The 72089-nt window shown below is 30.9% G+C and overlaps 3 protein-coding genes and 5 pseudogenes across 7 annotated transcripts; 4 read left to right on the top strand and 4 right to left on the bottom strand.

The window, feature by feature from the left end:
* Positions 1 to 12126: 12126 nt before the first annotated feature.
* Positions 12127 to 16491, bottom strand: LOC113846913 (beta-1,3-galactosyltransferase 7-like). Of its 5 annotated transcripts, none has more exons than XM_027475654.1 (11): positions 16343 to 16491; positions 16011 to 16107; positions 15847 to 15902; positions 15528 to 15754; positions 15366 to 15429; positions 13960 to 14032; positions 13729 to 13849; positions 13512 to 13599; positions 13291 to 13416; positions 12741 to 12850; positions 12127 to 12492 (listed from the first exon to the last, which is right to left on the bottom strand). In XM_027475654.1, exons 1-11 carry the CDS (start codon positions 16432 to 16434, stop codon positions 12344 to 12346), a joined length of 1203 nt encoding a protein of 400 aa, XP_027331455.1. In that variant the 5' UTR covers positions 16435 to 16491; the 3' UTR covers positions 12127 to 12343. The 5 variants fall into 5 exon arrangements, 4 of the variants coding, with proteins under 4 accessions (XP_027331455.1, XP_027331456.1, XP_027331453.1 ...); XM_027475655.1 differs by having other exon boundaries at positions 15528 to 15745; XM_027475652.1 differs by having other exon boundaries at positions 15847 to 15893.
* An 11302-nt stretch (positions 16492 to 27793) lies between these two features.
* On the top strand, positions 27794 to 29140 carry LOC113874329 (nodulation-signaling pathway 2 protein-like). Its single transcript, XM_027512559.1, has one exon. It carries the CDS (start codon positions 27794 to 27796, stop codon positions 29138 to 29140), a length of 1347 nt encoding a protein of 448 aa, XP_027368360.1.
* A 15490-nt stretch (positions 29141 to 44630) lies between these two features.
* Positions 44631 to 48418, top strand: LOC113874328 (annotated as a pseudogene).
* A 1244-nt stretch (positions 48419 to 49662) lies between these two features.
* On the bottom strand, positions 49663 to 52263 carry LOC113874327 (annotated as a pseudogene).
* Positions 52264 to 53321: 1058 nt separating this feature from the next.
* LOC113846857 (acetylglutamate kinase, chloroplastic-like) lies at positions 53322 to 56343 on the top strand. Its single transcript, XM_027475560.1, has one exon. The coding sequence runs from the start codon at positions 53460 to 53462 to the stop codon at positions 54489 to 54491; it is 1032 nt and encodes a 343-aa protein (XP_027331361.1). The 5' UTR covers positions 53322 to 53459; the 3' UTR covers positions 54492 to 56343.
* On the top strand, positions 54922 to 60261 carry LOC113874326 (annotated as a pseudogene).
* Positions 60262 to 61505: 1244 nt separating this feature from the next.
* Positions 61506 to 65294, bottom strand: LOC113874325 (annotated as a pseudogene).
* A 6516-nt stretch (positions 65295 to 71810) lies between these two features.
* LOC113874324 overlaps positions 71811 to 72089 on the bottom strand; it is a 613-nt pseudogene continuing 334 nt past the window's right edge.

Raw genomic sequence — 72089 nt, 5'->3', positions numbered from 1 at the left:
CAGTGCCAGTGACTTCCATAGGAGAAAATTGTCTCTGTCAAGCTTGACAGAACACATGGGAAGAAGGATCTTCTGTGCTGAATTTGCAGTGGCCTCCATTGGATTGTTTGAGTGCTTGGTAGAGCTTTGAGGCTCTTGATACCAAGATAGAAAAATAAGCAGAAATAAAAATAATTTGAAGAAGTGAATGCTCTTCGTGATATTCGTCGATTGAATACAGAGGGTATATATACACAATTGCTAATAAATGGTTTTCTATAAAATAGCTAAATTCCTATAAATTAACTATTCGCACAGCTGGCATACATCCTGTCATAGATTTGATTTGATTACATTATCTAATTATTGTTATTCCTAAAATCACTACTACATTATAGTTATTCTCTAACTTAACTTGGGTAAATCAGCTCCTCAATTCATTGCTTCTCAACAAGGTTCCAGTTACAGCTACAAGGGGATTAGCTCAAGTAAATCATTTATGAAAAATTTTACGTGAGGCCAAATGACATCAAACTTTTCATAATAAAATTTTAACATGTTTATAATAATGCTATAATTTCTCTTGCACTAAAGTACATTACTGGGCATAGAAAAAAAATGTTAAAGTTTTCGAGATAGAATAGGAAGTGAACAAAACAGCTTCACTTCAAAAATTTGTATAAATTCAAAATTGACTTATTTCCATCTGAAATTTTTTGTACAGTTCAATGACACAGATTCATTTCATCATACAGAATTTTAGGATCCAATTCCATAAGGATGAGGAGAATTAAATCAACTAATTCACAGATTTAAACATTACCACCCAACAGTATGCAAACAACAATAATTCTCCATGATTTCATCAACTAAATGGAGTCCAATCAACACGAAATTCTTCATGGTATGCACACACATACTATAGTCCATTTCAATACAGATTTTAGCTCAAAATAACCATCACAGAGCACATAATTTCACCCAAATAGAGTTCTATCACAACTATAGCAATTCAACTTTACAGCATAACAAATATATATACATTCCTAACTCCCTTCTCAATCAAACCCCTCTCCCTTACCTCAGAAGTTCAAAATAGAGAAAGGATGATCTTTTCAGTGTCTAAGGGTCCAAGAAAAATCAACTTCTAGCTGCGCAGTTGTTTGCTGCACTTTTTTGAGAAATCTGAAACCTTAGAAGTAGAGAGGAGATAGAGAGGAATCTAGTCGTGCATTTGCATGTGACATTTAGGAAAATCTTGACTGGTCATGGAAAGGAATGGTTCATAGTTGTATGAAGAGAAGAGGAATTTTTCTTAATTTGCAGAAGTTCATAGAATTCTCCCTCTTGCAACGTTAAAGTGAAATTTGGTGAAATGGGTGGAGTATGAATGGACGGTCAAGCCTTGTAAATCTGGTGAGCGGAGTTGGCAAGTGGGAGATGTGAGGTGGTAGCTGCATGGTAAGGTGTCATTCTTTGGAGGAATAAGGTAAAACTTTTAATGGAGATTATGAGATAAGAAGAATTAGAAGATTAGGCTTAGGTTAATTTAGGAGAAATGATTAATCAAGTAGAGTCATTATAATTGTGTACTCAATAGGATAAAATTTTAGGGTTGAAGTGTCTTCACAATTGCATCTTAATATGACTCACTCAATGAGAGATTAATCGATTTTGAAGGAGATAAGAGAATCAAATTTCTGAATTACATATATAACATTATTTTAACATAATAAATTTCATCATATAAAATATTACTATTAATGGTAATAATAGTCAATATTATTATTTCAAATTTTTAAAATTTAAAAAATAAAAAAGAATTAAATTTTTCTCATACAACTTTATGTAAAATTATAAAGTCATTTCTTCGAGTAAATGTTTGTCAACAAAAATTGTCATAAACTCTTAAAATAATTAATTGTATGTAAATTTGCAAACAACAACTTAATGTGTGTGTGTATATATATATATATATATATATATACTTTCTATTTAATTAATGTAAATTATTATTTATTTGTTTAAACATGCATTATACACTAATCACAGAAATTAAGATATTACAACCTTCGTTATGTATTCTACTCAAAGAAAAATGTACTATTTTACTAACCTTATGACATCCTTATTTTCTTCATTCAAAATAAATAAATTTTTATAATGAATGAGAAAATATTTTTGTTCTTATTCATGAATTTTTTTTAAAAATGAAATGAAGACAAAATTTTGCATCTTCTCCTTGTGAATGTTTCATACAATTCTGAAAGACTTAGAACTTTCAAGGGAAGAAAATTTGAAACTTTAAGATAATGAATAAAACTTAACTTTACCTCTAGCAAATTATTTGGTTTATATTAAACAATATAATATAGAGTATCCACCAAGAACATTTCCAAAATATTCATTACAACAAAATTTGCCAAGTATTATAAATTATAAAATCTGACATTTGAAAATTATTTACAAATCTTAGGCAACATAAGATACAATTAGAGTAAAACATTACAATTTTCGCAAATTATTCTAATATCTACATAGTAGTCTTCCTTCCAATATTCTTGGATTATGATCTTAGGACGGATCAAACATCTTTGTCTCTTCACTTTCATTACCTGAAAATATTAGTAAGGTGAGTATCTTCTGCCCCACTAAATCTCTTGTTTAACATAAGCAAAATAATTATATATATATATATATATATATATATATATATATATATAAAGTATTTTCTAACATAGATTGAATTAACAATGACACTCAAATAATCCAATTCACCATCACAAAAGAGTACACACAAGACAAACAATCAATCATATTTACCACTTTCATAACATGCGTCTTTCTACTAATCTGCGTGTCATAATACATGTATTATACCACGTCAATTAATATGTCGTAATACATGTGTTTTAATCGCACCCGTCGATGTACTACAACACATATGTCACAACATCAACCGATATGCTACAATGCATATATTATAATCATACAACATCTATACTACTTCATATACAATACATTTTCACATTTATTTCACTTTCATATTCAATGCCCTTGGGATCCCTTGAGGACTTCATAGCTTAGATAGTCAGTGATTAGTCGCAGCAACACAGATACACGTGTGCTCCCCCAGCCCCTTTTAGCAAAGGTATAGTCAGGAGTCTCGTCAGGAAATGAGTGTGTGGCCTGTGAATGCTTCCACTTTCAGCAAATCATTGTGCACTCGTTCACACTAAGCATTCACCACCCTCATTTTTTTAAGATTTTCTAAATCTTCTCCGGACTCTCTACCCCAGTGTATCTCTGTAGCTATATAAACTCACCACTAACATTTCTCATTCTTTTCCACACCCTTTTTACAAGACAACGTATCATAATACAGGAATCTTAACCACATAACTTGGTGTATTACAATACATGTATTATGAATATACCTCTCAAATGTATCACAAAACCTGTATTATAATCACATCCATCAACCATTCTGACTTCCGTATCATAATCACTTTTCTCAGTAATAGTAATAAGGTTTGGCATCGTCCGTTATTAGTAATAAGTCCACTATTCCAAAACATCAAATAACACATCCCAACTACTCTTAAACAATGTTTGCTTAGTAAATTCGTGGTATTCCTCAAGGACAAATTTATTTAGAGTCTTTATTACAAATTACATTTATATAGTTATTAAAATAGGTAAGGGTTTTCCATTTTAAACTACCCAAGAGAGGTTAGGATTTGAGATCAACTCCCCTTTACCTTAGAACAAAGACCCACCACAAAATCGACAGTAGAAATACTCTCTACACAGATTCTCGCCCTAAATACACAGAATAATCCATAAGAAATCAAGAAGAATGAAGAAAGAGTAAAAACTGAAAATTCTAACTCAAAATACTTACATCCAAACGTTTCAAACACAATTTCAACTTTCAATCTAGAGCACAAAAGGCTCCAGAGGCAATTCAATCGGTGAAAAAGACTAGGGATTGAGAGAATCGAGTGAGAAAATGAAGGGAAAGTAGGAAACGCGATTTCCCTAACCCTAAACTCCTTAAATACCCAAAGTGTTGCGACATTCTCGCTACAGTGAGTCATCTCTCGCTGTAGTGAGACCCCTTATCGCTATAGCAAAAATCTCATACAATTCTGCACTCTGATTTTTGCAAAATCTCGCTACAACGAGATACTCTCGCTACAGCGAGATTGCAACCCATAAGGCACCATATTTTGTTGCCTTCTCGCTACAGCACGGAACCTCTCGCTATAGCGAGAGCGCAACAATTTCACACTCTTCACCCAAGGCCTTCTCGCTACAGCGGATTTTTCAATCAACTCTAGCTAATCCAAGTTAACACTCATATATATTTATACACACACACACACACACACACACATATATATATATATATATATATATATACACACACACATCCACGTTACCACACAAATTAATACTCACTCCCAATTAACGTTACCCATACTTATATTAACAATCAAAATATTATTACTAAATTCAGACTATTACAAAATTCACTTTGATAGCTTATTTCTTCCATGAACTATATATTGTCTTGTAATATATTCTAATGCATTCACATTTTGTCTTGATAATGAATTTTCTTTTATAATAATTGTTTTGTATCCATTGAGTTATTGAAAAATGCCCTGGATTGAGAAATTTGTCTAAAATGGGAATAATTTTTTCAGCTTAATGTGCGCTCATAAATTAACTCACCAGAGGTATTGACTTGGGTAGTAACCTTAGTTTGTGCATAGGGGAGTATGCTGGTCTCACCTTAATAGTTTGCTTCCTTCTTTAGTTATATCTCGTTGTGTAATATATTCTGATACATTATATTTTGTCTTAATAATAATAATTTTTATGAACAATTATTTGTTGCCCATTAAAATTCTAATTGGATCAAACAATAGCAAATGAAAGTAAGATGTATAATTATCTTTTAAAATTATTATTCTTAATTTAGTTTTGCATGAAGATAAACTCATAATCAATTAGTAAAGTACTCATAAACGAAAGAAACTTTTGGATTAATAAAAGAAGTTTGATATGTGAAGTCTTATTCTTATCAAGAGAATTATCTCTTTTGATTTTTTTGAGTGACCTTTTGAAGAATAAGACAACTAAGAATATATATATATATATATATATATATGAGTATTCATAGCCTTTGAGACTGCAGTTCAAAAGATTCTAATTAATAATTAAGTTAATTTTTGTATATATCCTAAGGTTAGTAGAAGTAAATTATTAGACCTAACATTACTTTAATAGTTGACATTTTTGCTATATTTGAATATATTTTTGTGATTAATCGTTGAATAATTGCTAAGAAAGTAATAAAGTATTTGCAAGAGATAGAAGAGTATAAGCTTATGTATAAGAGAGTTGACAACTTAGAGATTATGTGGTATACAGATTCAAATATCTGGGAGTGTTGTAGTAATAATTGACTTTGACATACATCTTTATGATGGTTTTAGGTTCCACAATTGAGAAGAATAAGAAATTAACTCTTGTTGCTTCTACTGTATAAGCAAAATTTATTTGTTATGTTGTTCACCCTCATATTGTTTAGTTAAAAAAGAAAACTTGATGACAAGATTTTATATTATAGTTTCCATTGCTGTACCATTAAAGATTTGTTATTATAACAATGGTGTGTTCTATACAAAAATAATAAAATTATTAATGATTCTAAGCAAGTAAAATGGAAGTATTTGACAAATTTTGTTAAGAAAAATGAAATAGTTATTGAGTATATTAATATATAATCTCAGCTAGATGATTCCTCAGCTAAAGAGTTGAGGCCTAATATATTTGAAAAGGTATTTTGAGAACACAAAAATTGTAAATTCTTTTAATATACTTGGTTAGTGAGAGTTTATCTCTTATACCATTTTCTTATCATATTGGACCTTTTATTTTGAGAACTTTTTGTGTTTAGTTGACATGTGTTTTTTATATTGATAATACATTTTTTATCATATCTTTGTATATGCATGCATATTTATTATATCAATTGCCAATGTAAAACTTAGTGTTGTTAAAGTCGTTGTGTCTATTACTAACACTATATTGGAGTTTAAGCATAATTATAATTTTGAGTTTGACATCGTTGGGACCATTTTGTTGATGGTCGATGTCATTTGGAACTGAAGTATCGTAATTAAATTTTGAGCTTACAGTTGTTGGGACCACTATGTCGATGGTCAATGCCATTTGAAGATGAAGTATTGTCATCAAATTTTGAGTTTGGTTTCGTTGGGACCACTATGTTGGTGGTCAATGTCATTTGGAGTTAAGATATTGTAATCAATTTTAAGCTTAGCGTTGTTGGGACTACTATGTTAGTGATCAATGTCATTTGGAGGTGAGGTATTATAATCAAATTTTGAGCTCAACGTCATTAGGACCATCATGTCGATGGTCGATGTCGTATGGTGTTGAGGCATGATGGTTTCTTGAAAAACAATGTAATTTCTATGGTTTAAACACATTTGAGAGAAATTGTAAGGACTGAGAAAGAAAATGATAGTTTAGCTTTTTTATCACATTAGCATGTCATTTTTTTACTACACTCTACATTAATGACTGGTTGATAGAGTTGGTAATGTTTATAACCATAGAAAGTCTTATATTAATAAATGATATAATGTGTGTCATGATTCAATATTGTTTGACTTTGATTTGATATAGTTATCTTCAAATATTGTATCATTGATCATGTATTTTCTAAAATATGGTCACATTATAAAATTAGTTATTAGCTTGAGAGTTGTTTTGAAAATTATTTTTATTTTATTTTAATTAAAATTATATAATTTTGTCTAAATAAAAAAATAGTAGAATTATTTAACAATTCTTTGTAGACTACGATCAAACGTTATTTTATTTTTAATAAAAATAGGCTAATTCATTGTCCATATGTGATGCATAAGTCTATTAATTAATTTAAAGTGGTCCATTTGTTTGAGATTGAATATTAGTAATTGATTAGTATTGATTAAAATGTAAATCTTAATTCAAAAGCCTATGATGGGAGAAAAGTAAGATTAGTATTTTATATATTAAACTAAGCTCCTTTTGAAGTGTATCATATGAATTGTTTCATAATTTGCAAAGAGTTGAGACTAAGGAGTGTGATTTATAGAGAAAGATCAAATATATCATTTTTTATAAAATTCAAAAATTAAGTATGATGAATTTCATTATAAATGTTATATCTGCAATAAGTAAATCTAAAATTCTATTATAATTATTATTTGTATTTCTAATTTTCTTTGACGTTCTAATTTTATATAATACTATTTAAATAAATTTTTTACTTACAATTTTAGTTTGTTTAATAAATTATTTAGTATAATTTATTAATATAATTTTTTTAAAAAAATTTAATAAATTTTATTGCTAAGTTTATAATATAAGATTATTTTTAAAAAATTATTAGATAAATATTTAAAAAATTAAGTATTTAAATGTACTTGTAAATTCATTTTATTTGGAAAAATTTAATAAAATTTAATCTGCAAAAAATATATTTTATACTAAAAATTGGACAACTAAATAACTCAAAAAGGAATATTAAATCTATATATATGAACTTGTCACACCAAATTATCACTTGACATTCTTATCAAATTTTAATTTTACTCTTTAATTATAACTTATATTTAAATTTCTATTTTACTATATATTTTTTAATATTTTTAACCTTTTAAAATTTTATTTTTAATATTTGATAGCTTTTTTTCTTCTTAAGCCAAAAGAAATCAATGGGCATTAATTGTTATAGTAGAGTAGAAATTATACTTCGTAACATATACTAATCTAAAATACAGGAAAATAAAGTATACATCAGAAATTGTCTTTTAGGTACTGTTCTTTTGCTTATTCGAAAATTTTGTTAAATCTTACTTTTATATGTACTAGGCAAGAAATCTGATTAAAAGAAAATGCGTAATTTCGACTCAATTTAATTTATGCATGTTTCTTTGATAGTATATTTTATTTTTATTAAATTAATAAAAATAATAGTATAAGATACATCGTTTCTTTTAATAATACAAAAGAACTAACATATTCAATATATAGATCTTAATTTATAATTATGAGAGAAAAAGTTATCTGATTTTAAAATTTTAAGTATAGATTGAGTTATTTCATTGGATAAAATAGTAGAGTTTGAATGCTAATATTAATTGAATCAATAATAAAAATTATTTATGTATATTCCATCAAAGTTAAAAATTATTAGTTATAAAATATTAGTTTAAAACGTAGACAAATCAAATTATTTGTAAAAAAAAAATTTATTTGAATTTAAAATCATGTTCCTTATATAATCCATATGTTTATATCTATGCATAAAAAAAATTTAATGTAAGAAAAAATGTATATAGTATAGTCTCAAATTTTTAAAAAGAAAACGAAATAAATCTTCATAATATGTTAAAATAAATATAATAACCTATATTTGTATAAAGTCAAAAGGTTTTATAAAATTAAAAAGTTTTATTTAAATATTATTTCAACAATTAAAATAAAATTATACAGTTATTAAATTTAAGGAATGATTTTTTTTATTATATCTTACATATTTGAATTAATTTATTTTCTGTTTAAATTTTTTAAATAGTATTTTCTTTTCAATATTTTAATTATTTATTATTGTTAAATTTTGTTAATATAATACTATATTTAATAAAAGCAACTTGTAATTTATTTAGAAATTTATGGCTTATTGAATTGGTCAATAAGCTTGTAGAGTAGTTTAGTAAATACAAAATAAAAGTAATTCATACTTTTTAAAAATTAATTTTTTAAAAACGATTTAGAGTAAGTTTAACTTTTAAAAGTTAGTTAAATGATGTTTCTTTAAGTTTTTATTCTTTATTTGAAAAAAAAAAAAAAGACAATTTACTCGTTATACAATGAAATTCATGTATTAATTTGATTATATTTGGATCTCTTCACTTTTACAACAATTTCTTTCTTTTTTTTTTTCTATTTTTTGTATGTTCTATTTTCTCTTATATTCAAATGTATTCTATATGAAAAAAATAACTTAAAATATTTGATGTTTAATTTTTTTTTATATAATTATTTATTTAATTAATCATAAATAAATAAAATAAAGAATATTAATTTTAATATTATATTAATATAATATTATATATCTTTAAAGTTATTTAATACAAATCAACTAAGTGTATAACTAGTTTGGTAAATAATTTTAATTTTATAAATTACTTATACAATTATAAATTTTCAGCTATAAATTCATAATTTTTACCTATTTTATAGTTAAAAATTTTAAACTAATAAATTTTAACTCATTTTACTTAACTTAGTTTAAATATGTATTAAATAAAAATTGTCATGAATAGTGAATTTGGACACTATATATAACTTAGGGGATATATTAATAATTTTATTTAAGAATAAAATTTGTAAATTGATATCTTAAAATACCATGCTACCTAAATAGAAATTGTGACTCGATTGAAGATATATGGAAATGGATTTCACTTGCATCTGCAAGGCAAAAGCAATTGGTAACTCAACGCAAGGGGATCATTCTGTCATTCAAATAGTTTGGGCCCCATAGTCATACATTATTTTATAAAACGGTCATGTCATGTATCATACGCTTTCTTAATTTTCATCTTTTGGTCATATCAGTTTCATCTCTCATTTTTTTTTCCATTTGTTTTATATTATCATGGCTGTGTGACTTTGAATAGAAGCAAGATTACACTGCTTCTGGAAGCAACTGTCCTTCGTTCAGTCTAAACTGTTCCTGTGTGTATTACAGATGTAAGTTTTAAGATAATTTACTTGTAATATTAGAATTGTTGTGACTTAAAGATAAACTTGCATTATTCATGTTTTATCTAATATTGTAAAACAGTGTGTTAGATGTATAAAATAAAATTCTTCATATATTTTTCTCTTGAAGTTTTAAAATCACAAAATAGAAAGAAGGAAGAAGGAAAGAAACACGGCACGAGGAGATGGAAAGTGGGAAAAAAGATTATCAACATTTATTGATAAAGCAAATTAGTAAAGTAAAACAGGAATGGGACTAGTGAAAGTGAACCTACTAGTACTAAGAATAGCTATTTCCAAAGATTGTCTTCAAATGGGAGGACATGCTTTTCTGGGAACGAGATCCATATGATCTGCTAGGCCACACGTACTTTATATGTATTCAAGGTACCAAAAAGAAAAGGGTACACAATTGATTGATCCAATGCTAAAGATATCACTGTGCTACTGTGGAGTATGCATAATCTCAAGCTTACGTGCAGGTCGTTAATCATGTCCAGGGACTGCTTGTTCATTGATAAGCAAGACTAGTGAAAAATAAATATTGTATTTTATTTATACCAAAATGTCATCAAACTCACCAACTATTCATTAATTTTTGTGGCTGGTGATGCTTCATAACTTGGTTCAATATTTGCATATTAAGATATCTAGGCATCCAAAACGCCAAACCAGCCTAAGCTATTTTACAAAACTTGGTAGACAAAGCTTTAAAAAATTTGATAGGACATTATATATATATATATATATTTAGATTGACTGATTCTTCTTATATTTTAGAGATTAAAATATAGTTATATCTTAATTAATGATATTAATTGTTTTACGTATAAAAAATAATAAAATATCTCTTAATTTACAAGACACAACAAAAAATACCTTTAAAATATTTATATTTAATCAGTTTCTCTAATTAAGTTAAAACATCAACAAAACAACTCAGAGAAAGTCAATAGTGGTAAAAAAATAGGTGTGCCTAATTCATCTAGAGCAGTTTAAGGAATCAGATGTATCCTTTGACAAAAAAAAACCTATTTTATATTAAATTATTGTTATTATTATTTGAAAAAAAAACAAATCATCAATGTGATATATGATTTATACACATTTTAAATAAAATAAAGTAAAGCATAAGTAATGTATTGCATATACTGTTTATATTCAAATATGAATCCAACTTATATAAATGATATATGGAATATATGACTTATTATTTTTAATTATTATTTGTCTAGTCATGAATCAAAAGAATTGCACTTATTTAGGAAAGTTTCAATTTTTTTTTTTAAGATCAACAAGTTTTGAATTATCATAAGGTAGTTTGATTATCCTTAAAGACATCGTCTTGTAACTTTGACTTTCTTACCAAAGTAAATTGGCCCCAAATTTGCTTCCAGTGAAGAACATCTAAAAGAACAAAGTGTGGAGATAACATGGTTGCAAGCCACCTTGCAAGAGATTTTGCCATCATGGCATTGATATGGATGTGTGAACAACTCCTAAGTTCTGTAAGTAGTTATGAACTTATTCAGGACGTTCCAAGATTTGGAAAATTATTTTGAGTAATTATTTTTTATAATATTTTTATTTTCTTCATTATATTATCTATTTTATCATTTTTCTTTTCTTTTTAATTTATAAAGTTAAAATAATCAGTAAATCCTTAATTTATCTAGAAATTTTCAATTAAGTACTTATATTGTATATTTTTAAACTTACAAGTCATTTATAATTAGATAAAGTTCTATTGGTTAGACAATATTCTTGATTTTAATTACAAATCTTAAAAATAGTAAGACTTACTTAAAATTTTTCAAATAATTTGAAGAGCAAGTTATCAGGTTAAGTAATTAGCAAATCCCTAAATTGAAATTTTTGATTTCATATCAGTGGAAAAATAATGAAGTGATTTAATATATCACTTTTAACAATCAACAAAACTATCAATTAATTGTTCTTTCCTCTTTACTATAACTAAACTGAAAATTGACATTGCACAAACACCCCAAAAAACATTATGTAAAAGGATTAAAAGGAAAAAAAATGTTAAAATACATATTTAATTCCTATAATTAATACTCATGGATGAATTAATGCTTATATTTAAGAAACTTATATTTTAATCTTTATATGAATGTTTCATTGCACTTTAGTCCCTTCTATAATGTCACAAAGATCAAAGTGTAATGATATACTCAGTATAAAAATTAAAATATAGGTTTCTTTTATATATAGGATCTAATTTATAAATGGGTGTGACCTATAAGGAACAAAAGTGTATTTTATCCTATAAAACATAAAAAAAATTGAGGCCTATGTTACATAACATCAGGTATAGTTATCATATCCTACCCGACCCTAAAGCAAGACTGGAAGATATGGCAACACAATTGTATCCTTGAATCCAGATTCATGCAACTCTTCCCTCAAAAGAACAGCTTCCAGCCGCAAACTGCTTTTGTTTGAATGCATGAAAGAATTAATTCCATTTCCATGGAACCAGCCTATACTAAATTAAAGCACTCCAAACAGCACCATCCCCTTCCCCACACTTTGAGTGAACAAATTTAATCTTCTCCACTGATTTGCAGATTCCACTGCAGCTCCAGTCAAAGGATGCAACACATATGTTACCTGCTTGCGCCTTCCACTCACAGTCTACACAAACGTATTAGTCCAAATGAGAAGAAACAAATTTTATATAGGAACATTTTAATAAATGTGGCGCCATGTATGAGTAATGTTTGATGGAAGGGAAGTCATATAGTGACACCAAAATGCATGATAAATTCCAGAACTTAAAGTAGTGCTTCAAATGAATATTGGTTATATATTTCTCATATTGTTTGAATGCCAAAGTGATGGATAGTCAATGTTTGATATTAACTTATTTTCAGATGCCATACCTGGAGGAGTCCCACAGCACATACTGCGGTCGTCTATATGCTCAACTTCCAGACCGATGAACCATGCACCGAGTGAGACGTCTTCATTGGCATATTTGTGCAATATGGGCCTGCAGTCACAATTAAGACCTTCATGAGATTTGACTGAGAAAGACTGAATATTTCATGCCCAATGTACATCGGATTCTGGCTGGTTATAGAAACTTTACCTTCTTAAAATGGAAGAACTATAAAGTTCTGTAAATTTTTTTACACATTTTACTGTAAAATTTTTATCTTTACTTTTTTAAAATGGCAGAACTATAAAGTCTAGTAAGGCACTTGATTTCACATTAAAATGTGTTTCTTAATATTTACAGGAAAATTTAGTGAGAGCACAAGAGGTAAGGAGTTAATCTTAACCATACAATTACATATAAATGATCGAAATTGTTGTACCAAAATTTGATCTCGATCATCCATTACAGTTGTATGGTCAATATTATCCCCTTTCACTCTCACACCTATTTACGTAGCTATTTAAGTACTGTATGAAAGACTGTATACATACTGGTTGATGGAAATGTATGTGGCCAGATCCTTAGAAATTGCATATATCTGCCCAGTTGCATGTCGGAAGTATTTGTTTCCCTCTTCTCCAAACTTCCAAAACTCAGGTTCATGATACTTAACATCCCTAGATATACAAACAAAATCAGATAACTAACAAGTCACAGCGAGAAGCATAGAAGGGGAATGGCCTTTTCTAATATACAAATCCAGTTGAATTACTTTCGAGAAAGAACAGGTCCAGACTTCATGCACCCAATGTAGAGCCTGGGTTTTGAACGATGACGAGCAAGGGTTGTTGCCAGTACACCTATAGCAGCAGTTGTTAGAATAAGCCCTACTTGTGAGGGGAATGGAATGGAGGAAAGCAGTGCAGGAAACAATGGCATGGAAAATGGGAACACAAGAAAAATGTCAAGAATCCTGAGACAGCACATACCTAGATTGACATGGACATCATCATCCACTTTGACATAGAAATCAGCATCCCATTTTGCAACTGCAGTAGAAAAGAAAATTTTTGTCTTTGCAGACAATTCATGATAACCTTCAACATGTTCCTACAAAATGAATAAACAATATCATAATCCTGCTAGATTATCCAGATATTTATCATGCAAAGGAAGTCTTTGTGCTGTGTTATGAATAAACAACTCTAGTGAGGTATTACCAGACGAAGAAAGTCTTTGTGCTGGGCTTCTTCTGAATCAATAGCTCGATCTAGAATGCTGTTGGAAGTTGCACTGGGACAACCACAGAAATATCATTCATGTCAGGATCACTAAGTGTAACTAAGTATCCCATTTAAACAAATATCTATTTTAAAATAGAGAAATAATAAGACCATTTTGTGTTGAGTTCTTAAGAATGTTGATTTGGAGAACAAAATCAGAACATCCTATGGTAACAGCATAATTTACTCTTCTGCACATATATTATGACTTTTCTTAGCAAAGGTAAGAAGAGCCCCTTCTGCTGCCAGCACAGAGCTAGATCACAAAGGAGGTTTTACTTTTCATTGAAGGTAAAGAAATTTAATTTCTAATTACTAACCCTTCTTCCTTCAGAATTCTCTTGATTAAACAAGAACAATTTTGTTTCTCTATGAATTAACAATTGAGACCTCAAAAGCCCAACATATCATAACTTGTGTTGTATTGTGAAGATGTCTTTAACTTCTAAGATTTTCAAGCCCAAACTCTTGACATTGTATTCTAAGTATAAAATTGATGAAACATGTTTTGCAGATTCAAGTTACAAAGATGATGACAAGGAGCAAAAATGGAAACCTGGGTTCTGGTTTCTTCGAGCATGGATCATTTTAAGAACACAAAGACTAAGACCACCATACCATGAACCTATTATGAACACAAATAATATTCCATATACATCATGTTCAACAAGGTCAACTCATACGAGAGCATTCATGAAAATGATAGTGCTACAGGGACTCACAATTCTAGCTTACCTCCGAATGACTTCCAATTAACACAAGATTTTGAAACAATGATCCCCTAATATTACTGAGTGTTAATATTTAAAGAGAAATAAGCAATGATATGCAACCAAACTTGAAAGGAAGGGGATATCTTCAAAGGTATATGCTGTTACAGTAATGGGATACATACAAGTACCCCGCATCTCAACACGAGATTGACTTAAGTAAAAAAAAAAAAGAGGATTACAGAGGGGTTCAGCTGCAATTTGATAATTTTGTCACCAGCCACTGTTCTTTGAGTAAGATTAAAAATGAAGCTCTATACAGCCAATTTTGTGGCTCATCTTTTGGACCTATGACCTATCTGTCAAATAAGAGTGTAATAGAGATAATGTTGTTGTATCAACAGAAATAATCATTGTGTTATCATATTGACAAAAATCGCAAACACATGTGTTTCACAGAACAAAATAAACTTCAAATGGCTTCACATTGAATGAAATTATGGATAAGGCCATAAAATCATTTCTTGACCTTGTCACTTAAGGTGCTGTTGTAACCCTCTCCTGATTCACACCATACTTTATTTTTATAATAATTTCATGTTACTAACATAATCAAATCTTACAAGAAATTACCTATGACCAATCATGAATCTGATGACAATTCCCTTCTCGTGTTCCAATTGAATGAGTTGTTCACCTGATCAAAAGGGCGGAGCCAGAACCACAACTTCTTAGAAATTAATTCATTACCATGTAAATCGAATTAAGGCAGTTCTCATTCAAAATATGAGATACCTTGAGGCATCCAAGTCTCTCTAACTGAATCACGCCGCTTCCTGCTACTGAAAGCAGTGTTTATGCCAATCACTGCAAACACCTTCTTCCTGGGAGGGCCTTCAGCGGAGAGCCCCGATGCCAAGTTAGTAGCCAAACCATCTGAGATCTCGGGTTCTTGTGTACTCCTTGCTGCTGCCAGTTCCATCTGAAGCATGGAAACTTGCTTGTCCAGGGATCTAGCATCCCTCCAAAGAAAAATAAACACCAATTATTCAACAAAAACTTCAATTGCAAGCAAATCTAACCAAAATGGAAACAGATTCTCCTTAACACTCACTGAATGGCTTCATGGGTTTTGTACACTTCACTCATTACATCCTTATCCTGCACAGGCTGCATGTGACACATTCCCAAAACACCACCCATAATTTTCAAAATCATAAAACATAATATAAAACACATGTGCAAACGGAACTAGGAAATTCAGTGAGTAAAGCATGCCTTTTTAGTAGCACAATCCCCTGATACCACTTGCATTTCTTGTTCATGTCTATAATTTGACAGATGCACCCCGTTAGATTCAGGTGGTTCCCACATCCTGCAAAGTAACCACGATGTTGTTGTTCAATCAGCATATCAACCCAACCAGGTTTCTCCAAAACCAAACCATAAAAATTTGAAGTTGGAAAAACAAAATGCCAACACCCAGACTCAAATTTCCAACTTTAGTTTCATTAGAACAAAATAAAAGAAAAGTAAACAACCCGAATCAAGAACTAAGAAGAATCATTAAGAATAAGTGTAAAGAGGAAAAAGTAGAAAGATAGAGAGACCTTGTTGTTATGAGCATTCCTAGAATGAAGGCAAATACCGAGAAAACTAGAACCCATTTTGCAGAGATTTTCGTGGAGCTACGAGTCTTCATATGTCCTCTCGTCTGTGTTTGTATCTATGTCGATGACTCCTACAACTTAAACACAGATTCTATGTTTTCTTGTAATAATAATAATAATAATAATAATAATAATAATAATAATAATAATAATAGGGTTGGTTTATGGATATTTATATCAGACTTAGAACAACAATAGTAAACTATCTGAAATTTGGGATAACCTCATTTAAAATGAGTTTGTTTTTAATGTGATAAAATAAGAAATATTTATTATTGATTTAATTTAAAATACATTATGGTATTAACTCATAAAAATTTAAAGATGTATAATTTCTTACTTTTTTTTCATTTGACAAAAATTTTTAGTACATTTGAATTTAAATAAAGTTGATTTTGTTAAATTAATTTTACTTAAAAATAGTTTTAAATGATGCAATTTGTGTTAATTTGTATTAAATAATTTTTAATAAAATTTAATATAAATTTTTAAATTTAATATAAAAATTAGATTTATCGTGTTAATTTAAATAGGATTTAAATGAAAAAATTAATTTTATTTAAAATTAATTAAAAAATTTGTTTAGAGTGAAATAAAGATAATTATGAAAGAATTCAATGTGAATCCAACCATAAAGTTTAGACGATTATTTTTTAAAAAATTTTGAATAGAGTAAAGTGATAATACTTTATTATTTTAAATTTGATTATTTTTTATGTAAACTGGTCTTTAAATTAGAGCATTTTCATTTGCAAAACTCTTAAAAATTACTTAAATTATATTTTATTAATTTTAATATGAGTCTCGTAATAGCACATATCACTTCTAAGTTCTAACTCAACTTAATTAATTCTGAATTTTTAATTGTTAATTTTAAAAATACACTGGGAGTCTCCAATTTTTTATTTTTAGCTTCAACAACAGTTGTTTAAATATGAAACGTATTCTTATCTAAAATGAGAGTTCATCGATCTCTAATAATAATTTGAAATAAACAATTATTGTTTAAATTAACTTAAGTAACTCTTATATAAAATATTAATATTAACTTATAACATAAGTATTTTATTTTACAATAAATATACATACGATTTAATAATTAAAGAATAATTTTTATATTTTAAAAATGAAAAGAGTGTAAAATTATGTTGAGAGACTAAACAGGAAAGTGTTGGTGGGGTGGCGTATTAACGAGAGTGGTCAAAGATTGTTGGGCAGAGTTGACATGCGACTTGGACTTGGGTCGCTAATCACGCCTTCAGTGTGTGCTTTTCTTTGTTCATTGTTCAACCAAAACTTGTTTCGTTATGGAAACAAATGCTCCCTTTTATTAAAGTGCAATGGAGCATAGCGTGGAGCATAATCCGCCTAAAAATGAGCCATTCATTATTATCCCTTTTATTCTTTGGGATAGGTCATAGGTAATCTAATGATCTTTTCTTTTAATGATTAGGATTATTTATTAAACATTTTATCATTGACATGGGACAACTATGCAGAAAGTTTTGCTTATTTCATAACCACACCTCCACAGTCAATGGATGAATCTTTTTGCATGGCTAACATGCATTGGGGTGAGAGTTTCGCCTATGCCAAACTTGATTAATTAAAATAAATTTTCTATCTTGAACATGCCAAACTAATATGGCCCAAAAATAATAGAGGCTGCTCTAAATTAGTAAATAATATTTATTTAAAAAAACAAATTAATAGATTGGTATCTTAATTTTGAATTTTATTTTAATGTAATCTTCTAATATATTTTTTTATTTTAATTATTTAACTTATAAAAATATTTTAAATAAGCCATTTTTTGCAAATAATATTAACAACATTAAAAACTTATTACTTATTATCTTTTTTTTTAACTTCAATAAAAATATTATATATATTTTATTAAAATCTAGCTGCCTCATTTTTTTTTCTTTTATTGTTTTTCTTCTCTTAGCCTTTATTCATCTTTCTAAGACACATTTTTTCTCTCACAATTTTTTTTTTCCTTTTTTCTTATTCTATTTTTTCCTCTTTCTTTTGCCTCTCATCTACCTTTACACGGTTTGTTTCTCTCTTTTTCTTTGAATCCCAACAAAAAATATTCTTCTTTTTTTTTTTCTACTTTTTACTCTTCCTCTTGTCTATTAGATCATTTTTGCTTGTAAAATGCATTATAATTATAGTTCAATGTGAATATAAGCTTTCGGATAAACCACATTTGTATTTATATATTTTTTATTTATACAACTTATTATAACACCATTTGTGTACTAGGATTCAATGATCAACCTCCACCTAGTTAATGATACCTTGCAGCCTCAACCCTTCATTATCTCTATAAACTTTCTTTGATAGTTAATTTTAAGAAAGAAAAAGATTTATTCAACAACTTTTATCTATGAGTTTTAAAATATGAGAATGAGTTTTTTATAAATTATCCAATGTCTCCACAAATTACTCTTTCTAAGTTATTTTAAATTGAAAGAATATTTTTGTTAATTTTCCCTTCTCTTCATCCTCTTTACCCTTTTAATCTTTCCATTTTCTCTTCCTTTAAATTCTCAAAAAAAGTTTAATTATTTTTTTTTACAATATAAAAGTTCCATCTTGAGGTAAAAAATACATCAATTAATTTAAAAAATAATACAGAGCTATTTTGAACATGAGTAGGCCACCGCCTAGATGATTCAGGCTTTAAAGTATCACTTTATTAATTATTATTGCAAGATTGGTTGTGATATAATAAAGGAAGTTAAGCTCTTGTACTAACTAAAAAAAATAAAGGAATACATAGGAAGAGACAAAAACAATGCGGTAATAGGGAAGTAAACTTATCTTATATTTCTAGAGACAATTTTGGTGTAATTAAACTTAATTTAATGTAAAAGTTTTATTAAAAAAACTTTATTTTTATTTTAAATACTATTTTTATGAGCATAAATTATATATAACATTTTTAAATTGTGTGAATACCTAATTTTATCCAAATCCATTTCAAAAATAAATTTTAAAATAAAAAAATTAAATATAATTTACTTTTTTTAAAGAGGTTAAGAAAATAAAAAAAATTAATTTAAAATTTAAATTCAAATTTTTATTTTTTAAATTTAAAATTAGATTTAGAAATGATCAAAGTAGTTTATAGATTTTATACTGGTCATCAAAAAATAAGGAAGCTTTTATTATAAATAATAAATAGAATCTAGAGTTTTAGAAAATGCCTATAAATAGGAAGCTTAGGTCTTTAGAGAGAGGGGGAGGTGAATACCTTTTATTTTTATGAGACCTCTTTGAGAGATAGTTCTAGAGAGCCTAGAAAACAAAGAGCAAAAGGAGGAGAGATGATCACATAAAACTATTTAACAACGCCAAAAATCCTAAAACACATCTCAAGATCGATTGCAGAGAACAAATCGAAAGAGAGATCCCACCATGAAGGGAAAAAATAAACTTACTTGAAATTTTCATCAAGTAAGTGTTCTCCATTTTATTCTTTGGTTTGTTTCTTATCCTCCCTTTATCTAATAAAGATTTTTAATCTTTGTTCATTTTTTATCCTCCTTTTATCTAATAAGAATTCTTTTTCTTTGTTCATTTCTCATCCTTCTTATTTTATTAAAGATTCTCCTTCTTTGTTTGTTTATTTTACATGTTTTTCTCTTCTTCTTCATGATTTAACACTTTTTGCAAGTGTAATAAATAAATAAATGAAAAGAGAAAATTCAATAAAATTTCTTTTTTATAAATTCTAATAATTTTTCTAACCCTAAATTACTTCTCCCTTAGTCAAACTCTAAAAAATAAAATATAAATCCATGAAAATTAATTTTTTTCTAACTCTGAGTATTACTTTTTTGCAAACCCTAAAAATAAACTTTTTTTTTAACTCTAAATTATTCTTTTTTTGCAAACCCTAAAAATAATATTTATTTTTCTAACCCAAAATCATTCAATTTTTTGCAAGGTGTAAAACAAACTAATTTTTTCAACCCTAACAATTTTGCAAATTATAAAAATTTAATTTTTCCAAATCTTAAAATTTTTTTCTTTTTATAAATTCTGGAACCCCTAATTTCTTTGCATATCCTAACCTGAAAAAAAAAATTTATTTCCTAAATTGAATAAGAGTTATTTACTCATCATTTTGTTTGCTCTTGTATTTGTTTATTTGTTCTGTATGTCTCTCATTTGTTCTTTTTTTGTGTGCAAAAATCTCATATTAAAGGCACATCAATTTTTCATTATTTAAAAAAAAAAAAGTCTTTTGAATCTACGCAACGACTAAGTAATTTTGATAGAGTAGAGGATCCACCTTTAACGTTACTTAGATTGTAAGGATTTATTGAGTAGCCGTGTGCTAACTTGAACCCTGTGCAAGAGTGGATTTACTTAAAAAATAATCATAAAGAAAAATAAAATTTTTCACAAAAAAAAAGAAAATCTTTAAAACTTATTCAAAACACAATTTTCGAAAATCTTATTGCATACAAAAGATAGCAGGAGCGGGAACCTGACTCGTCAAATCTATTTTTTTTAAAAAAAATTTTAGGTTCAAAATATTTTAAAATTGTTTTAAACTAAGATTAATTTCTAGCATATTTCTTTTATTAAAAATCAAAAATCAAAAATTTTATTTTATTTTAAAAAAATAAAAAAATAATAAAGTGTTAAGATAAATCTTTTTTTAATATATATTTTTTTAATACAAAAAATGAAAAAAGAATAATATTTTACAAATAAATCATTCCTTTAATTCAAATAATTTTTATTGTGCTTCCTTATTTTAAAAAAAATAAAATTAAATCTTTCAAAAAAATTGTAAAAATTAGAAATAAATCTAAATAATAATAATAATAATAAATTTGAAAATTATAAAATATTAATTAATTTCTTTTAGAGTGAAATAAATGTTGTTAAAGTTAAAATAAAATTTTACACAATTAATTAGAAGGTAACCATTTTAACGACGGATGTCGTAGAGTGCTAATACCTTTTTATAGGTAAATGATTCATGAGTCTAAATCTGGTTTCAAAAAAAAAAATTATCAAATTTTTTTTAACGTTTTCTTTAATAAATTTTAGTAGTGACTTCTTGTCATCACTTTTCCGTTGTGATCTCTGTTGCGATAAATTGATATGTCAAAATTTATTATTGACTAATTTAAATGCATTGAATGATTCATTTGACATTTCTAATTTTATATTTGAAACGTGAAAGATAAACTTAAAAATTTATTTGTTAATATTTTTTGAATTTAGAAAATTATTTAGTTAAGATATAGTAAAATTTTGTAATAAAACTTTATTTTTCAAATTTTATAATTAAAACTAAATTCTATATACAAGAACCAACGCTTATAATAATTATTTTTTCTTAAGTTTTAAAATTTGAAAGCTCTCCACCGAAAACACAGATTATAAAAGATAAAAAGCAATAGGTAAGAGAAATTTCGCTACTCATATTAAAATCCTTTTAATATTGAGTTAAGTTGCATAATTGAGTCTCCCATTAGAAAGCTAATGCTAAACCAACAAACATAAAAAAACAAAAAGAAACAAATTTTCTAAATTAGTGTCTACCCTTTAATGTCTGCCCGTTGTTCCATGACAATGCCCTTCAGAAATTTTCACAATCTTACATCGTAGAAGGTGCAGCCCGTGACTTATAAACATAATATTAGAAAAATGTGTTACATGGAATAGTATATAAATAATACTACTATTTCTGGTTGTTTCCAGTTTGAACTTTGAAGCCAATTTTCTCTCTCTTACTCGATAAACATAAATAAACCCAATATTTTTTTCCTATTACATCTCACATTAAACATGTAAGAAAAACAAGTCATATATAGACATATATTCAAACCTTTTAACAGTGCTTGCAGACTAAACAATAGCTTGTAGACTAAACAAGATGGATCTCCATTTTATAAACGAGACTGTACTAATTCTAATATTAATTAATCTATTTTTTATCATGTTTATATTTTTTTTAAAATTGACTAAAAATAATGTGTAAACTAAACTCTTTTAAATTGTAATAATTTATTTCTTGCTTATATCTTTATTAATTCTATTTTTAAATTTTGGATGTTAAAATTCTTACATACTTTTTCTATTACTTTATATAAAATTTTCTATTTTTTATAAATATTTATTTTATATTTATAAAAATTATCTCTACTTTTTTTTCAAATTTAAAATTTAATTTTAAGATTTTTACTCTTATATTTATGTTTATTAATATATATTAATTATTGACACTTAATTAAAACAAAATTTAGCGATGTACAATAAATATATTATTTTAAAATAAATTAATTTTATTAAATATTTATTATTTTAATACATATTATTTGTAATTATAAATTTAAATTAAACAAATTATTTAAAAAATTATTATTTAGAATAATTTTATTATTACTATATATATTTGTTAAAAAATTATTCTTTAATTATAAAATTATATATCTTTTATTCTATCAATATATTGCATGTGCTATTAAATTAGTGTTATATATATATATATATATATATATATATATTAATAATACTAATGATAAAGAAAATTAGGTGGCTAGGTTTGATTTTATTAATATAATATCTATTTAACAGAAATTAATCATTAATATATAAGCATCTAGATTTTTACCTGTAATGAAACAGTAATGATGCATATTAAAATTTTTCATTAATAAAATTAACTTTTATATTATAAATGTGAGTTTAGTATTTAAAAATGAGACATTTATAGAATTTTTTTTTTTTAGACTTTGTCATATGTACATTTTAGAATTAAAATAATGTATGAATTACAATTTTTTTAACTATAATAATTTTATGTTTTATTCACATCTTTGCTAATTTTATTTTAAATTTTGAAGATTAAATTTTTTTCACTATTTTAGATAATTTTTTATTAGTATATATTTTTATATTTGTAAAAAATACTTTAAAAATTGATCTTTTAAATTTATAATTATATATATATATATATATATATATATGAGAGATAGGATCCATGGATTATATATATATATATATATATATATATATATATATCATTTTTTTTACACTATATGATAGTATTATTTTTAAATAAACTATATTTTAGAATTATTTAATTTAATTAAATATTTTTTATTTTAACATATAATATTTGTAGTTATAGAGTTAAATGTAACTAATATTTTTTTAAAAATTATTGTTTAAAATAATTTTATTATATATATATATATATTTACATATATTTATTTCAAAATAAAATACTTATGCATTACACATTCTACTAAACTAATTATTTATTAATATAAAGCTTTATATTATTAATATAAATATAATATTTATATTGATAATTTAGTTTTTATCAAATAAACAAAACACTAATATAAACATAATAATTTTTTTTCATCGATATATGACAACTTTTAGGGTGTATATTCTCACAAGGGATGAAAAAAATACTGTTATAAGCTATTATGCCAATTTTTATCGACAAGCTTGAATCCTTTGAGAATTGTTTGCACTTTGCACAAGGTTGCTGGGTGACATGCACACAGTTATCTATCTCTCTTATAAAAAACCATATGGCTAAAAAGTTTGTGCTTTAGTATACAAAGGCATGAGCAAGCAATGTGGCTAAAGGTTTTAAGAATTCACCATTATCTTATATATCGACAGCAGAAACATCAATTATATGGTTGTTTATGAATAAATAACAAAGGTGGGTGGATCAAGTTTTGTGTGCTACTTTGTGAAACATATATTATATACCTGGATTAATGCTAAGTGATTTGGTTGCAGTCTCACTTGAACTGCAAATCACACCTGCATTAAAAATAATAGGGGAATCTTGCCTCTAATCAGTACTTAGTTAATTAATTAATTAGTTAAACACTATACTTTAACGTACCCAACAAACCTATAAATAATTTGCTTGCAGTCCCATACTTGAAATGCAGATCACAGTTGAACAAAAAATAATGTGACTCTTGTTCCAAAATATCAAAGGAATCTTATAATATGAGGTAAATAACCTGTGCATGCCTTTACTAGCCTATTGAACACATACGAGAGCATATATATCTTATAAAAGAGTAGTTGACAAAACCTTTTGCTCAGAAAGCAGTGGGTGTTATATTAAGGTATACTAAAAAATTGGTCTAAATTGTGTATATAATGAATATAGGAAAAAATAATGAAAAATATCATTAAAAATAATTTGAAAGAAATGTCTTGTTAACTCAAAAGTGAAACTAAAAATCAACAAATTTGACTGCAATGAAAATCATTAAAAAAAAGTTTATTAATTGCATTTTTTTTACAAAACTTTTTCACTTTTTATTCTTTAACCAATGTCCAGTGCACAGGTGAACATTTATCCTAAAAGAGTAATAAAATATTAAATTATTAAGAATGACTCTTCTAATTTTTAATTACATAAAGGAAAAGTAGAAAAAGAAAAGAGAATTTGTGTAAATTTAATTCTAGTTTAACAGAGACTCTCAGTACAATAAACAATTCCAGGTTACATTGTTTTTTAAAAATATTTGTCAGATAATTAATTTTAATTTTGATGTATTTTTTTTAATTTATCTTGAGAAAAAAAATTAAATTATGCTTAGGGTTCAAGTCACATATAGGTTTCTAATATGATTCAATTATGGTATTAAAGATAGTTTTCATTATTCAATTTCCATCATTGTCCATCATTCGGATTTAAAAAAATTAATTTTTTAAAAGTAAATTATTTGAACAATCATGGAAAGGAAGTTAATTTTAATTATCAAAGTAACCTCTTTATTTCTAAAAACACAATACTTAAAATTAACAATACATATATTTAAAATATAACACAATCCACTGTTACAGATAATTAAAAGTAGCATGCTGAATAAAAAAACAAAAGTAAACCTCAGGGTTGTAATAAGAATTTTTGTTTGTGAAAATATTTTATTTCCATCAATAAAATTAATTACTCTATTTCAATTTACTTCATAGTTTATAAAATTTGTATAAAAAGTGATTTTATTTTAAGTTTAATTTTAATACATTTTAATGTTAAAAAAATTTACACAGTTAACTAATTTAAAATAATTCTAAATATAAAGTTTAAAGAAATTATCATAAATTCAATATTTTTTTTATCATGTTGTTATCCTCAATTGAATGATATGATGTATATTTTTTATATTTTAATTACAATTCTACCTTGCTAAATAAAAAAAGTTTTGGTGTCTCCATCAAATAAACCAATTGTATTATTATAAAATAACCTAAGGGGATTACTTTGCAAAGTTTATTACTTAGTTGGAAAATTACATTATAAAAGTACCAAACCAATTAGTAGGGAATGCACTTGTTTGTACCAGACTAAATAATTTGAAAAGTTCAAATTGATTGATAATTGTGTGGATGTATTACACTCTACAAAATCTTTAGTTTTAGTAGGAGTGGGAGAGGTCACATAAGTTTGAGTTGTGGAGGCTATCCAAAATACTTGTACTTTATTAACCTAAATCACAACTATCCAAAATAACAGCATTTATAAAGTAGGAAACAAACAACTTTAAATCCATCAGCAGTTACAAGTAACAAACAGTGAGATAAATTGGGATAATAACATTGCACCAGGATAGTACTCCAACAATGTTATTGGATGATGTCACGAGTATGTTTAGGGTCTGTCAAGTTCATACTCAGTTGGTATAAACCATACTTATCACAAGGATTAAGCGCTTTCTCCTAATCATATCGTGACTACTATCAAATTCAAAATTAGGGTGTCTGAAAGCTTAAGCTATTAATGGTGAAATCCAACATGGGTAAAGATGGATTCAAGTGAAAATTGTGGTTTATCGTGGTGGGTACTATGCACAAAGATGTAAGAACTAACTTTGAATCACTACGTGAGAAAACTGTTTAATAAATAATAAGTCACTTTTGAAAAGATTAATATGAAAACAGATCTGATAATAAATGATATTTCTGAAATTTTAATTTTCACTGAATTTAATGATTTTATGTCATTCATATAATTCATGTATTAGATAAGATAAAATTTAGTTGTTATTATAAAAGATAAAGGTAATTTAACAAAAATATATTATTTCTTCTGATTTTTTATAAAAAATAAAAAATTAAATCATTATATCAAGAAAAGTAATTAAATCAGTTATATTTTTCATGAATATAAATTTTATTCTAAAAATACTTATAACATTAAATGGTTTAATTAGTAATTTGCATATTTAATGATATTAATAAAAAAATAGCATATAAAAAATTTAACAATTAATACACCTTGAATCTATCATTTGTTTCTTATAATAAGAATTAAAAAAATATTTTATTTTGTCTCTTATAAAAAGGATAGGAGAGAGTATTAATTAAAAAATATCATTTTTCTTTACTTTTGTTCAAAAACTTTAAGTATCGATCAATTTAAAAAATAAAGAATATCTAAGCGACGTTGTTTCATATTTTTATTTTTTATTTTGCTAAGAATTCCTACAGGCATGTTACTTATAGCCAAGTTGATGGTAGAGAAATTAGTTTTATTTCCCCTTAATTTAAATACTCAGATCTTGAACATGGTTTTAATTTTAATATCTACACATGAATAATGATTTAAGTTATTATACTGCAATACCAAGAAGTTGATAAGTAAACACCTCCAGGTGATCTCGGTTCATAGAGCTTGCGGAGGTTCAAATTCTAGTATGGTTGCAGTAGCGTTATATGGGGAATGCATTAGAAAATTAAAATGAATGTTAATCCTTCCCTGTTAGGAACCAAAATTTGAAAAGATGACAGAAAAGAGCTTCCCTTTCCCTGTTAGCAAATAAAAGGAAAGAAAAAAAAACTTTTAATTCTAGTCTGTTTACTTGCAATAACAAAATACCTCCTTACAAGTTACAACCCATGACCTTCCTCCATAATAATGGGAATATCATTTTTGTGTAAATAGAATGAGAAGTTAAAGATGCTGCTAATTACATGGCCAAAAATAAGGTTCTCTCATGCTATGCTAGTTTGGGACAGCTCTCCTATTGGGGTCTTCTCCCACCTGTTGGGTGACGATACCGACAAACTCCATGCTTCCTTATTAATTAACTCTAATTTTATATATTAATTAACTCCTATATATATAATATTAATTTCTACAATAATTTTATCTTACTTACATAACAGATGTATTATTTGATATACTTAATCACGTACTATAAACATTTTTTAAAAATTATTTTATAAATTTATAAACTAACAAAAAAATCATTAGAATTATTCAGCAAAGTTACAACCCAGTCTCTCTCAACCACTGATAAATATTTGTCATGGATTGTACAACACAGCTATGCACTAGAGTGTGCGGTGACATTAGTGAGCTCAATATCCATGGATGACCCTCACCTCCTCGACTTCTCCGATTACAGCATCACAACCACCCCTTTCTCAGACGATGAGTGGAACCTCTTCTCCCCACTTGTCGATTGGGACTCCTTCACCACCCTCATGGACGACACTGTCGTTTCCACTCCAGATCAACTCACCCTCGACCAAGAATCAAGCGTTGTCGTTTGCGACGACCAAAAGGGCCTGCGCCTGGTGCACCTCCTCATGGCGGCGGCGGAGGCCCTCACCACCGGCACCCAGAGCCACCACCTGGCTCGAGCGATATTGGTTCGGCTCAATGACTTGGTCACCCCCAATAGCGGCACCAATAGCGGCACCAACATGGAGAGGCTCGCCGCGTATTTTACCCTCGCCCTCCACTGTCTGCTAGATGGCGCCGCTGGTGCGCACAGTGTAGATCACCTCCACCTAACGGACACACTCACCGCTTTCCAACTTCTTCAAGACATGTCCCCTTACGTCAACTTCGCCCACTTCACCTCCAACCAGGCCATCTTGGAAGCTGTGGCCCACGAAAGACGGGTCCACATCATCGACTATGATGTAATGGAAGGGGCCCAATGGGCCTCGCTCATTCAGGCTCTTTCGTCTAAAAAAGATGGCCCACCTGGCCCGCACCTCCGCATCACCGCACTCTCCAGAACCGGTGTGAATGGACGGAAAGTTTCGTCCATCGGCACCGTTCAGGATACCGGACGGAGGTTAACGGCGTTTGCGGCTTCCGTTGGGCAACCGTTTTCGTTTCACACGTGTAGATTGGACCCCGACGAAAAGTTTCGGGCTTCTTCTCTGAAGCTGGTTCGTGGAGAGGTGTTGGTGTTTAACTGTATGATGCATTTGCCTCATCTTAGTTACCGGGCTGGCGATTCCGTAGCTTCGTTTTTGAAGGGGGCAAAGGAGTTATGCCCGAGGGTTGTGACCCTGGTGGAGGAGGAGGTGGAGCCCGTTGGGGATACGGGCTTTGTGGGCCTGTTCATGGACTCGCTCCACCACTATTCAGCGGTGTTTGATTCGCTTGAGGTGGGGTTTCCGATGCAGAGATGGGCGGGGGCTTTGGTAGAGCGAGTGTTCTTGGGCCCGAGAATAAGGGGGTCGGTGGGGCGGATGTACAGGAGTGGAGAGGAGGAGAGAGGGTCGTGGGTGGAGTGGTTGGGTGCGGTGGGGTTCAGGGGAGTTCCCATAAGCTTCGCTAATCATTGCCAAGCGAATCTCTTGTTGGGATTGTTCAACGATGGTTATAGGGTGGAAAAGATGAGGAACAACAAGTTGGTGTTGGGATGGAAATCAAGGCGTTTGCTTTCTGCCTCTGTTTGGATTTCCCCCTCTTGATTTCTTTCTTTTAATTTGTTCCTTCTTTGTTCCACTCCTCCCCTCCCACTCATTTCTTTTCATCTCTCTTCTCTATTTTCAACCTTTCTTCATGTTTTACTATTCTCTTCTCAATTCCATTAGTTTTTCTTAAATATTAAGAATAATGTTATTTCTATGCAGCCCATTTAAATGTTGCATTTCTTGATGGTATAAGGATACATGAGTTGGACTTTCTATTTTACTCCAATTTTAATAACATTTACATTTTCTTTTGTTAATGAAAAAATCAATAATTAACCTCATATATTTTATTACGTAATGCATGAGTTCCTTAACTTGCTAGGAAAACTACAGTTCTCTCTCTCTTACTCTTGTGTTCTGTATAGATTATTTAAGCCAAGATGTTTACCACTTGATAAGTATTTGGCTAAAGCGAGCTCGAGATTATTGACAGTAACTAGTGCATAGATGTCGTAACTCCTATTTGGATTCACTTCTGTAGATTTTTAAGGTATCTTTAAACACATTCTAAATCTTAATAATATATCAATTCATTATTTTCTTCATGAGAATATATGTTTAGAAAGTCTACAAAACTATATTAAATTGTATTTTTATTTTAAAAATTATAATATTACAATAGATTTTTGTTTGAATGAATTTAACATGAATTCAGATTTGCTATTACAGCATGCACCGTAGAAAGAGCTAGATTCAATATTTACAAGAACCACCAGCTGGTCACAGAACATGAGGATAAATTTCATCATTGTTAGAAGAGTTTGGTTTCTTTTCGCTTCTTTTAAAGTACAAAGCTAGCTTCTTCCTTACTGTCATGCATGCAACACATGCCAGTTGACTATTGCTTTCTCTTTTATTTTATTTTTTATTTTCATTTGATTTGATCCTCTAAGATATAAAACTTCAAATAGTGAATTAACAATATATTAAAAAGCTATATAAATAAGAGGACTTCAACTTTAAAATAGCTTAAAATATTTTAAATAAGTAAGTCACTTAACCTTGTAACATATTCACTCTTTTTTACTTTTGGATTGGACTTACATTTCAAAAATTTTAATATGATATTATAGTTTAGATTAAAAAAAATTGAAAGATCCAAATTTAAAAAAAATATAAAAAAAAAGATATGTGGCATAAAAAATATTTAAGCAAAAAAAAGTGTACAAACTTAGGTAACAAAAAAATATATATGAGATAAATGCTAAAAATTTGAAGTTACAAACTCAAAATAAAAAAGTAAAGAATTAAAAGAATGCAAATGACTTAAGGGAGAGTAATAAGATATCAAGTCGATCACATTGTGAGATATAAATTCTACGTCCATAAACCTCAATTAAATTTAGAGTTTACTCATTTTCCATCACTTTTAGATCGTGTTTACGTTCCAAAAAAAATCTTAATATTGAATATCAAAGCCAAGAAGAAATTGTAGCAAAAATTAATGTATAAATAATTAAAACATTACAGTAGGTTTATTTTTTTTTTTACATATATATGAGATTTATAAATTATATATACTAAAATATAGTATTTTTGAAAAAAAAAATTATGAAAATATAATATTTAAATAGTATAAATACGGATGAAATAACAAAAAATAATGAACTTCAAAAATTTAAAATATTAAAATATTAAAATATTAAAATAAATTAAATTTTGCTAATGATAATTTTTTTAAAAAAAATAAAAAATTGTTAGTACCTTTTTTAAAAAACTTGAAGTACTAAAAAATGTCATTAACAAATTTTGAAAAATTTCTATATTTTCATATTTTTTTCAAAATATCATAAATTTTTTATATATAAAAAGAGCCCATTACAGTACGGTAGTAGGGGAAATGGAGAGTTTGGTAGGTGACATGTTCCTCCTTAATTATATAATTTCATGTGTCAGCCTCCCTAGGAAGATTCCTGGGAATGTTCGATATATAACACACTATTTTGGGTTTGGCATCAAAAGAAAAAGGGTTATATAATTATAATTAATTAAGATGCCCTCATTATAAACCCTATTTTATTTCTTCTTTTGGGATCAGAAGCAACACTTTTGTTTTATCCGTTGTGGTCATTCAAATAAACCACCAAAACGATCGTCAGCCCCACGATAAGCTCATAAAATAACACGTGTTTCTAACATTCTTCCTACAAATTTTGCTAGCAAAAGACAAACAACCCCAATCAAACATGGCCATGAAGCAGTGGCTTACGTTATGCAGATACATAACTATTGTTACATAATTCCAAGCCTCAATGATTCTTCTGCCAAATACAAACATCGAAATATCAACATAATTTGAGTTCTATTTTTCTATTTTTTTCGAGATTATTCACGTAATTTTGATTCAAGAGTTGTAGTTAGCTAAATCTTCCTTAAAATTGTGGTTTTAAAATTAAAACCTTTAATATTAATTATACATAAAGGTTAAATCGTAATTTTAGTTTCTGTATTTAACTTGTTTTTAATTTTTATTTTTGTATGAAAAATTATGTTTTGGTTTTCCTTTGAAAAAAAAATATAAATTGGTCTTGCTATTTATTTAAGTTATACTGTCATTTGTGTATTTTTCCTAGAGATCAAAACAAAATATAAATACTGTGAAGGAATCAAAATAATGTATAAGAATAGGTATTAAAATAAGAAATCTTGTCCATTTTTAGTTTCAATAAACAAAGTCAAAAATTAATTTGTAAATAATTTTTAAATAAGGATCAAAATATAAAATTTTATAACTAAAGAAAATATCAAATATAAGAACCAAATTTATAATTCAACCATACATAAAATTTGCTTAAAGTTGTAACTATAATCTAAACTAATTCGGTGATAATGAGTCAAAAGTAATTTTTTATATATAATATGATTAAATGTGCTGACAAGTTTTAGAAATTTTCTGACAAAAATATCTCTGTAATTTATTTAATAATTAATATATTCTGAAATTGAAATGTTACATTACATTCAATATGTTAAATTTTGTTTAAAATTTAGTCTTTGCAAGAGAAGGAAATTGAAAAACAAAAAAACTGGGATGTCAACCCACCAAATTCTTTCTAATATCTTGAAGTTATTATAATTAAATTTAGTCAAATGTGTTGAGTTTTTCTATTTTTGTAAAAAATAATTTTTTTATGTAAATCAAAATGTAATAACTTAATTATAATAATAATAATAACTTGAATATATTGACTGTTTCCACAATTGTGACAATTTTTATAAAAAAAATTCTTAATTATTGATTACTTCTATTTTTACGCATAATTTTTCTTATTTCTACTTTCTTTCTTTTTATTTTATTTTTCTTATTTCTCTCTTTTTCCGCCCAATTTACATAAAAATGAAGTGTCAGTAAATCATCACCGCATTTAAAAATACTCTCAAAAATCTTTATTTCCAAAAACTATTATTATATTTAATTATTATTGTATTTATTATAATCATTTTCAAAGAAAGTTTCATTTCTATTTTATTTTTTATTATTTCACAAAATATTTTTGAAAGATCATTCTTAATTTTCAATACCCCATAGAGATTAAATTTGTTTCACAAAGTATAAGCTATTTGTACACTCATATTCATTGTTATAATCATTTTTTATAAAATAAGATATTGAAAAATAAAAATATTTTTTACGTCTAAAGAAAATCGATAATTTTATAGATAATAATAAATGAATATATAACCATTCTTAAAATACAAAATTTAATATCTTTCTTACTTGTAATAAAAAAAAATTTAAAATACAAATATAAAATAAATTAAATACAAACCATACTTTGTGAAGTATCTAATTATACTATAATATTTTTAATGAAAAAACGATTGGTGACAACTGCTCCATAATTATCTCTTCGTCTTGAGTCCATTAGAATGATTGCAATAGGATTGACTATTTCTTGTTATAAATCTTCACAGAATTAAAATGATAAAATAGAGAAAAAAGGAAAATTTATTATTATTATTATTAATTTGAATGGCATTGTTAATGACCAATTAATTTCTAATGGATGTAAAACTATATAAAAATTCAAAATTAACCTTTTAAAATATATAAAAAACAAAAATTAAAATTATAACGATTGAAAATATATTTAAATAAATATTGTAATTTTAACATGATTATCTCTTTTATGTAAAGATAGATAAAGTTAGCTTCTGAATACGGCAGCAGAACTTGCGGCACTAATTTACGCGCAAATTAAACAAACGTTAATTTCCAAATGTGGCTGCGTCGTTGATCTAATCGAAAACTCAATTTGGGAAATACATCTATTATTCTCTTTGAACACATCTCCTTTGCCGAATCATCATCCATTTACCCTCTCGATCTCATTTATTTCTCACGCACAACGGTAGTGGCAGAGGTATGAGGTGGAGCATCGTTGATGTAATGTCTCGTAATTGATCTGCGTACAAGATTAAAATTCAAAGATCTGCAACACAAATCCGATCAAAGACAACAACATTGATTTAGGGAGTAGAGCTGAAGAATTCAATGGTGGAACAAAAGGCTAGAGGAAGGGGTAAATTTGGTGGACATCTTGAAAAAGTTCTCAATAATTTCACGTCTTACTTTTTTACAAATTTTTCACTTGTTACTGGTGTCTCGGCCTTGTGGCGGATGTTTCAACGGTGGGAGAAGGTGGTTGATGTTTCAATACCACAAAAGAGTGACAAACTATGATGTCGCTTTGTTTTTGTGTGCTTTGTGGATGTAGCGGATGCCAAGAGTTTAGAAGCTAAGCTTAATGAGGCATGCAAGGGAGAAAACTGTGGGTCCGTGGTGTCTGCGGAGGGCAATGAAACGAGACACTCCTTTGTCACTAGGGCTACAAAGACGTCAGGTAATACATATGCAGACAAACTTAAAGTACCCTGTCTAGATGAGACACACACAGAGGACAAAAGTGGGTGAAAAAGAAGAAACTTTGGGCTCACCTTGAGTTTGAGGTGGATGAGGGGCGGATTGAGGAATGTAGAGGTGCTATGGTCGAACGCCTTCATAGAAAATAGGATTTGAAAAGTATGCGAGAGGCTCTTCTGCAGGAAGGTATGTTAGATATTAATCTCATGGCCATGGGTGACGACATGGTGTTGGTAGAATCTGATGCAGGGGTAGATTTAGAAGATATTGTATTGCTCAACAAATTATAGTGGGAGAAATGGTTCTATGATCTAGGGGAGTGGCACCCAAGTATGGTAGCTGTGCAGAGGGTGACTTAGGTACGTTGTTATGGGGTCCCTTTGCATGCTTGGGGTGAATTACTCTTTTGTAAGTTAGTTTCTTTGCTTGGTAATTTTATTCAGATAGAACAAGTCACAGTAGAAAGGCGGCGATTAGACTATGAAATGATACAATTAGATACTACCATTGCTGAGCTTATCAAGCAAAACATTATAGTGAAAGTCAATGATCATTTTTACTCAATAGTCATGCTTGAAGAGCATGCCTGTGATGTTGTAGCTGCAATAGAGGAAGGTGTGACTAACTCTTCTGAGGACGGCAATGACTTATCTGAGGTTGGTTTAATGGAGTTTGAGGCCTTAGATAACTATTCTAGTGAGGAGGAAGGTGTGTTGTATGGTAATATCGAAAGTAAGGATTGTTTGGTTGACTCTGTGATTAGAAGTGAAGTGTCAGTGTCAGTAAAAGGGTGTTTGGTGGATGAGGGTTTGGGAGCTGGTGGTGCGGATGATACGGGTCCAGCGATGGTTATTTATGATGTTGTAAATGAGCCTTTGGAAATGTGGAGAGGGGAGGCCAAATAACAAGGCCTTGTCTGTTGCAAAAGGTGGGTAGAGATGAGTTGAATCTATTAGACTCGTTTGGATTAGACGTATTGATTTGAAAAAATTCAGAATTAAGGAGTAAGGAGACAATTGAGACAACACAAGCAGACCACTTTCAATCCAATGCTTGTGTTGAAAAAGAAAGGGTGGATGTGTGCGAATCCCTTTAGAGGGCACGCTTTGTGAAAAGTAGTCGAGGTGATGAAGGAGGAAACAGACATAAGAGCATAGTTTCCATAAACCCCCCTCAAAAAACCTTAGGGATCATAGTAAAGATGCGTCAATGCTGTCGCAACTTAAAAGGAAGGTATTGCTAGCTGATGAAATTTTGGCTAATGCTTCCAAGGGTTCCTACAAATTGCATCCTTTCGATCCCATAGTGGAGGGAAGGAAGCGACTGACTGCTGCAGATTATGATGATGAGGTAGTAGCATCAAGGTCAATAGACATTGGCAAGAAGGTTGGTATGGTCGTCCATGAGAACGATGAGCAAGTTTGAGAGAAATTAATTGAGATGGAGGTACACGACAGAACGATTGTGAATATACATGGAGTTCGCTTTGGTTCTAAATGAAGATTGGCTCGTTTAATTGTTGAGGGTTGGGGAGTAAGGTGAAGCGAAAGAAGGTGTGTGAGATTGTTTGCTCTAAAGGTCTGAAATTTTTGGCAATTCAGGAAACAAAACTTGAGACATGTAATCACAACTTATGTATGTGTCTGTATGGTTCTATGGATTTTGATTGGATTGTCTTACCCTCCATTGACAGAAGCGGGGGCATGCTTTCACTTTGGGATACATCCAAAGGTAAAATACTTTTCTCCTTTTCTAGTACTGGATTCTTGGGTGTTTGCTTGCAGGTATTGGCTACTGGAAACCTATGAGTTGTGGTGAATGTCTATGTGTTGTGTAGACTAAGTGAGAAGAGAAAGTTATGGGATGATTTGCTCATGACAAGAAGGGGTTTTGGCAAATTTATATGGTGTATATTGGATGACTTGAATGCTGTGATACATGTGAACGAGAGGAAGGGTTGTCAGGCAGACCATGGTATCTCTGAAATGGATGGCTTCAATTCCTTCATTCAGGAAATGGAGCTTGTGAATCTTCCACTTGTGGGTAAGAAATTTACATGGATAAGGGGGGATGCTTCTATGATGAGTATGCTGGATAAAGTCCTTGTTTCTGGTTCCTGGATTGATTATTGGGGAGATGGTTTTATTCAAGTTCTAAGCAGAGATGTGTATGGTCATTGTCCCATTATTCTAAATAACAAAGTAGTTAACTGGGGTCCGAAGCCATTTTAATTTAACAATTGTTGGCTGACTCATAAGGGAGTTGTGGAAGTGGTGGAGGAAGCGTGGCAAAGAGATATTAATCTTTCATGAGCTGCCCAGAGAGCTAGCCAGAGGTTGAAGAATGTTAAGATTGCATTAAAAAGAAGAAATATTGAGAGGTGTTTGAAAATGTTGATAAGGTGATTTCTGATTTGACAACAGAGTTGAGTTTGATTGATGATAAAAATTCTATGAGAGAACTTTCCAATGTGGAGAAGAAGCGTCAACAAATATTGGTTGGTGATATTTGGAAGGCTAGGAAGAATAAGGAGAGTCTCATAACTCAAAAAGCTCAGGTGCGATGGGGGAAGAAGGGTGATTTAAATATAAAGTTCTTTCATTTATGTGTTAATAGGAGGAGGCGATGAAATAAAATACATGTGCTTCAAATAGGGGAGAGATGCGTTAAAGAGGTTGACAAGATTAAAGCATGTGTGGTGTCTTATTTTGCAGATCATTTTAATAGTAGAGATTAGCTTTGACCTACTATTGAAAGGGGTTTTGGATTGAATAATCTCAAAACAATAATCAACTTTTATCCCAGGAAGGAACATGTTAGATAGTGTGCTTGTGGCTAATGAAGCAGTAGATTATGTGTAGAGGCATAACAAGAGATGTTTTGTGTTAAAGCTTGATTATGAGAAGGTTTATGATTCGGTAGAGTGGGAGTATCTTCTGTTTATGTTACGTAGCTTTGGATTTTCAGAAAAATGGGTTAGTTGGATGGAAGCTTATGTGTGTGGAGGTAGCTTATCAGCTTTGATTAATGGTTGTCCTACATTGGAGGTTCATATTGGGCGAGGCCTAAAACAGGGGGATCCTCTTGCCTTTTTTTTTTCCTTGTGGCAGTGGAGGGGTTAGGAGTCCTTATGCGGAAGGCAGTAGCATGTAGGCTGTTCTCTAGTGTGAAAATTGGGGTTGGGGGACCAGATATTTCTTTGCTGCAATTTACGAATGATACATTGATTATGGGAGAGGCTTTGGTTCAGAACTTATGGACTTTAAAAGCAGTATTGTGTAGCTTTGAGTTAATTTTAGGTATAAAAAATAACTTTCATAAAAGTTGTATATTAGGATTAACATTGACGATGACTTTGAAAACTTGGCTGCAGAGTTTTTACATTGTAAGATTGGTAACTTTCCATTAAAATATCGTGGGTTACAGTTAGGTGTTAACCCAAGGAAGCCTAGTGCATGGAATGGTGTATTAAAGGCTCTTAAAAAGAGGTTAGCATCATGGAAGCGTAGGTATTTATCGATTAGAGGTAGAGTGACTTTGATTAATGTCGTTCTTAGTTCTATGTCATTACACTCGTTATCCTTTTTTAAGGCACCGAAGTCGGTGATAATCCAGCAAAAATTTTTATGGAAAGGTGTTAAGGATGGATCCAAAATCTCCTGGGTGAAATGAGAAACGGTTTGTAGACTGCGGAAGAATGGTGACTTGAACATTAGGAATGTGCAGTGGTTTAACTGAGTGCTTCTTGGTAAATGGTTGTAGCGAGGTGTTAATTGTTCTAGTTTATTATGGGTGCGGGTGTTGGAGGCTAGATATGGTAGACTAGCTTCTGCTATTCAGCGTCCACTAATTCACAACAGATGTTCTTTGTGGTGGCATGATTTGCTGGAGATTATTCATCAAGGAAATTCATGGTTGGATGAGAAGTTAGATAGAAATGTGGGTGTAGGTTTGCACACTTTTTTTTGGAGAGATAAGTGGGTAGGTGAAGTGCGATTGTGTGAGGCATTTCCTCAATTTTTTGCGGTGGCGAGGAATGTTAAATCTTGTGTATTGGAGAATGATTTTCATGATGACACTAGGTTGGTTTGGGATATTAGTTGGTGAAAAGTACTCTTTCAACATGAGATTTCAAGCTTTAATCTTTTGTTAGAGCTTGTCGCTGGAGTTTCTATTAAGGTGCAACAAGAAGATAAATGGGTATAGAAGGCGGATTTTTCATGTTGTTATTCAGTGCAATATGCGTATTCATGGCTATTTGAACTTTTTGGTAGTCTTAATAGTGTAGATCAATGTACGCAGACGCCTTGCAAAGGTTATGGAGAGGGAAGGTCCCTCTTAAGTGTCTAGTAATTTTTTGGCAATTATTGTTAAATGCACTTCCTTGTAAAAGTTTGCTGATTGACGGTGGTATTCAAATTGATAATATAACTTGTTGTTTCAGTCATGATTTGGAGGAACTTCCAACTCATTTGTTTTTAACGTGCTTAGTTTCATCTCAAATCTGGTATTTTATTGCACGTTAGCTTGGATTCTCACTGGTTTTGCCTTCAGATTTATCGACTCACTTGCTTTCTTGGGTTGATGTTGGTTGCAGTAAAAGAGAATGATGTGTTTATTAACTGTTTGGGTAAATACAGTGTAGTCTTTGTGGTTACATAAAAATAGAATAGTATTTTCCAATTATGTTTTGGATGAGAAGGAAGTCATAGATTCTATTATTCTGAGGTCTTGGAAATGACTATTACTTGTTAGTAAGGGAGAAGCTATTTTGTTAGCATATTGGTATCTGAACCTACGAAATTGATTTTGTCTTAACTTTACATAAATATGTTTCTAGTTTTTATTTTTCAGAATAAGTATCAGTTTTTTTCTCTATGTATATGGGTTTTGAGTTCCCCTTGAATTCTCTTTAATAATATATATTTTGCTTAACAAAAAAAAAGAGAGAGATAGAGTTAGCTTCTGACTCGAAATATGGGGAATTAAAATAAGCACTTTTAACCCAACATATTAAACAAAAAATGCAAGGAATTAGCAATGATATATTAGCCAACATGTTAGTATCAGTAAATAAGGGCATTTTTCAGTTTAAGATAATCAATTTATTTTCAACAGTTGCAAGAATAATTTTTTGCTTTTATTTTGTTCATACATAGCCATCACTAACTATCGCTTATATATATACTTCTTTTGGTTTATCATTCAGCTATTGATCTATATCTTTTGAGAATTAGCTTACAGAAACATACATTATTAATATTTTGTTTCTCTTTCTCAAACACTATGTTTGTTGTATTTAGTGTGGTAAAACGTGAGAAAAGAGCATGACTATGTCCTTAACATAAGTTCTGCTAAACATTGCTTCTAAATAGTAATATCAATGGAGGAAATAAAGACAACATGATTGATAAAATCAGCTACATTCATTATGGTATTGGTGTTCATATTCTTTCTCCAGATTCTTGTGATACAAGGTAATTCACAAACCCTGCATTTCATTGAGTATTTGTAATTGGTTAAATAAATTAAAAAAGATTATTAAGTATATATTTATTGAGTTACCATTAATTAAGGATGTATATTGCGATACATTTCTTGAAGGGTCTAGTAATGTTATGAGTCTTAAATTGAATAAGTCATAATAATTGATATTTTTCATTGAGAGTTGAGTTTAAAAAAAAAAGTGTTATCTATAAGTGAGATTAAGATGCAATAATGTAGTGAATAATGAAAGGTGAGTAAAATTACAAATGTAAGAGAAAAGACTACAAATATGGTACTTAAGTGATAGAACTCTCCTATCTTTTTTATTTTTATCCAAATGAAACTATCTTATCTAATAGACTATGTTTTAGGTTGAGCTCTTCATAATAATATGTATTAATTGAGTTTGATAAAAACAAAATCAAATTACTGATTCCATTTAATAAACTTCAGTTTTATAATTATGCCTAAGTTATATTTATTAATTTTAGATATCAATCGAGTTATTTTTTTCTTTTAAATTTTAAATTTTTTAATCCAATGCTCTCATAATGTCACACATAAATATATTTTATAACAACATCAAAATTTTCTTCTACTAAATGAAGTTGGTTATATAAATTACATAATGCTATTAAGCTAATTTATTGCATTAAAAGTTTTTATATTTTTTCTTTTCTACACAAATTCTTGTGAAAATAATTAAACCGATCAAAGTTAAGAGAATCCAGATTTATACAATAATCATAAATAAAAAAACAAAAGCAATTATTTTAACATGAGTTTTATCCTTGTTATACATGCATGCTTATGGAGACTTCAAACCTTTGCAATAAGTGAAAAAAAAAATCATTAAAATATTCATTTTGTCTCTGCAAATGCAACAATGTGGAAAGTGAAATTGAAGCACAAACTATCAATTTCTCAATGGGATTGGACTTGGGATGCAGATGGTACTGCTACAATCACTTGTGACCGCTCTCATAAAGAATTTGATATATGCACAATGAAAGGCCCAACACTTTTAGATCAAGCTTCCTTAACTCTCCTTGCGTTGGGCCCCCACCAATCAAATATCTCCATAAACATCTAACCATACCCACTTAAGAATGTTCTCAATGAAAGAAATAACACTCACCTCAATTCCACCAAAATCAACCTGTGGTGTCACACACCATAGCATAGTACTAGGATTCAGTGAGGGTGGGTTCCTAAAAACTTTTACCATGACATAAATGAGAACTTCATCTCACTCTTCATCACCATCAATTCTCTATTCCCTAATCCAGTTGTGACATGTGGTCACAAATGGTATGATTTGGTAGGTCCAAAAGTATGCTGAATTGTTATCAGCGTTTAATCTATACCACTTGATCATCGACACAAGCAATTTAACCGCCAATTATTATTTTCCTTTAGCAAGCACAGGGTTAATAAAACATGGTGCTATAACTACAGATCCAAAATTGTTACCATATCCTAACACCCTTCACGATTTTCATGCATTCCTAAAAAATGTATATACCAAAAGTGACACCCCATCATTGTATTCCAATAAAAGGGGTAAGCCATGTCTCACATTAGTGACAAGAAAAGGTAGTGTGAGTTGTGTGATTTTGAACCAAGAATTATCAATGTAGCAAAAGAGATAGGGTTCAATGTGCATGTGTTGGAGCCATAAAGAAACGTTTCCATCGCCAGTGCTTATAGGTTGACTCCCTCTAGCCATGTGATGTTGGGGGTGCATGGTGCAAGCTTAACACATTTTTTGTTTCTTAGGCCAGGCTCGGTGCCCATTGGCCTTGAATGGGTTGCAAAAACTTATTATGCGGATCCACCCAAGGTTTTGGGGTTGGAATACATAAGAGTACAAGATTTTAGTAAATGAAAGTAGTTTGTTAGAGAATTATGGTGCTAATAGCTTGGTGATCAAGGACCCAAAAGCTTTTCACCAGGAGGATGGGCTAAGAGACGAATTTATTTGAAGGAAAAAATGTTAAACTTGATATAATTATGTTTAGGAAGTGCATGGTCAAAGCTTATGAAAAAGCTAAGATATTTTTGAATAAAGTCAATTAGATATCTAGTTACATTTTGTTCCAAAAGCTATACTGAAAAGCTAAAATAAAAATGAACACATTAAACTTGCTTCTTCTCTCCTCTCTTTTATTTTTAGGTGTTTAATTTGATTGAAAATATCAATTTAATTGCATGTGTGTTCTCTTAGTTTTATTGATATCACATTTTAATTATACATGTTTCACCTTGAATTTTTGCCTTTTATTTTTAAATTAGTGCATAACCTGTTGTGAAGTAAGTGCGTCATGCTTAATAAATTATTCATTCTACCGTGCTAAGGACCTATGGATCTATTTGGAAGGACCTTTGAATAGTTTATAAAAAAACACTTTATGATTCTAATAAGTTGTTTTATCTTATTTTAATGAGTTTTTTTTTTTATAATTTATAAAAATAAGTTATTTTTATCTTATTTTAAAAAAATATTATTAAATTTATATTATGTCATTATTTTTAAAAATATATTAAATAAGTATTTACATAAGCAATTATCAAAACACAACTTAAACATTATATTATTTAAATAAAAGCATTACTTAAATGTAACTTATTAGTTATAATTTTGACGCTTTTTTTTTATCCTCCTTTGTCTCCTTCATGGATTACTTATCCCAAGGGTGAGTTGGGCAATTCAGAAGCACACTCAAGCCCTGCAATTTCTTATCCCAAGGGTGTTTGCTGCAGCAAGCGGTTAGCCAGAGTGGCTAGCCACACTATTCTAGAAAGCAGAGGTTTAACTACAAAGTAAAGATTGAGACAAAGACTTACTCGGAATTCTGTTGAAGGGAAGACAAATTTATCGCACTTTACTTAGGCCTATTTTAAACCAGTGTTTCGGCTACATTAAAGTCTAATGGCATAGAATGTTCGTCATGAAAAATTTGGGTAGGATAATAGGTAGGAGAAATTAGAGGGAGTTGTGGTTTGGGTTTTGATTTGGTTGTGAATGGAAAAGATGAAAACAGATTAGTGAGGCTTTTTGCTGCCCCCCATCATTTTGTTTACAGACAGTGTGTGTGAACTGTGAAGTCAAAGTTGCAGAGTAGGGAGGGTTTTGGTATTCGATGGCTACTATCATTTTATGCATTTCAACCGCTATTTTATGGTCATTTTTCATCACGTGCTAGGCATACTTGTTTTCTTTTTTTATAATAATAATAATTATTATTTATGTTTTTGGTCTTTACTTATTTCTGGCAGTTACATTTAGTTTTAGGTAAATATAAATATGGAAAACTCAAAAGCATGTTTACAAATAACAGGTTTATGTTTCTTTAAAAAAATATGCCCCAACACCAATTGCAAACAGGGATACGGATGGATACGAATCCTCTCATGTTCTGGCGGGAACATAAGGCTCATATCCATATTCGCTTAAGCGAATGATAAATGGCTTAAGCAAATTTGAGTGAATTTTTGTTTAAGCAGAGAGTTTTAGCTTAAGCGAAGAAATAAGGGGCTTGCAGTTTGAGATAAGAGAGCGGTTCAAATTGAACCACACTCAGAAGTGTACTTTGGAGAGCGGTTCAAAACCGCTCTCTTTAGTGTAACTTCTCAGAGCGGTTCGATCTTAACCGCTCTCTTTAGCTTAACCGCCCAAGCGAGAGTAAAACTCCAATTTTAGATCAATGAGCATCTCAGGTTCATTTATATTATGATTTTGAATAACAGTAAATACAATTCAGTTAACTTCCATATTATTACCATATAATATAACAATATGGGTGTTCATATCTTATAGGAATATTAACCAATGGTTTGTGATCCAGTTGAAGTACATTGTTCGACACCTCCATGTTATGATCCTCCTCACACATTAGTTAATCAAATAAGTTTCACATATTTATTGAGAGTAATAAGTTTTAGCTTAACTTTAAATTGTCTAATCATTAATGGTGGTTCCTAATATCTCTTCTTATTTTGTAGGAACAACTTCATGATACCAATTATATTTTTTTTGGATGGTATTTGATTGGAATGGAATGGAATGCCTCAGCTTATTTTGTTATTGACTTGGGTATGTATTAATGAATTGTTTTTGGTTATGCATCATTGTGAACAATTGTGTACCATTAATGGAATGGAACAGAATGAACTATTTATCCATGTTTTGTTGTCACATTTAACTGTTTATAGATGAGTGGAATTGATTTTGATAACAAATTTTGTAAAATTTTACCCTTTAATTATATGTTGTCACTTTATGCATTATTTGCCATTTTTCTGCATAATTAGCTTAAGCCATTATTGTCGCTTAAGCGATTTTAAATTTGCTGCAACTTCACAAAAAGGGCTCAAGCGATACGGCCATCCGCTTGAGCGGATATTAATTAGCTTAAGCGAATTATAGCCCTGTGCATCATTGGTTTCTGTCCCAAATTTGCTTTATTTTAATAATATTCGCTTGCATTCGCTTCAAGCCAATCACTTGTTCGCTTAAGCGAGTCACTAGCCTGAAATTAATGGTTCTCTGTCCCAAATTTGCTTAAGATTAACAATATTCGCTTTGGTGGTTAAGCTAAAGAGAGCAGTTAAGATCGAACCGCTCTGAGAAGTTACACTAAAGAGAGCGGTTGACAACTTAACCGCTCTCAGAACTTACCTTTAGAGAGCGGTTCAATTTGAACCGCTCTCTTATCTCAAACTACAGGCCCCTTATTTCTTCGCTTAAGCTAAAACTCTCCGCTTAAGCGAAAATTCACTCAAATTTGCTTAAATCATTCATCATTCGCTTAAGCGAATATGGACATGAGCCTCATGTTCCCGCCAGAACATGAGAGAATCCGTATCCATCCGTATCCCTGTTCGCAATTGGTGTTAGGGCATATTTTTTTAAAGAAACATAAATCTGTTGTTTGTAAACATGCTTTTGAGTTTTCCATATTTATATTTACCTAAAACTAAATGTAACTGCCAGAAATAAGTAAAGACTAAAAACATAAATAACAATAATAATTATTACTATAAAAAAAAAAAAGAAAACAAGTATGCGTAGCGCGTGATGAAAAATGACCATAAAATAGCAGTTGAAGTGCATAAAATGACACATCGAATACCAAAACCCTCCCTACTCTGCAACTTCGACTTCACAGTTCACACACACTGTCTGTAAACAAAATTATGGGAGGGGCAGCAAAAAGCCTCACTAATCTGTGTTCATCTTTTCCATTCACAACCAAAATCAAAACCCAAACCACAGCGCCCTCTAATTTCTCCTACCCTTCCACTCGCTCTCGTACCATATCAGCGGTGGCTAGCCAAATCCAGCTTCCATCCACTGCCACTTCGGGTCAGTACCAAGTTGACGTCCTCTCCAAATCGCTCCCTTTCATTCAAAGGTAAAACCATTGTCATCAAGTACGGCAGCACCGCCATGAAGTCCCCGGAACTCCAAGCCTCCATCATCAACGACTTCGTCCTCCTCTCCTGCGTCGGCCTCCGCCCCAACATGGTCCACAGTGGCGGCCTCGAGATCAACAACTGGCTCAGTTGACTCAACATTCCCGCCATCTTCCGCGACGGCCTTCGCGTCACCGACGCTGACACAATGGAAATCGTCTCCATGGTCCTCATCAGCAAGGTCAATAAAACGCTCGTCTCGCTCATCAACAAGGCCGGAGCCACCGCCGTCAGACTCTCCGGCATGGATGGCCGCCTCCTAACAGCGCATTCTAGCCCCAAAGCCGCAGACCTAGGATTTGTCGACGAGGTTTCGAGAGTGGATCTGACCGTTCTCCGATCGTTTGGACGCTTTTTAAACATTATATTATTTAAATAATAGTATTACTTAAATGTAATTTATTAGTTATAATTTTGACACTTTTTTTTATCCTCCTTTGTCTCCCTCGTGGATTACCTATTTTAATTGTTCATTTTCCCTCTCTGGTCTCCTTTAATAATAGTCATCTTTCTACAATATTTATAAATGCTAAATACAACTACATATGGTGGAAAAATATTGGTTACAAATGATTTCTTATAAAGTTGCATAGATTATACCTAGAAAAAAAAGAGAGCACAAAATAAGAAGGAAAAAAAAAGGAAGCATAAAAGGAAAAGAATAACATAACATAGAGGAATAAGACAATATGATTGATTGTTTATTTTGTTAATGTGATATAATCATAAAAAAATTTAGGTATCTCATGATTATAAGAATAATATAATATAGTTGTGATAATTTTTTAAAAGCACATAGAAAATATAAAATATGCATATATAAGTATTTGTTAAGTATTAAAACATGAGTTGGACTTCTTTTGAAAGAAGAATTATGAATAACTTTAAAGTATGATTATCACAAAATAGATAAATAAATATAATATAAAAATTTAGAAATTGTCCCAAATTAATGATTAAAAAAATATATTTAGCACAAAATTTAAGAGAAAACAAGTCATTTTATTAAAAAAAAAAAGATCAGTTTATTTTTTTTTCTAAAGTAAAAATAAAAAGAATTTAATATGAAAAATAAAAAAATTAGATACCATTGAATAAAATTAAAAAATCATAATGCTCTTTATAAGAAATATATATTAATTTTATTTGTAAAAAATAAAAATACTTAATTATTAATTTTTTTTATATCTTCATTTATTATAATATTTGTATCCACAAAACATTTACTCATCATTCTTATAAGTGTTATATCATCTTACAAATCTTCTTACTACTTGATAAATAAAAAAAACACAAATGTATAATTTAAAAAACATAAAAATATTAAATAATTTCTTAATTTAGTAATTAGGAAAATTTGTATACATAAAAAATAAACAAATTTAAATTATTCAACTGAATATATTTATTTATTTAGTATATAAGTTATAAAATTGACTATTTAATATTAGAATTTTTTTTAAAATAAAGTATAAATTTATAAATTATAATATTTTTCATTAATATTGATGAATTAATCAAGGATAATATACATTAAAAATAGATATTTTCCTTCTTTTGTTCTTTCCCATGTTTTTCAGCTTGTAAGTTGCTATATTTTCAGCCGCACTTGTTTCGGTGTTGTCGGTGTCACCTTCGCATGGAGGCATCGTTGCGCTTACATCGACCTCACCATTAAAGGGTAACGCTCTCTTCAACTTCGAGCTGCTGCTGCTTCGTTTCCAATAAGGTCCTTTTCTCACCCACCTTCATTTTTTTTTATCCCGATTGTTTGTATGTTGTTTCTGAAAAATCAATGATGGTGTATGTGTCAATCATATATGTGGGTTTGTAAATGGTATGACAGTGCCCTGAGAGCTACATCGGTAAGCAATGCACTCATTTGAAGTTGAAAATTGGGTATAATCAAATGTGATACCAACAATTCTTATACACTGTCATTGACTCGTTTCTGATCCATCTGTGTTTTGAGACGAAGATACACGTAATAGTGTCAGTGTATCTAACTAATAGATTCCATTCCATTCTATCATGTTTCAATGAGTTCAAAGGAAACTGTTTGGTGAACACCCTTCAAAGGGAGACAGAGAGGGATACAAGACAAAAAGTGATAATGTGATATGATGTGATAGGTTGAAAAGGATGGAGAGGAATGAGGGGTGTCAAATAGATGTTAACACGTTTGAATGTCTAAAAATCATAATTGAAAACCAAACAGTTCTTATATTTTCAAACCTGTTTTCTCCTGTATTCATTTTTTGTCATTGTGTACGCGTTATGGACGCATACACAAACACACTTGATGGGTTCTGATATAACATAATTTCTTCGAACTTCCGAGCTTGAGAAAGATCACTATATTCTTGAATCTTGTGATAAGAAACAAATATTGTAAAAAATTGAAATTCCATTATGTCATAGGATGATGTGGATTAAGCTTACTAGATCAAGCAAAGGAATTCTATAATGTAAGTCAAGAGTTGTATTTTTCAACATTGCAGGCGAGAGCGGGGAAAATGTGCTTCAGTCAATGAAGACAATGCATCCCTGCATGCAACTTTCTGTTAAACATGCTTAGTTAAATTTACCTAGCATTTGTGGCACTTGCTTTTAACTTGCTGTCTGCAGAGCAGTCAGAGCCTTTTGGCAAGAAGGCACATGTATAAAGGATCAAAACTTCTATCCTCTCTCAATGTTTTAAGCTTTTTGTATTGCTCGTGATCAATTTAGTATTATTTCATAATGACTTCATCTTCAAATTGTTGAAGTCCCTGTGTGGGCTCAAGTGAGAGTTGCTTTTACAATACGACAGAAACCTGTTGGAGGGTTAGTTATTTAAATTATAAAAAACATAACCTTTTTTTTTTTCTTTCTAATTTTAATGATCCAAATTGGTTTATTCTTCTTTTTGGCATTACAGTATTTTAGAGAATCATTGGCAGTTAAAGAAACACGCGGCTATAGAAGAAGAGTATGCTTTGCAGAATGGAAATTCATCCATATTGAAAAATGAGGATAATTTTTCTTGTCATGCTATATTATCTCTTAATGTCAAGGATCCTCAAGAGTTGCTTTGGAAGAGGAGTTTTCAAGTGGAGCCCATGCTAACTAAGGCTCGGAGTGTTGCACAAGAAAATAATTATAATGGGCGTGCTGAATTGAGAGGAATGTTGGACGATAATAAAGATTTATTTCCATCATCATGCTCTAAACATGAAGATAGCCAGTCTAATGTTGATGATCTATGGTATGCTACAACCAGAGAGCTGAGACGACCAATTGAAGATAGCATCCTTTCCAAGGAGAAACACCATGAACATATGGTTAATTTCTGCCTTGATGATATTGATCTTGGGGAGGCCAACTCTTCGACTAAGGTGCAGTGCTGGGGATCCTGCGCTATTCTTCTTCTAAAAAATTATATGAAGGAATTGATTACAGGGTAACTTTCTTGATCTATTATTTCTTTTAATTTGTTTGAAATTGTGTATGTTTATGAACATCTATCTAGTACTATTGGAGTGCTTCTTTTCTTGAAAACAATCGATAGGTATTTGTGATATCCTTATTAAAGATATACAAGAAAAACAATAACATAAATTTTAGATAATTTAAGTTTTAACACCTTATTATGATCAAACATGTTTCCTAGCAATAGATGAACTATTTATGTTAAAACTTTCCTTGTTATTTATTATACAATAAACGTTTCTGTGATGTCTTCCAGATGGTCCATAATACTTCCTTTAAGTTGGGTCAAAGCTTTCTGGGTTCCACTCATCTCTAATGGGGCACGTTTTGAAGTAAGTTTTTGCACCCCTTAACATCTTAAAAAATGCAAAATTTCTGCTTTTTCATATGTAACTAAAATAGTGCATGAAAACTTCTCTTCATAATGATGGGGCTACCATTTTTTCCTTCAGATTTTCCAGATTGTAAGGCATATTCTTGATTTATGGAAGCTAAAGCTGCTGCATTTAATAAAAAAACAGAACTTCATCCTCAACTCGTGTTGTAGTGCATAAACACTTAGTGTGTTTGGATTCACATTTGATGGGCAACATATTTACATTTATTTCATCGTTACTAAGTGCACTAATGTGATTTAAAGCATGTTCAAACGCGATCACAGACGTATAGGGCTATTACTGTGTTTGCTCACATCAGAAGCAAGACAACTTCACTACTCCCTCATTAATGATATGTTTGATGATATGAATCAATCCAGTGCAACTTATTTATCACAAGAGAACCCTTTAGGATATTAAAAGCACTTTTAGCTAATTTGTAATACAAAAACTCGGTAAAAGTAGCTCCAATGAAAAATTACAAAACATTCTTGCAACTTCTGGAAGTAAGAATGACAAACGTTGAAAATATCAAAGTAGATAAACAAAATTTACATGCCCAAAAACCAGTACAAAATTTTACAGTTGTACATCAAGGTAGAATCCAAGTCATGAGTAAATAACGTGGATAAAATGGAAAATGTCAAATAATCATAAGTAATTCATTTAGCTATCAATCTTTATTTTATGAAGGTCACTGCAATTTGAATTTGTGAGTTGTTTCTGGAAGACACATGACTGTAATTGTTAGTGCAACTAACTCTCACATTCATGAAGTATTCAAAAAGTACTTTTTGCTGTTGATGATTGGGAACTGTGGAGAAGATTTTGTAATGCCAGATTTATCTCATGGATCGAACAACTGTCCCAAGCCAATCATCCGGGATGCTGCTTCCCAGATCTCCATTTAAGGCCCTTAATGAGTGGCTTGTTGCTGCCTGAAATGCAGCTACAACTTTCAACATTAGGAGCTCTAAGGTATAACACAGATAAAATATAAAAAAAATTACTTTTACAATGTAGACATCAATTCCAAGTTTTGCTATCATTGCAGCTTCCGTGATCTTTGTTTTCATCCCACCAGTTGTGTCATGAGCTGCAACAGTTAGCTTAACTGTAGAAAAAACAGCCACAAAATTCAATCTATAAATTCAAATCACATATCCAGAGCAAGCATGCACATCAAATTAGAATTAGTAATTTAACAACAAATGCGTACATAAAAGCTTCTATTCTAGAAATTTTTAATTATGGTGTCAGGGAAATAGCAAAATATAAAGAAAATCTGTGCCCTAACTCATGATGAGTTGGCTACCCTATTGTGATAACTTATGGTTTATGAGTGAGAATAAAATATCACGAGATCTTCTAGTTGAACTTCAGCTATACAGCTTCATGCTACTGAGTCAATAGATTCCGACTCCATTCCAACAAAACTCTTTACAAATCAGGACACTGCACTGAGAACTATGCTGTCTTGGTCATTTCAGCTCTCTCTAGGCCGACCAAAAAGGCAGAATAACTAAAAGGGCGTTTGGAAACACGTTGGAAAACTTGTAAATGTAGATCCAATGCAGAAACTACAACTAGTAGTACTGAAGTAAATGTAAATCCAAACACACATTAAGTTATTGTGAAACGTGAATATCTAAAAGGTTCTCATAGAACTGTTACTGGACTAATTCAGAACATGTTCCACTGCAAAAAATATGACCAAATAGTAGAGGAGAAAGCAAACTGTATAATAATTCCTTATTCTGCTTACTTGAGTTTTGCAAATTTGGCTTACAACTGACCAGCTTCCATCCTCAGCAACAGCTGTCATAATTGAAAATGTTAAGTAACAACCAACCTTGAAGAGAAGAGTCATATGGAAGATCAAGTTTAGAACAAGTGCTCACCAATTTCCTTTAAGAGTATTGCATTTGGTTCCGTTGGTGGGCGATCATACACCCCATACACGTCTGTCTTTCAGCCATGCTTAATGGAAAACATAATTGTAATGTCTCCTAAAATTTAAGATTTATAATTGTGATACGCTGTTCCAAGATAATTGAAAATTTTGTTTTTGCATATCAATACAACTCTTTTAACAGCAAAATGCATGTTTGCTACAGATTGAACCCAAAAAAGATGCCATTCTCCAAGTTTCAAGGCACTTCTATATGCAGCAAGAAAAATGAGGTTGAAACCGACATTTGGATTATTAAAAACGTGGCTAGTTAAAGAAAAATGAGAAGTTGGGGTTATTATCAATAATTCAATAAATTTGTGGTATTCATCACTTGAAGGGATATACTGACTTGGAGACCATTTGGTTTGGTATGCTCAGAAAGAGCTTTATATTTGTAGCAATTCAAGAATAAAAAAAGGTACACATGATATACTGAGGATACCAGGAAAACTACATATTTAGGCTTTGAGTATCTAGCCAAATGACTTATGATCATCTCCACTCAAAATAGTACATCCTTTAATTTCATCAAATACTGCATCTCCATGCAGAACCTAGACAAATGGCATTGAACCCCTCATTATTCAAGGTAAAGAGAAAATTGAATAAAAGAAAAACCAGTTACAGGCTTTGGAACCTTCAAAGGAAAGGTCAAAGGAAAAAAAAAAATGTGTAGTTTCATAACTTTGATTTTATAGAAAGAAAAAACTACTTTTCTTTTTCATTTGCAGCTGTATAGTCTTATTCCATTAGCTTTAGACAATGCAAAAAGAATAATTTAGTGCTCAAGCAAAGAGGGTATAATTAGGATCGTTCAAATGGAACTATCCTAGTACCCTGAACCCCTGCCAGCCATGTATTTATTAGCTAGTGACTATAACACACTGGCAGATCCAACATTCTAGTTTACTTTTTCTCAGCATGTATCACCCATGAAGAACTCTTCATCCACGATAAACAAGGCTTTCACCAATTTTTAGTTTAATATTTTAAAACTATCAAATGATCTTTCTTAGAAATATATACAAACAATAAAAGACCATTCAAATATAACCAAAAAAAAAAAAGGTTAACTTAAAAAAGGGTTAAAGAAAAATATTTAAATCTTCAAAGTAGTGATATAAAATAAGAATTTGCTCTTACAGATGTAAAATCAGAATCAATTGCCTTAGCCACCAAAGATAATTCAGCTGAAGATATCTGCACATGTTGAATAAACTTAGACGAGTAACGTTATCTGAAAAGACAGATGAAGTCTACAATTCATTATGTTGAACCGCTCTCATAAGTGTACTATTTAACCGTTCTCATAAGTGTATTTTAGACAGTGGTTCCAATTGAACCGCTATCAGAAGTCCTTATTGCAAAGCGATTCTAGTTGAACCGCTCTCTTAGTGTTTAATGTAATAACTGCAACATTACTAATATCTGGAATCAATTACCATCTTATTTAAAATGTAATTACCAGTTTTATATGGTCAATTACCATATTTGTAAATTATGTTTCTGGTAAATAAAATGTAATTGCATAGGAATTCAAGCAAAATAGGAAATTGTTCTAAATTTTAGACTTTTAAAATTTTCTCTATATCAAGTCAAAATATTTTAAAGAGAATTTTTTATTTTTACAAAAATGGTTCTGTTTACATACATAAAATATTTATATTATAAGAAATCTTTTATTGTTTAAATAAAATCAAATATTTTAAATTGATGTTAAATATATATTATTTTCAAATAAAAAAATTAAACTCAATTATATGGAAAATAATTTTAATCTAAAACACTAAAAAACAATTGTTCATACTTCTTTTAAAATAATAACAAATTAATATATTATATTAAACAATTTTATCAACACCAACTTTAAAGATTGATTTGAAAAAAAAATTATTGATTTTAATTTTCTTAGTTTGGTAAGTTGATTTTTAATTATTTTTAATATAGCATATATTTATTTTTCTTATATAAAACTTTAACATTTAATTACATAAAATAAATTCTAAAGATAAATGTAAGAAAAATGTTATATTAAAAGATGTGATAAATAACATTCTTTTTAATCAAATAAAATTTAATATATCTTTTTAATAGTTCAAATTGTTTAAAAATTAAATATTAAGATTGCTATAGTTAAATAAATTGAATATATTTTTTTTAATTAACATCTTAAAAATGACGAATAACAAATAACTATATCAAATAATTATTATTAATCATCAAATATATAGATTAACTACTCTAAGAATATTTTAATTTAACTTAAGATTTTAAGTTGAGTTTCAATACAACTATATTAAATATTAAAATAAAAAAAATTCGTTCATATTTTGCTACTTAAATAAAATTAACTACTACAAAAAATAATTACAGTATAGACAAAATAATAATAATAATAATAATAATAATAATAATAATAATTAGTTTTAATAATTAAAAAGATAATTTTATGTTTTTCAAAGTTACCTTTGATTTAACCTTGGAGCTTTGTGATTTTATGAGTATGGAATTAAAAAAATAGTTACGAAGAATATGGAATTGAAAAACATTTGAGAATCAAATAAAATATGTTCACTTCATACCAAACACTTGAGAACCAAACATTCTGAGAGCGGTTGCTAAGTACACTTCATACCAAAACCCTCCCTGCTCTGCTACTTCGACTTCACACTCTCTGTAAACAAAATGATGGGAGGGGCAGCAAAAAGTCTCACTAATCTGTGTTCATCTTTTCCATTCACAACCAAAACCAAAACCCAAACCACAACGCCCTCTAATTTCTCCTACCCTTCCACTCGCTCTCGTACCATATCAGCGGTGGCTAGCCAAATCCAGCTTCCACCCACCGCCACTGAGTCAGCCACTCCGGGTCAGTACCGAGTCGACGTCCTCTCCGAATCGCTCCCTTTCATTCAGAAATTCAGAGGTAAAACCATCGTCGTCAAGTACGGCGGCGCCGCCATGAAGTCCCCGGAACTCCAAGCCTCCGTCATCAACGACCTCGTCCTCCTCTCCTGCGTCGGCCTCCGCCCCGTCATGGTCCACGGTGGCGGCCCCGAGATCAACAACTGGCTCAGCCGACTCAACATTCCCGCCGTCTTCCGCGACGGCCTCCGCGTCACCGACGCCGACACCATGGAAATCGTCTCCATGGTCCTCGTCGGCAAGGTCAATAAAACGCTCGTCTCGCTCATCAACAAGGCCGGAGCCACCGCCGTCGGCCTCTCCGGCATGGATGGCCGCCTCCTAACGGCGCGCCCTAGCCCTAAAGCCGCAGACCTAGGATTTGTCGGCGAGGTTTCGAGAGTGGATCCGACCGTTCTCCGATCGTTAGTCGAGAGTAACCACATTCCGGTGGTGACGTCGGTGGCGGCGGATGAGTTCGGACAGCCGTACAACATAAATGCAGATACGGTGGCCGGAGAGTTGGCGGCGGCGCTGGGTGCGGCGAAGTTGATATTGTTGACGGACGTGGTGGGAATATTGGAGGATCGAAATGACCCGAATAGCTTGGTGAAGAAGATCGATATAAAAGGGGTTAAGAGAATGATGAAAGATGGAAAGGTCGGCGGTGGAATGATCCCAAAGGTCAATTGTTGCGTTCGTTCACTTGCTCAAGGGGTTACCACTGCTAGTATTATTGATGGCCGTGTTCCTCACTCTTTGCTTCTCGAGATTTTAACTGATGAAGGTGCTGGAACTATGATTACTGGCTAGGTTTTAGTTCATTTCCATCCTTTTTTTTTTACCCTGAATTTAAAAAAAGAACTGTTCCAAGTTCAAGGCCTTTATTGTTATTTTCCATGCGTTTCTTGTGAATCATGTACTTGTTTTTTGTTAGTTTCATGATTGGTTTCGTGCATCTACATCGAATTAATCGCATAAACTCGAACAGGAGTGCTTCTTGCAAAAATAAACTAATAAGCATAATTTAGTCATATGATATTTATATATATTATATACTCGAGTATTTCATATATCTCTTGGTGCACATCCTCTGAGAGACAAAAAATTGGGTTCATGGATTCAGAGACAAAAATACCTATTATCCTATCCAAATTTTTCATGACGAACATTCTACGTCATTACTAGACTTCAATGCAGCCGAAACGCGGGTTTAAAATGGGCCTAAGTAAAGTGCATAAATATGTCTTCCCTTCAGCAGAATTGCGAGTAAGTCTTTGTCTCAATCTTTGCTTTGTAGTTAAGCCTCTGCTTTCTAGAATAGTGTGGTTAGCCACTCTGGCTAACCGCTTGATGCAGCAAACACCCTTGGGATAAGAAACTGCAGGGCTTGAGTGTGCTTCCGAATTGCCCGACTCACTCTTGATGCAGTGATCATGTTTTATTATTTGCTTTGACATTTTAAATAAAGAATATTGTCCTTCTTTTGATTAATGTTTTCCCAGTGTGTAATGCATGGCGTCATGCATTAATTTGGACGGAGCGCTGTGGACATGCTCGAGAAATTTAAGTATGTGAAGCTCTTTTTTGGGGGATTATGCTTTAGCTCAGTCATTATTGCAGTTTATATCTCATATTCATATTTCATTTCAGGCAAGCTCTTCAGTTGACCAATGGTGATCCTGGACCTGTGATTTTAGAGATTACTAATACAATTGAAGATGACTCACCAGTTGATGTTTCTACTGTTTGTTCTATGTAAGATATTATGCATTTATGGTTTTTATCTTTTTGTTGTATTGTAACAGGATTTTTATTGATATAAAAGCTAAGTTGGGTCAATTGTGTTCAAAAGTAGGGAATATCTCTAATATTTGTATTAAATGTTTGTATTGTTTTCTTTATTTGAATTTATATCCGTTTTATCTTTTGGTCGAAGATCTTGTTCAGATAGTTAGATAATCAAGTTTCTCCAATGAGACTCGATGATATTTCTTGTCATGAACAAGAATGGTTGGTAACTTGATTTTTCAGAGGTTGCTGCTCATTTTGCACCTAATTGGGGCAGCTTAGGTTAGATATTTTGAGCACAAAGTTATCTAGACCACAAACCTAAATGTTTATGCTTTGACTTCTGGCTGGTAAAGCTGGTTAATGATTTGGAAGTATTGCTCGCATTGTTCTGGAATAGCGAGAAAAGGAAGGAAATCAATGGGGGAAAAGTAGGGACTGAAGACACCTTTAGATCTTAGTCATTTTACAGAAATAACCTCTGATTAAATTTCTGCTTCAGGTAACATCTAGCTAAAAGTGCACCTATAATCTTGGATAATTCTCTTTCTGCTGATTCATATCTCAACATCTTATACATGCCATCAACATTTCCCTGTTCCACAAGTGTTTGCAATAATAATTCTGTATATAGTCAAGACTTAGAAGATGGTCCTCGAAGTAACCTGGATAATGTTAGATACACTGATTGTATTCATTACCTACAAGAGGTGAGCATATCCATTTTCTGCAAATAATAAGCTTGTGAATGCTCTCATAATTTAACAATTTGTGATTATTGTTAATTTAAATAGCTATGCATCAGTTTGAAGAATGTATATCATAAATTTCCGGGCTTGTATAGCAAGTCTCTGTACACTTTTCTGCATTTCATTATTCTTAAACAAAAAAAAGTTTTAGTTACAATTAATATTCTTGTTATATATATTATAATCTAAGTATCTATGTATGTTCAGAATGTATTCAAGTTCTTTGTGATCAGAAACAAAAGCACACACTTTCTTAAAAAATAAACAACTATTTATCCAGAAACAGACATGGTATTGGTATCACATCAAAATGAAAGATCAAGGGAAATTGGTTACGTAGAAATGAAAACTCCAACAGCAAAGTGAAGCTCATACTAAAAGAAGAAGAAAATCAAAGAATGGAAGTGTGTGCTTTTGTTTGCATTTTCTTGTCTATTTTGTAACCGTAATGCTGTCTGAAATGCTTTGCTATTAGTGTCACAAAGTCAAAAGTGTGGTATTGTACTATATAACAGCTCCTCAAAGTTTACCAATCCTGATAAAGAAGCCTTCTGAATCTAATTTGTGTACATCAGGCATAGATATTAATTTGAAATGGAGGAGAATTTGACTGGAATGTCATAAAAATCACATTGATTGGTGGTATCTCAAGACTGTTCTGATAAGGACAGATTTTTAAATCATAATAAGTTGTTATTATACTAGTTACTTTCAGAATGAGGATCTCCTCTACGCTTATCATACCATTTGTTTTCAATTTCAGGTAACCACACTTAATCTTGAAATCGTTAGGGCACTAGCCAGAGGTAATTTTACAATTATTGCTATCTATATATATACCCAAATATTCTTGTTGTATCAAAACATTGGGTATTGATCTTTTGTTTCAAGCCTTTCTGCTTTTAAGTCCATGATCTAGTTGGTCATCAGTAATTTGCTGAATGTTATCTTGCTAACGGCATGATGTACATCAAACCTTTTCAGTCATATTGGGATTTGGCATACATGGTTGTTATCTATCTCCATTGGTATTATGTTCATTTTTTACCAATGATCACTATTTTTATTTTTTACTAGTATGTAGTATGACATATTCCCAGTTTCATTATTTTGGGCTAGCTTGTATTTATTAACATGACACTGTCCTTACCTTGTGACTTAATGGAATAATGAAGTGCAATCATTCAATCTCCTTTTTTTATTTTGCTCATAGATGTCAATCTGTGCTTATAGAAAGACCTTAAGGCTAACAGAAATAAACTTGTGCAAGTAAAAATCAATGTGAAAATTTTGTCTGTCTGGAGAGCACCAATAATCCGCCAAAAATGGAGGTGTTTGTGGCATATCCCTTTTCATCCGATGAATGAGGATTTTATTTTTATCTGTAATGAAAATGTTTGTATATGCTGTTTGCTGCATTGCTAATAATCATCCTTCTGCTGAAACTTAATACTTGCTGGCTTGCTGCTATCTGTTTCAGCCTCTTCTTTTGGTTTCATATTCTTTTCAAGCATTGGAATTCATTCTAAAAGATATTTGTTTCTCTGTGCAGAGGGCATTCCTTCAATTGGACTGTCACCCTTCTCATGTGGATGGTACACCAGTGAGAGACATGTTAGTAAACTCTCAACTGAATATTTGTCAGATTATATCCATCAACATAATGAATTGTAGACTTCATCTGTCTTTTCAGATAACGTTACTCGTCTAAGTTTATTCAACATGTGCAGATATTTTCAGCTGAATTATCTTCGGTGGCTAAGGCAATTGATTCTGATTTTACATCTGTAAGAGCAAATTCTTATTTTATATCACTACTTTGAAGATTTAAATATTTTTCTTTAACCCTTTTTTAAGTTAACCTTTTTTTTTTTTTGGTTATATTTGAATGGTCTTTTATTGTTTGTATATATTTCTAAGAAAGATCATTTGATAGTTTTAAAATATTAAACTAAAAATTGGTGAAAGCCTTGTTTATCGTGGATGAAGAGTTCTTCATGGGTGATACATGCTGAGAAAAAGTAAACTAGAATGTTGGATCTGCCAGTGTGTTATAGTCACTAGCTAATAAATACATGGCTGGCAGGGGTTCAGGGTACTAGGATAGTTCCATCTGAACGATCCTAATTATACCCTCTTTGCTTGAGCACTAAATTATTCTTTTTGCATTGTCTAAAGCTAATGGAATAAGACTATACAGCTGCAAATGAAAAAGAAAAGTAGTTTTTTCTTTCTATAAAATCAAAGTTATGAAACTACACATTTTTTTTTTTCCTTTGACCTTTCCTTTGAAGGTTCCAAAGCCTGTAACTGGTTTTTCTTTTATTCAATTTTCTCTTTACCTTGAATAATGAGGGGTTCAATGCCATTTGTCTAGGTTCTGCATGGAGATGCAGTATTTGATGAAATTAAAGGATGTACTATTTTGAGTGGAGATGATCATAAGTCATTTGGCTAGATACTCAAAGCCTAAATATGTAGTTTTCCTGGTATCCTCAGTATATCATGTGTACCTTTTTTTATTCTTGAATTGCTACAAATATAAAGCTCTTTCTGAGCATACCAAACCAAATGGTCTCCAAGTCAGTATATCCCTTCAAGTGATGAATACCACAAATTTATTGAATTATTGATAATAACCCCAACTTCTCATTTTTCTTTAACTAGCCACGTTTTTAATAATCCAAATGTCGGTTTCAACCTCATTTTTCTTGCTGCATATAGAAGTGCCTTGAAACTTGGAGAATGGCATCTTTTTTGGGTTCAATCTGTAGCAAACATGCATTTTGCTGTTAAAAGAGTTGTATTGATATGCAAAAACAAAATTTTCAATTATCTTGGAACAGCGTATCACAATTATAAATCTTAAATTTTAGGAGACATTACAATTATGTTTTCCATTAAGCATGGCTGAAAGACAGACGTGTATGGGGTGTATGATCGCCCACCAATGGAACCAAATGCAATACTCTTAAAGGAAATTGGTGAGCACTTGTTCTAAACTTGATCTTCCATATGACTCTTCTCTTCAAGGTTGGTTGTTACTTAACATTTTCAATTATGACAGCTGTTGCTGAGGATGGAAGCTGGTCAGTTGTAAGCCAAATTTGCAAAACTCAAGTAAGCAGAATAAGGAATTATTATACAGTTTGCTTTCTCCTCTACTATTTGGTCATATTTTTTGCAGTGGAACATGTTCTGAATTAGTCCAGTAACAGTTCTATGAGAACCTTTTAGATATTCACGTTTCACAATAACTTAATGTGTGTTTGGATTTACATTTACTTCAGTACTACTAGTTGTAGTTTCTGCATTGGATCTACATTTACAAGTTTTCCAACGTGTTTCCAAACGCCCTTTTAGTTATTCTGCCTTTTTGGTCGGCCTAGAGAGAGCTGAAATGACCAAGACAGCATAGTTCTCAGTGCAGTGTCCTGATTTGTAAAGAGTTTTGTTGGAATGGAGTCGGAATCTATTGACTCAGTAGCATGAAGCTGTATAGCTGAAGTTCAACTAGAAGATCTCGTGATATTTTATTCTCACTCATAAACCATAAGTTATCACAATAGGGTAGCCAACTCATCATGAGTTAGGGCACAGATTTTCTTTATATTTTGCTATTTCCCTGACACCATAATTAAAAATTTCTAGAATAGAAGCTTTTATGTACGCATTTGTTGTTAAATTACTAATTCTAATTTGATGTGCATGCTTGCTCTGGATATGTGATTTGAATTTATAGATTGAATTTTGTGGCTGTTTTTTCTACAGTTAAGCTAACTGTTGCAGCTCATGACACAACTGGTGGGATGAAAACAAAGATCACGGAAGCTGCAATGATAGCAAAACTTGGAATTGATGTCTACATTGTAAAAGTAATTTTTTTTATATTTTATCTGTGTTATACCTTAGAGCTCCTAATGTTGAAAGTTGTAGCTGCATTTCAGGCAGCAACAAGCCACTCATTAAGGGCCTTAAATGGAGATCTGGGAAGCAGCATCCCGGATGATTGGCTTGGGACAGTTGTTCGATCCATGAGATAAATCTGGCATTACAAAATCTTCTCCACAGTTCCCAATCATCAACAGCAAAAAGTACTTTTTGAATACTTCATGAATGTGAGAGTTAGTTGCACTAACAATTACAGTCATGTGTCTTCCAGAAACAACTCACAAATTCAAATTGCAGTGACCTTCATAAAATAAAGATTGATAGCTAAATGAATTACTTATGATTATTTGACATTTTCCATTTTATCCACGTTATTTACTCATGACTTGGATTCTACCTTGATGTACAACTGTAAAATTTTGTACTGGTTTTTGGGCATGTAAATTTTGTTTATCTACTTTGATATTTTCAACGTTTGTCATTCTTACTTCCAGAAGTTGCAAGAATGTTTTGTAATTTTTCATTGGAGCTACTTTTACCGAGTTTTTGTATTACAAATTAGCTAAAAGTGCTTTTAATATCCTAAAGGGTTCTCTTGTGATAAATAAGTTGCACTGGATTGATTCATATCATCAAACATATCATTAATGAGGGAGTAGTGAAGTTGTCTTGCTTCTGATGTGAGCAAACACAGTAATAGCCCTATACGTCTGTGATCGCGTTTGAACATGCTTTAAATCACATTAGTGCACTTAGTAACGATGAAATAAATGTAAATATGTTGCCCATCAAATGTGAATCCAAACACACTAAGTGTTTATGCACTACAACACGAGTTGAGGATGAAGTTCTGTTTTTTTATTAAATGCAGCAGCTTTAGCTTCCATAAATCAAGAATATGCCTTACAATCTGGAAAATCTGAAGGAAAAAATGGTAGCCCCATCATTATGAAGAGAAGTTTTCATGCACTATTTTAGTTACATATGAAAAAGCAGAAATTTTGCATTTTTTAAGATGTTAAGGGGTGCAAAAACTTACTTCAAAACGTGCCCCATTAGAGATGAGTGGAACCCAGAAAGCTTTGACCCAACTTAAAGGAAGTATTATGGACCATCTGGAAGACATCACAGAAACGTTTATTGTATAATAAATAACAAGGAAAGTTTTAACATAAATAGTTCATCTATTGCTAGGAAACATGTTTGATCATAATAAGGTGTTAAAACTTAAATTATCTAAAATTTATGTTATTGTTTTTCTTGTATATCTTTAATAAGGATATCACAAATACCTATCGATTGTTTTCAAGAAAAGAAGCACTCCAATAGTACTAGATAGATGTTCATAAACATACACAATTTCAAACAAATTAAAAGAAATAATAGATCAAGAAAGTTACCCTGTAATCAATTCCTTCATATAATTTTTTAGAAGAAGAATAGCGCAGGATCCCCAGCACTGCACCTTAGTCGAAGAGTTGGCCTCCCCAAGATCAATATCATCAAGGCAGAAATTAACCATATGTTCATGGTGTTTCTCCTTGGAAAGGATGCTATCTTCAATTGGTCGTCTCAGCTCTCTGGTTGTAGCATACCATAGATCATCAACATTAGACTGGCTATCTTCATGTTTAGAGCATGATGATGGAAATAAATCTTTATTATCGTCCAACATTCCTCTCAATTCAGCACGCCCATTATAATTATTTTCTTGTGCAACACTCCGAGCCTTAGTTAGCATGGGCTCCACTTGAAAACTCCTCTTCCAAAGCAACTCTTGAGGATCCTTGACATTAAGAGATAATATAGCATGACAAGAAAAATTATCCTCATTTTTCAATATGGATGAATTTCCATTCTGCAAAGCATACTCTTCTTCTATAGCCGCGTGTTTCTTTAACTGCCAATGATTCTCTAAAATACTGTAATGCCAAAAAGAAGAATAAACCAATTTGGATCATTAAAATTAGAAAGAAAAAAAAAAAGGTTATGTTTTTTATAATTTAAATAACTAACCCTCCAACAGGTTTCTGTCGTATTGTAAAAGCAACTCTCACTTGAGCCCACACAGGGACTTCAACAATTTGAAGATGAAGTCATTATGAAATAATACTAAATTGATCACGAGCAATACAAAAAGCTTAAAACATTGAGAGAGGATAGAAGTTTTGATCCTTTATACATGTGCCTTCTTGCCAAAAGGCTCTGACTGCTCTGCAGACAGCAAGTTAAAAGCAAGTGCCACAAATGCTAGGTAAATTTAACTAAGCATGTTTAACAGAAAGTTGCATGCAGGGATGCATTGTCTTCATTGACTGAAGCACATTTTCCCCGCTCTCGCCTGCAATGTTGAAAAATACAACTCTTGACTTACATTATAGAATTCCTTTGCTTGATCTAGTAAGCTTAATCCACATCATCCTATGACATAATGGAATTTCAATTTTTTACAATATTTGTTTCTTATCACAAGATTCAAGAATATAGTGATCTTTCTCAAGCTCGGAAGTTCGAAGAAATTATGTTATATCAGAACCCATCAAGTGTGTTTGTGTATGCGTCCATAACGCGTACACAATGACAAAAAATGAATACAGGAGAAAACAGGTTTGAAAATATAAGAACTGTTTGGTTTTCAATTATGATTTTTAGACATTCAAACGTGTTAACATCTATTTGACACCCCTCATTCCTCTCCATCCTTTTCAACCTATCACATCATATCACATTATCACTTTTTGTCTTGTATCCCTCTCTGTCTCCCTTTGAAGGGTGTTCACCAAACAGTTTCCTTTGAACTCATTGAAACATGATAGAATGGAATGGAATCTATTAGTTAGATACACTGACACTATTACGTGTATCTTCGTCTCAAAACACAGATGGATCAGAAACGAGTCAATGACAGTGTATAAGAATTGTTGGTATCACATTTGATTATACCCAATTTTCAACTTCAAATGAGTGCATTGCTTACCGATGTAGCTCTCAGGGCACTGTCATACCATTTACAAACCCACATATATGATTGACACATACACCATCATTGATTTTTCAGAAACAACATACAAACAATCGGGATAAAAAAAAATGAAGGTGGGTGAGAAAAGGACCTTATTGGAAACGAAGCAGCAGCAGCTCGAAGTTGAAGAGAGCGTTACCCTTTAATGGTGAGGTCGATGTAAGCGCAACGATGCCTCCATGCGAAGGTGACACCGACAACACCGAAACAAGTGCGGCTGAAAATATAGCAACTTACAAGCTGAAAAACATGGGAAAGAACAAAAGAAGGAAAATATCTATTTTTAATGTATATTATCCTTGATTAATTCATCAATATTAATGAAAAATATTATAATTTATAAATTTATACTTTATTTTAAAAAAAATTCTAATATTAAATAGTCAATTTTATAACTTATATACTAAATAAATAAATATATTCAGTTGAATAATTTAAATTTGTTTATTTTTTATGTATACAAATTTTCCTAATTACTAAATTAAGAAATTATTTAATATTTTTATGTTTTTTAAATTATACATTTGTGTTTTTTTTATTTATCAAGTAGTAAGAAGATTTGTAAGATGATATAACACTTATAAGAATGATGAGTAAATGTTTTGTGGATACAAATATTATAATAAATGAAGATATAAAAAAAATTAATAATTAAGTATTTTTATTTTTTACAAATAAAATTAATATATATTTCTTATAAAGAGCATTATGATTTTTTAATTTTATTCAATGGTATCTAATATTTTTTATTTTTCATATTAAATTCTTTTTATTTTTACTTTAGAAAAAAAAATAAACTGATCTTTTTTTTTTTAATAAAATGACTTGTTTTCTCTTAAATTTTGTGCTAAATATATTTTTTTAATCATTAATTTGGGACAATTTCTAAATTTTTATATTATATTTATTTATCTATTTTGTGATAATCATACTTTAAAGTTATTCATAATTCTTCTTTCAAAAGAAGTCCAACTCATGTTTTAATACTTAACAAATACTTATATATGCATATTTTATATTTTCTATGTGCTTTTAAAAAATTATCACAACTATATTATATTATTCTTATAATCATGAGATACCTAAATTTTTTTATGATTATATCACATTAACAAAATAAACAATCAATCATATTGTCTTATTCCTCTATGTTATGTTATTCTTTTCCTTTTATGCTTCCTTTTTTTTTCCTTCTTATTTTGTGCTCTCTTTTTTTTCTAGGTATAATCTATGCAACTTTATAAGAAATCATTTGTAACCAATATTTTTCCACCATATGTAGTTGTATTTAGCATTTATAAATATTGTAGAAAGATGACTATTATTAAAGGAGACCAGAGAGGGAAAATGAACAATTAAAATAGGTAATCCACGAGGGAGACAAAGGAGGATAAAAAAAAGTGTCAAAATTATAACTAATAAATTACATTTAAGTAATACTATTATTTAAATAATATAATGTTTAAAAAGCGTCCAAACGATCGGAGAACGGTCAGATCCACTCTCGAAACCTCGTCGACAAATCCTAGGTCTGCGGCTTTGGGGCTAGAATGCGCTGTTAGGAGGCGGCCATCCATGCTGGAGAGTCTGACGGCGGTGGCTCCGGCCTTGTTGATGAGCGAGACGAGCGTTTTATTGACCTTGCCGATGAGGACCATGGAGACGATTTCCATTGTGTCAGCGTCGGTGACGCGAAGGCCGTCGCGGAAGATGGCGGGAATGTTGAGTCAACTGAGCCAGTTGTTGATCTCGAGGCCGCCACTGTGGACCATGTTGGGGCGGAGGCCGACGCAGGAGAGGAGGACGAAGTCGTTGATGATGGAGGCTTGGAGTTCCGGGGACTTCATGGCGGTGCTGCCGTACTTGATGACAATGGTTTTACCTTTGAATGAAAGGGAGCGATTTGGAGAGGACGTCAACTTGGTACTGACCCGAAGTGGCAGTGGATGGAAGCTGGATTTGGCTAGCCACCGCTGATATGGTACGAGAGCGAGTGGAAGGGTAGGAGAAATTAGAGGGCGCTGTGGTTTGGGTTTTGATTTTGGTTGTGAATGGAAAAGATGAACACAGATTAGTGAGGCTTTTTGCTGCCCCTCCCATAATTTTGTTTACAGACAGTGTGTGTGAACTGTGAAGTCGAAGTTGCAGAGTAGGGAGGGTTTTGGTATTCGATGTGTCATTTTATGCACTTCAACCGCTATTTTATGGTCATTTTTCATCACGCGCTACGCATACTTGTTTTCTTTTTTTTTTTTTATAGTAATAATTATTATTGTTATTTATGTTTTTAGTCTTTACTTATTTCTGGCAGTTACATTTAGTTTTAGGTAAATATAAATATGGAAAACTCAAAAGCATGTTTACAAACAACAGATTTATGTTTCTTTAAAAAAATATGCCCTAACACCAATTGCGAACAGGGATACGGATGGATACGGATTCTCTCATGTTCTGGCGGGAACATGAGGCTCATGTCCATATTCGCTTAAGCGAATGATGAATGATTTAAGCAAATTTGAGTGAATTTTCGCTTAAGCGGAGAGTTTTAGCTTAAGCGAAGAAATAAGGGGTCTGTAGTTTGAGATAAGAGAGCGGTTCAAATTGAACCGCTCTCTAAAGGTAAGTTCTGAGAGCAGTTAAGTTGTCAACCGCTCTCTTTAGTGTAACTTCTCAGAGCGGTTCGATCTTAACTGCTCTCTTTAGCTTAACCACCAAAGCGAATATTGTTAATCTTAAGCAAATTTGGGACAGAGAACCATTAATTTCAGGCTAGTGACTCGCTTAAGCGAACAAGTGATTGGCTTGAAGCGAATGCAAGCGAATATTATTAAAATAAAGCAAATTTGGGACAGAAACCAATGATGCACAGGGCTATAATTCGCTTAAGCTAATTAGTATCCGCTCAAGCGGATGGCCGTATCGCTTGAGCCCTTTTTGTGAAGTTGCAGCAAATTTAAAATCGCTTAAGCGACAATAATGGCTTAAGCTAATTATGCAGAAAAATGGCAAATAATGCATAAAGTGACAACATATAATTAAAGGGTAAAATTTTACAAAATTTGTTATCAAAATCAATTCCACTCATCTATAAACAGTTAAATGTGACAACAAAACATGGATAAATAGTTCATTCTGTTCCATTCCATTAATGGTACACAATTGTTCACAATGATGCATAACCAAAAACAATTCATTAATACATACCCAAGTCAATAACAAAATAAGCTGAGGCATTCCATTCCATTCCAATCAAATACCATCCAAAAAAAATATAATTGGTATCATGAAGTTGTTCCTACAAAATAAGAAGAGATATTAGGAACCACCATTAATGATTAGACAATTTAAAGTTAAGCTAAAACTTATTACTCTCAATAAATATGTGAAACTTATTTGATTAACTAATGTGTGAGGAGGATCATAACATGGAGGTGTCGAACAATGTACTTCAACTGGATCACAAACCATTGGTTAATATTCCTATAAGATATGAACACCCATATTGTTATATTATATGGTAATAATATGGAAGTTAACTGAATTGTATTTACTGTTATTCAAAATCATAATATAAATGAACCTGAGATGCTCATTGATCTAAAATTGGAGTTTTACTCTCGCTTGGGCGGTTAAGCTAAAGAGAGCGGTTAAGATCGAACCGCTCTGAGAAGTTACACTAAAGAGAGCGGTTTTGAACCGCTCTCCAAAGTACACTTCTGAGTGTGGTTCAATTTGAACCGCTCTCTTATCTCAAACTGCAAGCCCCTTATTTCTTCGCTTAAGCTAAAACTCTCCGCTTAAACAAAAATTCACTCAAATTTGCTTAAGCCATTTATCATTCGCTTAAGCGAATATGGATATGAGCCTTATGTTCCCGCCAGAACATGAGAGGATTCGTATCCATCCGTATCCCTGTTTGCAATTGGTGTTGGGGCATATTTTTTTAAAGAAACATAAACCTGTTATTTGTAAACATGCTTTTGAGTTTTCCATATTTATATTTACCTAAAACTAAATGTAACTGCCAGAAATAAGTAAAGACCAAAAACATAAATAATTATTATTATTATTATAAAAAAAGAAAACAAGTATGCCTAGCACGTGATGAAAAATGACCATAAAATAGCGGTTGAAATGCATAAAATGATAGTAGCCATCGAATACCAAAACCCTCCCTACTCTGCAACTTTGACTTCACAGTTCACACACACTGTCTGTAAACAAAATGATGGGGGGCAGCAAAAAGCCTCACTAATCTGTTTTCATCTTTTCCATTCACAACCAAATCAAAACCCAAACCACAACTCCCTCTAATTTCTCCTACCTATTATCCTACCCAAATTTTTCATGACGAACATTCTATGCCATTAGACTTTAATGTAGCCGAAACACTGGTTTAAAATAGGCCTAAGTAAAGTGCGATAAATTTGTCTTCCCTTCAACAGAATTCCGAGTAAGTCTTTGTCTCAATCTTTACTTTGTAGTTAAACCTCTGCTTTCTAGAATAGTGTGGCTAGCCACTCTGGCTAACCGCTTGCTGCAGCAAACACCCTTGGGATAAGAAATTGCAGGGCTTGAGTGTGCTTCTGAATTGCCCAACTCACCCTTGGGATAAGTAATCCATGAAGGAGACAAAGGAGGATAAAAAAAAAGCGTCAAAATTATAACTAATAAGTTACATTTAAGTAATGCTTTTATTTAAATAATATAATGTTTAAGTTGTGTTTTGATAATTGCTTATGTAAATACTTATTTAATATATTTTTAAAAATAATGACATAATATAAATTTAATAATATTTTTTTAAAATAAGATAAAAATAACTTATTTTTATAAATTATAAAAAAAAAACTCATTAAAATAAGATAAAACAACTTATTAGAATCATAAAGTGTTTTTTTATAAACTGTTCAAAGGTCCTTCCAAATAGATCCATAGGTCCTTAGCACGGTAGAATGAATAATTTATTAAGCATGACGCACTTACTTCACAACAGGTTATGCACTAATTTAAAAATAAAAGGCAAAAATTCAAGGTGAAACATGTATAATTAAAATGTGATATCAATAAAACTAAGAGAACACACATGCAATTAAATTGATATTTTCAATCAAATTAAACACCTAAAAATAAAAGAGAGGAGAGAAGAAGCAAGTTTAATGTGTTCATTTTTATTTTAGCTTTTCAGTATAGCTTTTGGAACAAAATGTAACTAGATATCTAATTGACTTTATTCAAAAATATCTTAGCTTTTTCATAAGCTTTGACCATGCACTTCCTAAACATAATTATATCAAGTTTAACATTTTTTCCTTCAAATAAATTCGTCTCTTAGCCCATCCTCCTGGTGAAAAGCTTTTGGGTCCTTGATCACCAAGCTATTAGCACCATAATTCTCTAACAAACTACTTTCATTTACTAAAATCTTGTACTCTTATGTATTCCAACCCCAAAACCTTGGGTGGATCCGCATAATAAGTTTTTGCAACCCATTCAAGGCCAATGGGCACCGAGCCTGGCCTAAGAAACAAAAAATGTGTTAAGCTTGCACCATGCACCCCCAACATCACATGGCTAGAGGGAGTCAACCTATAAGCACTGGCGATGGAAACGTTTCTTTATGGCTCCAACACATGCACATTGAACCCTATCTCTTTTGCTACATTGATAATTCTTGGTTCAAAATCACACAACTCACACTACCTTTTCTTGTCACTAATGTGAGACATGGCTTACCCCTTTTATTGGAATACAATGATGGGGTGTCACTTTTGGTATATACATTTTTTAGGAATGCATGAAAATCGTGAAGGGTGCTAGGATATGGTAACAATTTTGGATCTGTAGTTATAGCACCATGTTTTATTAACCCTGTGCTTGCTAAAGGAAAATAATAATTGGCGGTTAAATTGCTTGTGTCGATGATCAAGTGGTATAGATTAAACGCTGATAACAATTCAGCATACTTTTGGACCTACCAAATCATACCATTTGTGACCACATGTCACAATTGGATTAGGGAATAGAGAATTGATGGTGATGAAGAGTGAGATGAAGTTCTCATTTATGTCATGGTAAAAGTTTTTAGGAACCCACCCTCACTGAATCCTAGTACTATGCTATGGTGTGTGACACCACAGGTTGATTTTGGTGGAATTGAGGTGAGTGTTATTTCTTTCATTGAGAACATTCTTAAGTGGGTATGGTTAGATGTTTATGGAGATATTTGATTGGTGGGGGCCCAACGCAAGGAGAGTTAAGGAAGCTTGATCTAAAAGTGTTGGGCCTTTCATTGTGCATATATCAAATTCTTTATGAGAGCGGTCACAAGTGATTGTAGCAGTACCATCTGCATCCCAAGTCCAATCCCATTGAGAAATTGATAGCTTGTGCTTCAATTTCACTTTCCACATTGTTGCATTTGCAGAGACAAAATGAATATTTTAATGATTTTTTTTTTTCACTTATTGCAAAGGTTTGAAGTCTCCATAAGCATGCATGTATAACAAGGATAAAACTCATGTTAAAATAATTGCTTTTGTTTTTTTATTTATGATTATTGTATAAATCTGGATTCTCTTAACTTTGATCGGTTTAATTATTTTCACAAGAATTTGTGTAGAAAAGAAAAAATATAAAAACTTTTAATGCAATAAATTAGCTTAATAGCATTATGTAATTTATATAACCAACTTCATTTAGTAGAAGAAAATTTTGATGTTGTTATAAAATATATTTATGTGTGACATTATGAGAGCATTGGATTAAAAAATTTAAAATTTAAAAGAAAAAAATAACTCGATTGATATCTAAAATTAATAAATATAACTTAGGCATAATTATAAAACTGAAGTTTATTAAATGGAATCAGTAATTTGATTTTGTTTTTATCAAACTCAATTAATACATATTATTATGAAGAGCTCAACCTAAAACATAGTCTATTAGATAAGATAGTTTCATTTGGATAAAAATAAAAAAGATAGGAGAGTTCTATCACTTAAGTACCATATTTGTAGTCTTTTCTCTTACATTTGTAATTTTACTCACCTTTCATTATTCACTACATTATTGCATCTTAATCTCACTTATAGATAACACTTTTTTTTTAAACTCAACTCTCAATGAAAAATATCAATTATTATGACTTATTCAATTTAAGACTCATAACATTACTAGACCCTTCAAGAAATGTATCGCAATATACATCCTTAATTAATGGTAACTCAATAAATATATACTTAATAATATTTTTTAATTTATTTAACCAATTACAAATACTCAATGAAATGCAGGGTTTGTGAATTACCTCGTATCACAAGAATCTGGAGAAAGAACATGAACACCAATACCATAATGAATGTAGCTGATTTTATCAATCATGTTGTCTTTATTTCCTCCATTGATATTACTATTTAGAAGCAATGTTTAGCAGAACTTATGTTAAGGACATAGTCATGCTCTTTTCTCACGTTTTACCACACTAAATACAACAAACATAGTGTTTGAGAAAGAGAAACAAAATATTAATAATGTATGTTTCTGTAAGCTAATTCTCAAAAGATATAGATCAATAGCTGAATGATAAACCAAAAGAAGTATATATATAAGCGATAGTTAGTGATGGCTATGTATGAACAAAATAAAAGCAAAAAATTATTCTTGCAACTGTTGAAAATAAATTGATTATCTTAAACTGAAAAATACCCTTATTTACTGATACTAACATGTTGGCTAATATATCATTGCTAATTCCTTGCATTTTTTGTTTAATATGTTGGGTTAAAAGTGCTTATTTTAATTCCCCATATTTCGAGTCAGAAGCTAACTCTATCTCTCTTTTTTTTTTTGTTAAGCAAAATATATATTATTAAAGAGAATTCAAGGGGAACTCAAAACCCATATACATAGAGAAAAAAACTGATACTTATTCTGAAAAATAAAAACTAGAAACATATTTATGTAAAGTTAAGACAAAATCAATTTCGTAGGTTCAGATACCAATATGCTAACAAAATAGCTTCTCCCTTACTAACAAGTAATAGTCATTTCCAAGACCTCAGAATAATAGAATCTATGACTTCCTTCTCATCCAAAACATAATTGAAAAATACTATTCTATTTTTATGTAACCACAAAGACTACACTGTATTTACCCAAACAGTTAATAAACACATCATTCTCTTTTACTGCAACCAACATCAACCCAAGAAAGCAAGTGAGTCGATAAATCTGAAGGCAAAACCAGTGAGAATCCAAGCTAACGTGCAATAAAATACCAGATTTGAGATGAAACTGAGCACGTTAAAAACAAATGAGTTGGAAGTTCCTCCAAATCATGACTGAAACAACAAGTTATATTATCAATTTGAATACCACCGTCAATCAGCAAACTTTTACAAGGAAGTGCATTTAACAATAATTGCCAAAAAATTACTAGACACTTAAGAGGGACCTTCCCTCTCCATAACCTTTGCAAGGCGTCTGCGTACATTGATCTACACTATTAAGACTACCAAAAAGTTCAAATAGCCATGAATACGCATATTGCACTGAATAACAACATGAAAAATCCGCCTTCTATACCCATTTATCTTCTTGTTGCACCTTAATAGAAACTCCAGCGACAAGCTCTAACAAAAGATTAAAGCTTGAAATCTCATGTTGAAAGAGTACTTTTCACCAACTAATATCCGAAACCTCGTCGACAAATCCTAGGTCTGCGGCTTTGGGGCTAGAATGCGCTGTTAGGAGGCGGCCATCCATGCCGGAGAGTCTGACGGCGGTGGCTCCGGCCTTGTTGATGAGCGAGACGAGCGTTTTATTGACCTTGCCGATGAGGACCATGGAGACGATTTCCATTGTGTCAGCGTCGGTGACGCGAAGGCCGTCGCGGAAGATGGCGGGAATGTTGAGTCAACTGAGCCAGTTGTTGATCTCGAGGCCGCCACTGTGGAC

This window comes from Abrus precatorius, unplaced genomic scaffold (assembly GCF_003935025.1).
Source record: "Abrus precatorius isolate BTA unplaced genomic scaffold, Abrus_2018 Scaffold8, whole genome shotgun sequence".
NCBI lineage: Eukaryota > Viridiplantae > Streptophyta > Magnoliopsida > Fabales > Fabaceae > Abrus > Abrus precatorius.
The sequence above is the reverse complement of the archived record's forward strand: the minus strand, read 5'-3'. Positions and strand labels throughout refer to the sequence as shown.

Coding starts and splice junctions, on each gene's coding strand:
- LOC113846913 (XM_027475654.1), bottom strand. CDS start 16,434: ATGAAGACTCGTAGCTCCACGAAAATCTCTGCAAAATGGGTTCTAGTT. Junction 16,108..16,342: donor GGAATGCTCATAACAACAAG/GTCTCTCTATCT, acceptor GTTACTTTGCAG/GATGTGGGAACCACCTGAAT. Junction 13,417..13,511: donor GGACCTGTTCTTTCTCGAAA/GTAATTCAACTG, acceptor TTGTATATCTAG/GGATGTTAAGTATCATGAAC.
- LOC113874329 (XM_027512559.1), top strand. CDS start 27,794: ATGGATGACCCTCACCTCCTCGACTTCTCCGATTACAGCATCACAACC.
- LOC113846857 (XM_027475560.1), top strand. CDS start 53,460: ATGATGGGAGGGGCAGCAAAAAGTCTCACTAATCTGTGTTCATCTTTT.